This window comes from Somniosus microcephalus, chromosome 4 (genome assembly GCF_052327205.1).
Source record: "Somniosus microcephalus isolate GS21.2 chromosome 4, FLI_Smic_1.0, whole genome shotgun sequence".
Lineage (NCBI taxonomy): Eukaryota > Metazoa > Chordata > Chondrichthyes > Squaliformes > Somniosidae > Somniosus > Somniosus microcephalus.
The window spans coordinates 122,803,643-122,875,731 of record NC_140990.1 but is presented as its reverse complement, the minus strand read 5'-3'; the positions used below and the strand labels follow the sequence as shown (position 1 = coordinate 122,875,731).

Here is a 72,089-nt window from a genome sequence, read left to right as displayed (position 1 = left end):
TCCCCATGTACAGTCCCAGTGTTGGAATCCCCCTGTGCAGTCCCAGCGGTAGAATCCCCATGTACAGTCCCAGGGTTAGAATCCCCAGGTACAGTCCCAGGGTTGAAATCCCCACGTACAGACCCAGGGGTAGAATCCCCATGTACAGTCCCACGGTTTGAATCCCCTTGTACATTCCCACGGTTTGAATCCCCTTGTACATTCCCAGGGTTAGAATCCCCATGTACAGTCCCACAGTTTGAATCCCCATGTACAGTCCCAGGGTTGGAATCCCCATGTTCAGTCCCAGGGTTGGAATCCCCATGTACAGTCCCGGGGTTGGAACCCCCATGTACAGTCCCAGGTGTAGAATCCCCATGTTCAGTCACAGGTGTATAATCCCCATGTACAGTCACAGGGTTAGAATCCCCATGTACAGTCCCAGGTGTAGAATCCCCATGTACAGTCCCAGGATGAGAATCCCCATGTACAGTCCCAGGGTTGGAATCCCCATGTACAGTCCCAGGTGCAGAATCCCCATGTACAGTCACAGGTGTATAATCCCCATGTACAGTCCCAGGATTAGAATCCCCATGTACAGTCCCAGGATTAGAATCCCCATGTACAGTCCCAGGGTTGGAATACCCATGTACAGTCCCAGGTGCAGAATCCCCATGTTCAGTCACAGGTGTATAATCCCCATGTACAGTCACAGGGGTAGAATCCCCATGTACATTCCCAGTCGTAGAATCCCCATGTACAGTCCCAGGGTTGGAATCCCCAAGTACAGTCCCAGGGTTGGAATCCCCACGTGCAGTCCCAGGGTCGGGCTCCCCAAGTGCAGTCCCAGGGTCGGGCTCCCCAAGTGCAGTCCCAGGGTCGGACTCCCCAGGCCCCGTCCCAGGGTCGGAAACCCCAGGCCCCGTCCCAGGGTCGGAAACCCCAGGCCCCGTCCCAGGGTCGGAAACCCCAGGCCCCGTCCCAGGGTCGGAAACCCCAGGCCCCGTCCCAGGGTCAGAACCCCAGGCCCCGTCCCAGGGTCAGAACCCCAGGCCCCGTCCCAGGGTCGGAAACCCCAGGCCCCGTCCCAGGGTCAGAACCCCAGGCCCCGTCCCAGGGTCAGAACCCCAGGCCCCGTCCCAGGGTCAGAACCCCAGGCCCCGTCCCAGGGTCAGAACCCCAGGCCCCGTCCCAGGGTCGGAAACCCCAGGCCCCGTCCCAGGGTCGGAAACCCCAGGCCCCGTCCCAGGGTCGGAAACCCCAGGCCCCGTCCCAGGGTCGGAAACCCCAGGCCCCGTCCCAGGGTCAGAACCCCAGGCCCCGTCCCAGGGTCAGAACCCCAGGCCCCGTCCCAGGGTCGGAAACCCCAGGCCCCGTCCCAGGGCCGGAAACCCCAGGCCCCGTCCCAGGGTCGGAAACCCCAGGCCCCGTCCCAGGGTCGGAAACCCCAGGCCCCGTCCCAGGGTCAGAACCCCAGGCCCCGTCCCAGGGTCAGAACCCCAGGCCCCGTCCCAGGGTCAGAAACCCCAGGCCCCGTCCCAGGGTCGGAAACCCCAGGCCCCGTCCCAGGGTCACAATCCCCATGTACAGTCCCAGGGTCGGAAACCCCAGGCCCCGTCCCCGGGTCAGAACCCCAGGCCCCGTCCCAGGGTCAGAACCCCAGGCCCCGTCCCAGGGTCAGAAACCCCAGGCCCCGTCCCAGGGTCGGAAACCCCAGGCCCCGTCCCAGGGTCAGAACCCCAGGCCCCGTCCCAGGGTCAGAACCCCAGGCCCCGTCCCAGGGTCAGAACCCCAGGCCCCGTCCCAGGGTCAGAAACCCCAGGCCCCGTCCCAGGGCCGGAAACCCCAGGCCCCGTCCCAGGGTCACAATCCCCATGTACAGTCCCAGGGTCGGAAACCCCAGGTACAGTCCCAGGGCTGGAAACTTTTGCAACACCGAGTGTGTGTCTCAGGCCCCAAGTCAGTGCCCCCGGGCCTCAGCAACACCGAGTGCAGGTCTCAGGCCCCAAGTCAGAGCCCCCGGGCCCAGGGCAACACGAAGTGTGGGTCTCAGGACCCGAGTCAGTGCCCCCGGGCCTCAGCAACACCGAGTGCAGGTCTCAGGCCCCAAGTCAGAGCCCCCGGGCCCAGGGCAACAAGAAGTGTGGGTCTCAGGACCCGAGTCAGTGCCCCCGGGCCTCAGCAACACCGAGTGCAGGTCTCAGGCCCCAAGTCAGAGCCCCCGGGCCCAGGGCAACAAGAAGTGTGGGTCTCAGGACCCGAGTCCGAGCCGGCGGACTTGTGGCCAGGACCCCGGCGCCATTAACCCCAGGGAGCAGCACCGCCCCCAGACAAGAAGCACAACAACTTGCATTTATACAGAAAACATTGGTGGGAGTTGTTTATAGGCCCCCAATAGTAGTTGTAATGTAGGGCAGAGTATAAATCAGGAAATTAGAGGTGCATGTAACAAGGGTAATACAGTAATCATGAGGGACTTTAATCTACATATGGACTGGGCAAACCAAATTTGCAGTAATAGTGTGGAGGACGAATTATGGAATGTATGCAAGATAGTTTTCTAGATCAGTATTATGAGGAATCAGCTAGGGAACAGGCTATTTTAGATCTAGTGTTGTGCAATGAGAAAGAGTTAATTAATATCCTTGTAGTAAAGGGGCCTTTAGGGAAGAGTGACCATAATATGATAGAATTTTATATTGAGTTTGAAAGTGATTGAGTTACATCCGAAACTAGGGTCTTAGATCTAAACAAAGCAAACTACGTAGGTATGAGGGGTGAGTTGGCAAAGGTAGATTGGGAAACTACATTTAAAGGTATGATAGTAGACAAGCAATGGCTAGCATTTAAAGAATTAATACATAATTTACAGCAAATATACATTCCTTTAAAGCACAAAAACCCCACAGGAAAAGTGGTCCAACCGTGGCTGACGAGAAGTTAAAGATAGTAATAGATCAAAGGAAGAGGCTTATAATGTTGCCAAAAAGAGTAGTAAGCCTGAGGATTGGGAGGATTTTAGAATTCAGCAAAGGAGGACCAAGAAATTGATAAAGAAAGGGAAAATAGAATATGAGAGTAAACTAGCGAGAGACAAAAAAAGACTGTAAAAGCTTCTATAGGTATGTAAAAAGGAAAAGATTAGTGAAAGTAAATGTGGGTCCCTTACAGGCTGAGACAGGAGAAATTATAATGGGGAATAAGGAAATGGCAGAGAAATTAAACAAATACTTTGTGTCTGTTTCCCGGAAATACTGGAGAACCAAGGCTCTAGTGAGAATGAGGAACTGAAAGAAATTAGTAATAGTAAAAAAGCTACTGGAGAAATTAATGGGACTGAAAGCCGATGGCCTACATCCTAGGATTTTGAAACAGGTGGCTATAGAGATAGTGGATGCATTGGTTGTCATTTTCCAAAATTCCATAGACTCGAGAACAGTTCCCACGGATTGGAAGGTAGCAAATCTAACCCCACTATTTAAGAAAGGAGAGAGAGAGAAAACGGGGAACTACAGACCAGTTAGCCTGACATCAGTAGCAGGGAAAATGCTAGAATCTATTATTAAGGACATGGTAACAGGGCACTTAGAAAATAATAATAGGATTGGCCAAGTTTGCTGATGATAAAAAGCTGGGTGGGAATGTAATTTGTGAGGAAACATAGAAACATAGAGATAGGAACAGGAGTAGGCCATTCGGCCCTTCGAGCCTGCTCCGCCATTCAATGAGATCATGGCTGATCTTCGTCTGAGATCATAGCTGATCTTACCAGTTCAGTACCCCGTCCCCGCCTTTTCTCCGTAACCCTTAATCCCCTTAGCCTTCAGAAATATATCCAATTCTCTCTTGAAAATATTTATTGAATTAGCCTTCACAGCCCTCTGTGGCAGGGAATTCCACAGGCTCACCACTCTTTGAGTGAAGAAATTCTTCCTCATCTCTGTTTTAAATGATTTGCCCGCTATTTTTAGACTGTGGCCCCTGGTTCTGTGCTCCCCGGCCATTGGAAACATTCTCTCTGAATTCAGCCTGTCCAGGCCTGCCATAATTTTATATGTTTCGATGAGATCCCCTCTCAATCTTCTAAACTCCAGTGAGTACAAGCCCAAACTATTCAATCTCTCCTCGTAGGTCATTCCCGCCATTCCAGGTATCAGCCTGGTGAATCGCCGCTGCACTCTTTCCATGGCAAGAACATCCTTCCGCAGATGGGGCGACCAAAACTGTACACAATACTCCAGATGCGGTCTCACCAGCACCTTGTACAGCTGTAGTAAGGTATCCCTATTCCTATACTCGAACCCCCTTGATATGAAGGCCAACATACCATTTGCCTTCTTAATCGCCTGTTGCACCTGCATGCTCTCCTTCAGTGACTGGTGCACAAGAACACCCAGGTCCCTCTGCACTTCCCCATCTCCCAATCTATTGCCATTTAGATAATAATCCACCCTCCTGTTTTTACCCCCAAAGTGGATAACCTCGCATTTATCCACATTATAGTGCATCTGCCACGTATCCGCCCATTCCCCCAACCTGTCCAAATCGCACTGTAGCCTCCTGACATCCTCATCAGAGCCCACCCCTCCTCCTAGTTTAGTGTCGTCAGCGAATTTGGAAATATTGCATCCAATTCCCTGATCCAGATCATTTATATATATTGTGAACAGCTGGGGTCCCAGGACAGATCCTTGCGGCACCCCGCTGGTCACTGCCTGCCACTCCGAAAACGAGCCGTTTATTCCAACTCTCTGTTTTCTATCCGCCAGCCAGTTCTCTATCCACGTTAATACTTTGCCCCCAATCCCATGAGCCTTAATTTTGCATGATAATCTTTTGTGTGGAACCTTATCGAAGGCTTTCTGGAAGTCAAGGTACACCACATCCACTGGCTCTCCCCCATCTATTTTACCAGTTACTTCCTCAAAAAATTCCAGCAGATTAGTCAAACACGATTTACCCTTTGTAAATCCATGTTGACTCTGTCCGATCCTTTCCCCATTTGTCAAGTGCTCCGCTATTTTATCCTTAATAATGGACTCTAGCATTTTGCCCACAACCGATGTAAGGCTTACTGGTCTATAATTCCCTGCTTTCTCTCTACCCCCCTTTTTAAATATTGGGGTAACATTAGCTACCCTCCAATCCACGGGTACTGTTCCCGAGTCAATGGAGTTCCGGAAGATGATCCTTAGAGCATCTGCTATCTCCAGGGCCACCTCCTTAAGTACCCTAGGATGTAGTTTATCAGGCCCCGGGGATTTGTCGGCCTTCAGTCCCCTCAACTTACCCAACACCATATCCCTAGAGATACTAATTTCTGTCAGCTCCTCCCTCTCATTAGTCCCTATGTTTGTCGATATTCCTGGGAGGTTATTTGTGTCCTCCTTTGTGAATACAGAACCAAAGTATGAGTTTAATTGGTCTGCCATTTCCTTATTCTCCATTATATATTCTCCCGAATCGGACTGCAAGGGACCGACTTGGGATTTTACCAGTCTTTTCCTCCTGATATACCGATAAAAGCTTTTGCAGTCTGTCTTTATGTTTGCTGCAAGTTTACTTTCGTATTCTATTTTCCCCTTCCTGATTAATCCCTTTGTCCTCTTTTGCTGTATCCTGTACTGCCCCCAATCTTCCGGTCTGGTGCTTTTTTTTGCCAGTTGATATGCCCTTTTTTTTGATTTTATGCTGTCCCTAATTTCCCTCGTTATCCACGGTTGAGTCACCTTTTTAGGTTTATTTTTATGCCAAACCGGTATAAACATGTTCTGGAATTCTTCCATTCTATCTTTGAATGCTTGCCATTGTCTATCCACTGTCAATCCCCCCAGAAACACCACCCAATCAATCTTACCCAATTCCCGTCTCATACCCTCGTAATTCCCTTTATTTAAGTTCTGGACCTTAGTCTCTGATTCAATTTCCTCACTCTCCATCTCGACTGAGAGCTCGATCATATTATGATCGCTCTGACCCAAGGGGCCTCGTACAAGAAGATTGCTGATAAGTCCCTTCTCATTGCACAATACCCAGTCTAAAATGGCCTGATCTCGAGTCGGCTCCTCGACATATTGGTCCAGATAACCGTCCCGAAAACATTCCAGGAATTCCTCCTCCTCAGAATTTTTACTAATTTGGGTAGTCCAATCAATATGTAAATTAAAGTCACCCATGATGACAGCTGTGCTCTTATCGCACGCTTCTCTAATTTCCCTTTTTATGCCTTCCCTCACCTCCATATTACTATTTGGAGGCCTATATATCACACCCACTAACGTTTTCCTCCCCTTGCTATTTCTCATTTCTACCCATACAGATTCCGTTTCATCCGAGTTAATATCCTTCCTTTCCATTGCATTAATCCCCTCCTTTACCAGCAATGCTACCCCACCTCCCCTACCTTTTTGCCGATCCTTCCTAAATATTGTATATCCCTGGATATTAAGTTCCCAGCCTTGCCCACCCTGCAGCCACGTTTCTGTAATCCCAATCAAATCATACTTGTTTACCTCTATTTCCACAACTAATTCATCCACCTTGTTCCTAATGCTTCTAGCATTAAGATACAAAGCCTTCAGGCTTGCTTTTTTCACACTCTCATTATGAATTAGTTTGGCCCTTTGTGTTTCTCTCCTTTGCTTATTGCTTCTCACCTTTCTACCATCTATTTCTAACTTCATATGACTTCCCTCTTTTCCACTACCTAGGTTCCCATCCCCCTGCCAAATTAGTTTAAATCCTCCCGAACCGCCCTAGAAAATATTACCCCGAGGACATCGGAGGATGCAAGGAGGCTTCAAGGGGATGTAGACAGGCTAAGTGAGTGGACAAGAAGATGGCAAATGGAGTATAATGTGGAGAAATATGAAGTTATTCAGTTTGGTAGGGAAAATAGAAAAGCAGAGTATTTTATAAATGGTGAGAGATTGGGAAATGTTGGTGTTCAGAGGGACCTGGGTGTCCTTGTACACGAATCACTGAAAGTTAACATGCAGGTACAGCAAGCAATTAGGAAATCAAATGGTATGTTGGCCTTTATTACAAGAGGATTTGAGTCTAAGAGTAAAGATGTCTTACTGCAATTATATAGGGCCCTGGTGAGACCACACCTGGAGTACTGTGTACAGTTTTGGTCTCCTTACCTAAAGAAGGATATACTTGCCATAGAGGGAGTGCAACAAAGGTTCACCAGACTGGTTCCTGGGATGGGGGAATTGTCCTATGAGGAGAGATTGAGTAGACTAGACCTATATTCTCTAGAGTTTAGAAGAATGAGAGGTGATCTCATTGAAACATACACAATTCTTACAGGGCTTGACAGGGTAGATGCAGGGAGGATGTTTCCCCTGGCTGGGGAGTCTAGAACCAGGGGTCACAGTCTTAGAATAAGGGGTCGGCCATTTAGGGCTGAGATGAGGAGACATTTCTTCAATCAGAGGGTGGTGAATCTTTGGAACAAGTGATATGGGGATAGTGCAGGAAAGTGGAGATGAGGTAGAAGATCAGCCATGATCTTATTAAATGGTGGAGCAGGCTCGAAGGCCAAATGTCCTCCTCCTGCTCCTATTTCCTATATTCCTGTGTTCTTCTACAGCAGAGGGAGCAATTCAGAGCCACGCCACCTCCTTTTGCTTTTTGCCTGTCCTTCCTAAATATTGAATATCCTTGGATATTCAGCTCCTAGCCTTGGTCACCCTGCAGCCATGTCTCCGTAATCACAATTATATCATATCTGTTTACATCTAATTGCACTGTTAATTCGTCTACCTTATTACGAATGCTTCGTGCATTCAGATACAGTGCCTTTAGATTTGTCTTTTTAACATTTTTAGATATCTTAACATTTTTTTGCACTATGGCCCTATTTGTCTTATTACCATTTGTTCTTACCCGGACCCTATTTGTTTGTGCACTCCTTTGTTTGTACGCTCTGTCCCTTCCTGACACAATCTGGTTATCCTTACCCCAATCACTTTCCTGCACTGCTTCCTTGTCTTTTCTCTTTAGCATTCTAGATTTCGCTCCACCGGGACCCCCCCCCCGCCCCCCGCACCCCCCTTATTTAGTTTAAAGCCCCATTAACCCCAGAATGCAGCGCCTCCCCCAGACAAGAAACACAACAACTTGCATTTATACAGCAGAGGGAGCAATTCAGAGCCGGTTAGCATCAGGGTGGGCGGTGGATGTGGAACTCGCTCCCTGGCCTCCTGTGTAGGGCTTTCTTGTTGCATCAGTTTGAGCTGGAGTGGAGAGGGGGGAGAAGCTGCTGGGTTTAACCCCCACTATTTCTGAGCCCAGTGGAACCCAACAATTTCCAATGTGGGACTGTGAAGGGAGGTGGATTCTAGGGGAGATTTTTCTAAACAGACACTGTCCGTACAGTGTAAAAGATTATCATTTTAGGAAGAAGTATTTCTGTAGAGGCTTTCAATCCATTTTATATATACAGATTTTTTAAATTCATTCGATGTGGGTGTCACTAACAAGGCCAGCATATATTGCCAGTCCCCAGTTGCCCGTTGAGAAGGTGATGCTGGGCCGCCTTCTTGAACCTCTGCAGTCCGTGTGGTGAAGGTACTCTCAGAATGCTGTTAGGTGAGGAGTTGCAGGATTTTCACCCAGCGATGATGTAGGAACGGCAATATATGTCCAACTCAGGATAGTGTGCGACTTCGAGAGGATGCACCTGCTGTCCTTGTCCTTCTAGGTGGTTGAGGTCACATTTGGGAGGTTCTGTCAAAGTTCTAGTCGAGTTGCAGATGTATAAAGTCACTCTCCTTCACCCCTCCCCCTCCCACCTCGCTCTCTCTCCTCCCATAGAGGCCAGAGTCAGGTGTAGGCCCAGACCGGGTGGCGGGTTACCTTCCCTGATGGACATTAGTGAACTAGTTGGGTTTTTACAACAATCCGGCAGCTTTCATGGTCACTTTTTTCTAGTGCCGGTCCCACAAATTCCCCGATTCATTCAGCTCAATTTCACAACCAGCCTTTGTGTTTTTGTGGGTTCTCTCTCACCCTCCCTTTTTCCTGTTTCAAATTCATTTTACAGGGTTTTCAAAGGGGAGGATTTGCAGACAGGAAACTCAAACCAAACATCACTTCAGGATCTGACAGAGACGCTCAATTCATCGGGACCTTTGAGCATGGAAGCAGAAAGCACCATTCAGAGCGGGGAGAAACCGTACACGTGTTCTCAGTGTGGACGAGGCTTCAGCCGATCCTCTGACCTGTCGAGTCACAAGCGCAGTCACACCGAGGGGAGGCTGTTCACCTGCTTCGAGTGTGGAAAGGTATTCACTCAGTCATCCCACCTGCTGACACACCAGCGAGTTCACACTGGGGAGAGGCCGTTCACCTGCTCCGACTGTGGGAAGGGATTCACTTGATCTTTCAACCTGCTGACACACCAGCGCACTCACACTGGGGCGAGACCGTTCACCTGCTCTGAGTGTGGGAAGGCATTCACTCGGTCATCCCACCTGCTGAGACACCAGCGAGTTCACACCAGGGAGAGGCCATTCACCTGCACTGAGTGTGGGAAGGGATTCACTAATTCATCCCACCTGCTGCAGCACTGGCGAGTTCACACTGACGAGAGACCTTTTAAATTCCTGGACTGCGGGAAGTGCTATAAAAGTTCTGGGGAACTGACGTGCCATCAACATGTTCACAGTGACGAGAGACCATTCAGGTGCTCTCACTGCGAGGCTGGGTTCAGGCGATCATCTGAACTCACTGTACAACAGCGCACTTACACTGGGGAGAGACTGTTCACCTGCTCCGAGTGTGGGAAGGGATTCACTTGATCTTTCAACCTGCTGACACACCAGCGCACTCACACTGGGGCGAGACCGTTCACCTGCTCTGAGTGTGGGAAGGCATTCACTCGGTCATCCCACCTGCTGAGACACAAGCGAGTTCACACTGGGGCTAGACCGTTCACCTGCTCTGAGTGTGAGAAGGCATTCACTTGGTCATCCAGCCTGCTGAGACACCAGCGAGTTCACAAGTGACTGCAGGGGTTGGATTCTGATGTTTTTCCTGCTGTTAATTACATCCCGGACTGAATCATGTTCACACTGACAGTTGGGGTTTGTTTCTGCTGATGTTAATAACTCCTGTAACTGGGCTGGAGTTTAATATTCTGGATATAAGTCAAATAAATCAGCTTTGCTTTAAACACATTGTTGTGGATTTTTGTCGTTCCCACCTGAGTGTTTAGCATCACCTGACTGGAGCTCAGAAAGGACAATCTGGGGGAGGATCGTATGATGGGAACAGAACTACAGCCTGGACACAGTCCTTCAGGGCCACACTGAGAGGGGCAAATGGCACTTTGGTCTTTCTCGTCTCTCTTCACTGACCGCATTGTCCCCGTGCAGGTTAATCTTCAGGCCTGTAGGGGATGTGTCCCAGCCGCTCTCTTCCATGGGTCAGAGCTCCAGGACATGGAACAGAAGGCTCCTTTACAACTGTGTTTAGAGTCAGGAAGAACAACGGTGAATGCTGGAAACATGCTGTCAAATCAGAGATTGGTGTCAAACTGCGATCTGCTCCTGACTGAAAGTGAAACGGCAGGGTTAATTTTCCAGTCTAAAAATGATTGGTAATTATTCTATGAAGGTTTAACGTGTTCATAGAATCATAGAATGGTTCCAGCACAGAAGGTGGCCATTCGGCCCCTTGAGCCTCCAGTCCGATAAACAACCGTTCACCACTACTCTCTGTTTCCTGTCACTTAGCCAATTTCCTATCCATGCTGCCACTGTTCCTTTTATTCCATGGGCTTCAACTTTGCTGGCAAGCTTATTATGTGGCACTTTGTCAAACTCCTTTTGGAAATCCATGTTCACCACATCAACCGCATTGTCATCAACCCTCTCTGTTAACTCGTTTAACCAACTTGATCAAGTTGGTTAAACACGATTTGCCTTGAACAAATCTGTGCTGGCTTTCCTTAATTAATCCACACCTATCCAAGTGACTATTAATTTTGTCCCTGATTACTGTTTCTAAAAGCTTCCCCACTACCGCGGTTAAACTGACTGGCCTGTAGTTGCTGGGTTTATCCTTACACCCTTTTTTAAACAATGGTGTAACATTTGCAATTCTCCAGTCCTCTGACACCACCCCCGTATCTAATGAGGATTGGAATATTATGGCCAATACCTCCGTGATTTCCTCCCTCAATTCCCTCAGCATCCTAGGATGCATCCCATCCACTCCTGGTGATTTATCTACTTTAAGTACAGGCAGTCTTTCTAATACCTTGTCTTCATCAATTTTTATCCTATCAAATATCTCCACTACCTCCTCCTTTACTATGTCTATGGCAGCATCCTCTTCCTTGGTGAAGACAGATGCAAAGTACTCGTTTAGTACCTCAGCCATACCCTCTGCCTCCATGTGTAGGTCCCCTTTATGGTCCCTAATCGGCCCCACCCCTTCTCTTACTACCCGTTTACAATTTAAATACCTATAGAAGACTTTTGGATTACCTTTTATGTTAGCTGCCATTCTATTCTCATACCCCTCTTTGCCCCTCTGAGTTTCTTTTTCACTTCTCCTCTGACCTTTCTATATTTAGCCTGATTCTCAGATGTATTTGCAACCTGACATCTGTCATACATGGTCTTTTTCTGCTTCACCATATTCTCTGTCTCTTTCGTCATTCAGGGAGCCCAGACTTTAGTTGCCCTGCCTTTCCCCCTAGTGGGAATGTACCTCAACTGTACCTGAACTATTTCCTCTTTAAAGGCAGCCCATTGTTCCATTACAGTTTTGCTGCTAATCTTTGATTCCAGTTTACCCGGGCCAGATCCGTTCTCATCCCACTGAAATTGACCTTTCCCCCGTTAAACATTTTTACACTAGATTGCTCCCTGTCCTTTTCCATAGCTAATCTAAACCTTATGATGCTATGATCACTGTTCCCTAAATGTTCACCTACTGACACTTGCCCCACCTCATTCCCCAGAACCAGATCCAGCAATGCCTCCTCCCTCGTTGGGCCAGAAACGTACTGATCCAGAAAGTTCTCCTGAACACACTTCAGAAATTCATCCCCTTCTCTGCCCTTAGCACTATTACTATCCCAGTCTATATTGGGATAGTTGAAGTCCCCCATTATCATTACTCTATAGTTCTTGCACCTCTCTGTAATTTCTCTGTAAATTTGCTCCTCTATATCTTTCCCACTATTTGGTGGTCTATAGAATACACCCAGTAGTGTAATGGTACCTCTATTATTTCTTAACTCTAGCCATATAGATTCTGTCCTTGACCCCTCCAGGACATCCTCCCTCTCCAGCACTGTAACATTCTCCTTGACCAATACTGACACACCACCTCCTATCTTTCCTTCCCTATCTTTCCTGAACACTTTATAACCAGGAATATTTAATACCCAATCCTGCCCTTTTTTGAGCCAGGTCTCAGTTATTCCCCATCATATTCCCATGTGGCTATTTGTGCCTGCAGCTCACTGACCTTGTTTACTACGCTTCGTGCGTTCACATACATACACTGTAAACCCATCTTAGACCATCCTGTATTCTCTCTTAGTTTGACCCCACCTAATACCTTACTATTTCTTACTTTAGTGCTCTCTGCCTCTCCCAATCCTTTGAGCACTTTATTTCCCCTTTCTAACGTTACATCCTGGTGCCCATCCCCCTGCCAACTTAGTTTAAACCCTCCCCAACAGCACGAGCAAACCTCCCCGTGAGGATATTGGTACCGGCTCTGTTGAGGTGCAACCTGTCCGGCCTGTACAGGTCCCACCTCCCCCAGAACCGGCCCCAATCCCCCAGGAATCTGAAGCCCTCCCTCCTGCACCATCTCTCCAGCCACACATTCATCTGCTCTATCCTCCTATTTCTATACTTACTCGCGCATGGCACCGGGAGTAATCCAGAGATTACTACATTTGAGGTCCTGCTTTTTAATCTCTTTCCGAGCTCCCTAAAATCTGTCTGCAGGACCTCATCCCTCTTTCTACCTACGTTGTTGGTACCGATATGGACAACAACCTCTGGCTGTTCACACTCCTCCCTCAGAGTGTCCTGCAGCTGCTCAGTGACATTCTTAACCCTGGCACCAGGGAGGCAACATACCATCCTGGAGTCAGGTCTGCAGCTGCAGAAACACCTGTCTGCTCCCCTAACTATTGAATCCCCTCCCACTATTGCCTTCCCTGTCTTCCTCCTCCACCCCTGTACAGCTGACCCACCCATGGTGCCATGGCCTTGGCTGTACTCCCCAGAGGAACCATCCCCCTCACCAGTACTCAGCACAGAATACTGGTTGGGGAGCAAGATGCACTCCGGAGACTCCTGCACTACCTGCCTGGTCCTCCTCTTCTGTCTGGCAGTCACCCATTCCCTCTCTGCCTGCACACTCATTAGCTGCGGGGTGACCACCTCCTGAAACGTGCTATCCACGTAGCTCTCAGCCTCGCGGATGCACTGCAGTGACACCAGCTGCTGCTCAAGCTCCGAAACCCAGAGCTCGAGCTCCTCCAGCTGACACCTCCTGCACACATGGTTCTCCAGGACACGGGAAGCCTCCTGGAGTTCCCACAAATTTTTTTATTTGTTCATGGGATCTGCGGTTACTTAACTTGATCCCTGACACTGGCGCTCCCTCCTGTCTTTATCTGCGGCCTCTCCTCTCGCTGTCCCACAGCTCCGCTCTCGTGCCTATTAACTTGGGTTCTGTGGCTCCACTCCTCCTTTTCACTCAGACGTCTCCATCACCTTCTTCCTCTCCACCAATTCCTGCGTCCACTCTGCTTGTGAATCACTGCGTTTGTGAATCTCCCGGCTCTGTCTCCAAGCTCTGTGCTCAAGCTCAGTATTTGAAACAATGATCTCGATGCAGGAAATAGTGCACGGTGTGTTAGTTCCAGGAGATTAAATCAAGGACACCATCACAATCAGCAAAGACAATGACAAAGATCAGAACATTCCAAAGGCTGTCACATGCAGGACCTGTGGAGGAGTTGTACTAACCACATCCAAGAAGTGTTAAACCATGCACACAATAACTGATTTCAAATCTGAAGCAAGAGAGTTCTTTCAAGGGTTGGTTGGAAGGAATTTCAGATGAGTATAAAGTGAGACACTGTAGTTCAGTCTATGACACCCACAAGCCATGTAGTCAAACGGAACCAGCTTAGGGTTAGATGTGGTAGAAGGTGAACTAGGTGAGAAGTGAAATAATCAAGAGTAAGAAAAGTCCCAAAATGGAACAGTGGGTAACAGAACATCAATAAGTCTCCTCTGATCATGGAGAAATCAAATATTCAATACACTGTGTTTGAAACAAAGCTGCTTTATTCAGTATTTATACAGAATATTAATCTCCAGCCCAGGTATAGGGGTTATTAAGATCAGCAAAAACACACTCTGACTGTATACTAGAGGTGGAAGTAGTACTATATTAGATAGGAGCAGACTAAGAAAGACTACGAAAAATTCAAAAATGGGTTTAGAATGCATGTACGTAAACGCACAAAGTGTGGTGAATAAGGTTGGTGAGCTACAAGCACAATTAGCCGTGTGGCAATATGATGTTGTGGCAATAACGGAAACGTGGCTTAAAAACGGTGAGGACTGGGCACTTAATATTCAAGGGTACAAGGTGTTCAGAAAACATAGGGAAGGAAAAAAGGGAGGTGGGGTGGCAGTGCTGATTAAGGAAGACATTGTAATGTTGGAAAGGGAGGATGTTCTTGAGGGTCAAGGGCAGAATCCATTTGGTTAGAGTTGAGGAGCAAAAAGGGTATGATCACACTATTGGGGGTATTCTACAGGCCTCCAAATAGTGAGAGGGAGGTAGAGGAGCAAATCTGCAGGGAAATCGCAGAGATATGCAAGAGCTGAAGAGTGGTGATATTGGGGGACTTTAATTACCCAAAGATCGATTGGGATAATGCTGGGGTAAAGGGAAAGGAGGGGGAGGAATTTCTGAAATGTGTTCAGGATAATTTCCTTGACCAATATGTTCTTGGCCCAACTAGGAAGGAGGCATCGCTGGATCTGGTGCTGGGGAATGAGGTGAGCCAGGTCGACCAAGTGTCTGTGGGAGAACACTTGGGTACGAGTGATCATCGTATCATAAGATTTAGATTAGCAATGGAGAGGAGCAAGGAACAATCTAGAGTGGAACTTCTAAACTGGAATAGGGCTAATTTCAATGGGATGCAAAAGGATCTAGCCAGGGTAAAATGGAACCAAAGACTGACAGGAAAAATTGTAATGGAACAATGGGTGATCTTTAAGGAGGAGATGTTCCAAGTACAATTTCAAAACGCACATTATAAAATACATTTCCTGATTCAATTACTTCCAGTCCATATAATCAATTTTAACTTCACAAACAAATTATGCCCAGACTTTGTGATTTTACAAAGAAGACAAAAGTAACAATTGCGTTTGGATGCGAGTCATTTATCCTCCCCTTCGAGCAATGTGTCTTGGAAAATAGGTTTACACAGGATATACGGCACAGAAACACACCATTCGGCCCAACCAGTCCATGCCGGCGTTTATGCTCCACTCGAGCCTCCTCCCGTCTTTCCTCATCTAACTCTATCAGCATAACCCTCTATTCCCTTCTCCCTCATAGGCTTGTCTAGCCTCCCCTTAAATGTATCTATACTATTCGCTTCAACCACTCCCTGTGGTAGCGAGTTCCACATTCTCCCCACTCTCTGGGTAAAGAAGATTCTCCTGAATTCCCTATTTGATTTCTTGGTGACTATCTTATATTGATGGCCTCTAGTTATGCTCTTCCCCACAAGTGGAAACACTCTCTCTGTATCTACTCTATCAAAACCTTCCATAATTTTAAAGACCTCTATTAGGTCACCGCTCAGCCTTTTTTCAAGAGAAAAGAGACCCAGCCTGTCCATCCTTTCCTGACAGGTATACCCTCTCATTTCTGGTATCATCCTTGTAAATCTTCTCTGCACCCTCTCCAGTGCCTCTATATCCTTTTTATAATATGGTGACCAGAATTGTACGCAGTGCTCCAAGTGTGGTCTAACCAAGGTTCGATACAAGTTTACCATAACTTCACTACTTTTCCATTCTATAACAATTCAATTCTATAACAATCGATCCCAATAATCTAACCCAATAGGTTAAAGTCTTAAGTCCAATTCTGTCAGCATGCTGCGACATTCGATGTCTGCAGATATCATAGGAACATAAGAAATTAGGAGCAGGAGTTGGCCATTCGGCCTCTCGAGCCAGCTCCGCCATTCAATAAGATCATGGCTGATCTTCTACCTCATCTCCACTTTCCTGCAATGTCCCCATATCCCTTGATTCCCTTAATATTCAAAAATCTATCGATCTCTGTCTTGAATATACCCAACGACTGAGCCTCCACAGCCCTCTGGGGTAGAGAATTCCAAAGATTCACCACCCTCTGAGTGAAGAAATTTCTTCTCATCTCTGTCCTAAATGGCCGGCCCCTTATTCTCAGACTGTGACCCCTGGTTCTAGACTTCCCAGCCAGGGGCAACACCCTCCCGGCATCTACCCTGTCAAGTCCTGTAAGAATTTTGTATGTTTCAATGAGATCACCTCTCATTCTTCTAAACTCTAGAGAATATAAGCCTAGTCTACTCAATCTCGCCTCATAGGACAATCCCCCCATCCCAGGAACCAGTCTGGTGACCCTTCGCTGCACTCCCTCTATGTCAAGTATATCCTTCCTTAGGTAAGGAGACTAAAACTGTACACAATGCTCCAGGTGTGGTCTCACCAGGGCCCTAGAAAATTGCAGTAAGACGGCTTTACTCTTATAACTGCAGATAAATTCTTAAAACTGCTGGATCTCTTGCTCTGCCATCAACCTCTTATCAAACTGAAGCTGGCATTGCCTAATATGGTCGTCTCTGGCTACTGCACAGTCCAGAGACACAAGTCTGCATTTTCTTCAACACACATCAACAACGTTAGAAGCAGTAAAAACACTGTGGCCTTCCTGGGGCAGCACAAACCACTAGTCTCCAGACTTTTCTTATCCCAACATCATATTTCTGATCGAAACATTCTCTGATGAAAATATCCAAGGCCAGTTGGTTGCAAACACCAGCTGTTGCTCAGTGAAATCTCTCTCTCTCTCTAATGATACCAACCACATTTTCCCCGATATCGAATGAACTAAACATGAACACCTTTCAGAAGCTGAATTAACCGAGGTCCATATGCCAACACCCCTCTCATCTTCCATTCACTTCAATTGAAAGGAAACCGACAGATTGGACCAGTCAGGGTTTGAAAGATATTTACAACAGATTCTAGATGTTCTTAGAGTTGGGATCTTTCTCGATTCTGTCCACTCGAGGAGTTAGATAACAGACTTTCTCCTGTGAATATAGAGCTGGGGTATTGGCCCGTGATGTGTTCACTTGTTCATCTTGTTGACTCTAAACCTTTGCCAATTATTTGATGTAATCTGTTTACTTGTACATACTTTTTTAAATACACTTGCTGAGTGGATTTAAATTTAAATTGAAAGCAGGTTTGCAGGTGTGATGCTCTATTTACACATCGAAGGTGAGAGAGATGCTGTGGGACACGCGCTAAGTCCAGTAGCTGAAAGTGATTAACAGACTGGGTTTTGTGTTTAGCGATTCCGGGCTTGTTACCGAGACCTTCCCTGGATACCAAGGCTAGGAGAGGCACTCTGGAAGGTATGGGAAGCTGGGACTTGTCCATGAGAGTAACCGAAGGTATGAGAACTGAAATAATCTCGAGTTAGAAAGGAGAAAAGGCCCAAAAATGGAACAGTAGGTAACAGGACATCAATTAGTCTCCTCTTATCTTGGAGACATCCAATATCGACACACTGTGTGATTTGATATATCACAATATTAAACTCCAGCCCAGTTATAGGGGTTATTATCATCAGCAGAAACAAACTCCAACTGTCAGAATGAACATGTTTCAGTCTGGGATGTGATTAACAGCAGCAATAACAGCAGAATCCAACCCCTGCAGCCACTTGTGAACTCGCTGGTGTGTCAGCAGGCTGGATGACCGAGTGAATCCCTTCCCACACACAGAGCAGGTTAACGGCCTCTCCCCAGTGTGACTGCGTAGATGAATTTCCAGCTGGGACGGGTAACAGAATCCCTTCCCACAGCTTCCACATTTCCACGGTTTCTCGGTGGTGCGGGTGTCCTTGTGTCTCTCCAGGTTGGACGATCAGTTGAAGCCTCGTCCACACACAGAACACATGTACGGTTTCTCCCCGCTGTGAATGGTGCGATGTTTTTTCAGGCTGTGTAACTGGTTAAAGCTCTTTCCACAGTAAGTGCACTGGAAAACTCTCACTCGGGTGTGAGTGTCTCGGTGCTTTTCCAGTCACACTGATGTTTGAAATCTTTTCCCACAGTCAGAACAGACAAACATTTCACCTTCCACATTCGTAGGCTGATGATATTCCGGTCCTGATGAATTGAGTGACTCTGTCAGATCTTGACGTGATGTTTGGTTTGAGTTTCCCGTCTGCAAATCCTCCCCTTCTGATACCCTGTAAAAGGAGTTTACAAAACTCATCACTGCAAGTACAGGACAGAAATTCAGAACAAACAATTCTAGTTTCTATGGAACATTCTTTCCTCTTTTGTTCCTCCAAAGCTGTAAATCCCCATCCCACACATTGTCCCTCCTCCCTGTGTTAAAATCCAAACGCATCACACGTCTCAAGGCAGTTTGTCCTCTGCTCCCAGTTTTCTCCACCAACTCTGGCTGGGTTCAGTTCTACACTCACTGGTTCCCCTCCCTCTCCTCCCCTGAAGGTGCTGACTCTGGCTGGGTTCAGTTCCACACTCACTGGTTCCCCTCCCTCTCCTCCCCTGAAGGTGCTGACTCTGGCTGGGTTCAGTTCTACAGTCACTGAGTCCCCTCCCTCTCCTCCCCTGAAGGTGCTGACAATGGCTGGGTTCAGTTCTACACTCACTGGTTCCCCTCCCTCTCCTCCCCTGAAGGTGCTGACTCTGGCTGGGTTCAGTTCTACAGTCACTGAGTCCCCTCCCTCTCCTCCCCTGAAGGTGCTGACTCTGGCTGGGTTCAGTTCTACACTCACTGGTTCCCCTCCCTCTCCTCCCCTGAAGGTGCTGACTCTGGCTGGGTTCAGTTCTACACTCACTGGTTCTCCTCCCTCGAAGGTGCTGACTCTGGCTGGGTTCAGTTCTACACTCACTGGTTCTCCTCCCTCTCCTCCCCTGAAGGTGCTGACTCTGGCTGGGTTCAGTTCACTCACTGGTTCCCCTCCCTCTCCTCCCCTGAAGGTGCTGACTCTGGCTGGGTTCAGTTCTACACTTGTACAAAAGTAAAACACTGTGACTGCTGGAAAACTGAAGTAAAAACAGAAACTGCTGAAAATACTCAGGCAGCATCTGTGCAGAGAGAAACAGAGTTAAGGTTTCAGGTCGCTGTCCTTTCATCAGAACTCCTTCTGCACTCCACATTGAACAAAGATTTGTCTCAGGGATCAGTTCTGAGTACAAGGGGCAAATCTGGGGCCCTTCTGTTACAAATGTGTGGGCTGTAAACCGTAACCTTCAGGAGAGATGGTGAGAAAGCCCCTATAAGACAGGGGGAGGGATCTACAAGAAAGGAAACCAGCCTAAATATAAAAACAGGAAAGGAGAGCACAGGAAAGAGTAACGTTTGGGAGAACATTGATCGTCAGAGAATAAATAGAGTTATAGAACAGGAGTTTAAAAAATGATGAAAAATAAAGTGAGAGGAACTGCTATTAAAAATGAGTGAAACTGTCTGTGCAGCAATGCACACAGTGTCTGTAATAAAACAGGGGAGCTGGAGGCAATCATGCATTGAGAGGAACCAGACATAGTAGGGATTACTGAGACATGGCTACAGAAAAATTAGGGCAGGGAATTAAACATTGCAGGGTATAACATATTTAGAAATGATAGAGAGGGAAAAAGCGGAGGTGGAGTAGCTGTACTTATTAGGGATAACATAATGGCAGTAGAAAAAAGTGACGCAGCTATCAGCAATTCAGAAATAGAATCCATGTGGATAGAGATAAACGATAATAAAGGATCAATCATGTAGTGTCCGTGTGTTGATAGAGACACTGAAGACAGGAGTTGGTTCATAGGTGTTTACTAAGCAAAGTCTGGGGGGGGGTTCTAGCGGATATACACAATATACAGGCTTATATAGCCCGAGTGGCCATTACCGGCATTACAGCACACCTGGGGCTCTTAAAGGCACATACACTACAATTCCTCCCCTTTTAGCCAACCAGTACATCATATTTTAAGTAACTATTAATTACATGTTATAAGAAAAATAATATACACATTGCTGTAGTTAATTAATTATAAGTCAGTCTCTCAGGAGGCTTCCTGACTCGGTCCGGATAACGCCTCGGGGGTGTAGTGGTTTCTGGTGGTGTAGTAGGTTCTTTTGGCAAGGCTGATTCGGCTTGAATGCCAGTGTTGGGTTCATCGGGTTCCAGTATCACCGGATCGGAGGTAGATATGGGTATCTACTTCATCGTTAGGCGTATAGAGTTGTGGTGTAGGTTGTCCCTTTTCGGATGACTCTATGATTTGGTCAGCATGGCGCCTTATTATGCTCTCTCCAATGTCCACGGTATACATCAGCGGTCCTAGTCGTGTGCAGATAGTTCCAGGCTGCCATTTCTCGGTACGGTAGTCCCGGGCCAAAACTTGTTGAACTATCTGGAAGGTTCTAGTTGGCCTTTCATTCATGCCTTGAAATTGCCGGTTCTCCACGTCCCTTCTGATGTTGGGCTTGATCAAATCCAGCCGGCATCTTAGGCTTCTATTGAAGAACATCATGGCGGGAGTTTGGTTTGTAACCATATGTGTTGCATTCCTGTATGCGAACAAGAAGTTATCCACCTTGTGCTGAAGTTTTATGTCTTCATTACCCATGGCCTTTATGGCCTTCTTGAAGGTCTGGACAAACCTTTCAGCCAATCCATTGGTGGCGGGATGGTATGGGGCGGACGTGTAGTGCTTAACCCCATTGTTTTTTAAGAACTTCCTGAATTCTTCGGACACAAATTGCGGTCCATTATCAGAACAGATCTGTTCAGGCAGCCCATTCCTGGCAAATATGGTCCTTAATACTGTGATGGTTTTTTCCGTGGTGGTGGAGGACATCTTTATTACCTCCGGCCACTTGGAGTGTGCATCAACCGCGATTAAGAACATTGAGTCCATAAATGGACCAGCAAAGTCGATATGTACCCTTTGCCATGGAGAGGAGGGCCACTCCCATGGATGTAGAGGGGCTTGTGTTGGGGCGTTTTGGACCTTCTGGCATCCTAGACAGCTCTTGGTCATTTCTTCGATGTCTCCATCGATACCTGGCCACCATACAAAGGCTCTGGCTAGGTTCTTCATTTTCACTCCACCCAGATGCCCCTCGTGAAGCTCCTTTAGCACTTTATCCTGGAGTTTGGGTGGAATCACCACTCTGGATCCACACATCAAGGTTCCTCGGCACACTGACAGCTGTTCTCTTCTTTGCGAGAATGCTGGCAACAGTGGTTCGCCATGCGCTGGCCATCCCTTCACCGTTAAATCGTAGACTCGTGAGAGAGTCGGGTCATTTCTCGTCTCCCTTTCAATGGCAGAATTTGTTACTGGTAGACATTCCACTATGGTAGAGTGGAACATCTCCACTGGGTCTACTGTAGGTGCCTCTTCTACCGTTGGCAACGGTAGGCGTGATAAACCGTCAGCATTCCCATGCTGTTTTGATCCTTTGTATTCTATGTTGTATTGGTGTGCCCCTAGAAAAAGGGACCACCTCTGTCGCCTTTGCGCTGTCATAATGGGAACACCCTTTTTAGGGTTGAATATGGAGATGAGGGGTTGATGGTCAGTCAACAAGGTAAATTTTTGTCCGTGTAGGTAATGGTTGAATTTCTTCACTCCCCATACCAGGCTGAGTGCTTCCCTGTCGATTTGGGCATAGTTACGCTCAGCTGAGTTTAATGAGCGTGACGCAAAAGCTATCGGCCGTTCTGAGCCATCAGGGAATTTATGCGATAATACTGCTCCTATGCCGTAAGGGGATGCATCGCACGCCAGTCTGATTGGCAGTGATGGGTTGTAATGAGCCAAAACTTCTTCGGATGTGATTAAGTCTTTGCATTTATGGAAGGCACATTTACAGTCTTCGTTCCATTTCCAAATTACTCCTGTTTGTAGCAGTTAATTAAGAGGGTGTAGAAGAGTTGATAAGTTCGGTAAAAATTTATGATAGTAATTTATTAATCCCAGGAACGACCTTAATTGTGAAACATTTTTAGGTGCTGGGGCTTTTATGACTGCTTCAATTTTTTCAGGTGACTTATGCAACACTTCCTTATTAATTATGTGTCCACAATATGATATTTGATTTTGGAAAAATTTGCATTTGGGGCGATTTGCTCGTAGGCCCTGTTCTCTCAGCCTAGTGAGCACCTGCTCCAAATTGGCAAGGTGCTCGTTGTCGTTTTCTCCTGTTACAAGGATGTCGTCTAGGTAGCATTGAGTACCCGGAATCCATTGGAGGACTTGCTCCATAGCTCTTTGCCAGATAGCTGGAGCGGATGCTACTCCGAAAACCAGTCGATTGTACTGGTACAGACCTTTGTGTGTATTTATCGTGAGATATTTTTTTAGAGGCCTCTTCAACCTCCATCTGTAGATATGCCTGTGCCAAGTCAATTTTGGTGAAACGTTTCCCTCCGGATAGTGAGGCGAAAATATCTTCTATCCTCGGAAGAGGATACTGTACTGTGTGAAGGACTGGGTTTACAGTCACCTTGAAGTCTCCACAGATGCGAATTTTTCTCTGTTCTTCAGATTTACCATTATTCAATGCTTTCTTCATGACTGGAACGATGGGTGTTGCCCACTCGCTCCAATCTATTTTGGATAATACGCCTGCCTTTTCCAAATTCTCCAGCTCTGCCTCGACTGCTGGACGAATTGCGTATGGCACCGGTCTTGCCTTAAAAAACTTGGGAATGGCTGCATCTTCCACTTTTATTGAGGCAGTGATGCCTTTCAAGGTTCCTAGTTTCTCTTGAAACACTTCTTTGGCGTTGGCCAAGATGTCTTTTAATCGTTCAGGTATGATGTCATCATCGTTTTTTTCCTTACTGGTCACCGTCAGTGCCTGAATGGAGTGCCAGTCTAAACGTATCTTTCTGATCCATTCACGTCCCAACAACGGTGGACCACCATCTTGTAGAATGTATAAATACAACTTTTGTATTTCTTTGCCGTTGTATACAACAGGCACCCTTATTTTTCCTTTGGGGTATACTTTCTGCCCCGTATATGTTTTTAAGGTAATGGATGTGTCTTTTAAAGGTATATGTGGAAATAGCCTCTCGTAATCCCGTCGATTTATTACGGTTAGAGCTGATCCTGTATCTAGCTCCATTTTAACTGGGGACCCTGCTATCGTGAGGGTAACCCAAATGGTTTGGTAATCATCTTTGGCAAGTACATTATGTAATTTGAGACAGCTTAGTCTCTTGTTTTCGGAGCTACTGTCCGTCATCATTTGTACCTTTCTGTACTTTTCTTTATTGATTTTTTTTTTTCTGTCTGTGGATTTATTTTGTCCAGATCGGCATACCCGTGCAATGTGTCCAATCTTTCCGCATTGCCTGCATGCTTTGTCCTTGAACCAGCAGTCCCTCTGGTTATGGGTGGATCTGCCGCAGCGATAACATCTTTCGAAACCCTGTGTCATTTCATGGGTGCCGAAGTCCTGTGTCTTTTGTTGTATCTCTGCAGCTCCTCTTGCTGCTGCTTCGTATGATACAGCCATACTGAAAGCCTTGTCCAGTGTTAAATCTTTTTCAGAAAGCAGCCTTTTTTGTGTTCCTTCACTTAAGAGACCGCAGACGAATTTGTCTCGAAGATATTCTGCTAGTCCTGCCCCGAATTGGCAGTACTTTGATAGCTTTCTTAATTCGGTGAGGTAATCAGTGTTACTTTCATTCTTGTGTTGATTTCTCTTGAAGAATTTGAATCGTTCCGCTATCAGCAGCGGTGTTGGGTTTAAGTGCTCCTGCAGGGTATCAACAATTTCTTTAAAATTCTTGTCTTTGGTTTGGCTGGAGTGATTAAATTTCGTAACAGCCCGTATGCCTTTGCGCCCATTAGGTTCAGCAGTACTGAAGCTTTTTTTCATCTTCTATTCCATTTGCAGTGCAATATACCTCTACTCTTTCCACATATGTGGGCCACTCCTCTATTTCGCTATCAAAGGCATCAATATTGCCAGACTTAGGCATCTTAGAAAAGATATGGTACTTCCCGCGCTTTCCCGCCGCTGCTGCTGATGACAATGCTGTTTCCCGCGGTTTCCGTTCTTTTTTTTTATTTACAGTTGGAGACTCGTTCCCGCCAGACTTTCTCTCTAGGTCTGAACGCCGACCTGCTTGCAGCACCGGCCATCTCCCGAGTGCTCCCTCCCCGTCTGTTATTGCTTGCCTCCGATTTCGCTGCTTGTTTCAGCTGTAGAGCCAGCCGCTGGAGCCCCAGCCTGACGCCCAGGAAGGATTAGCGCAGTACCTGCCACCAGCTTGGCCAGCTGGTGAAACCACAGCTTCTTTCACTTTCTTGAGTCTTCTGGACGCCCGAGGAATTGATGTCCTTGAGGTGCTGCCGAATTGCAGGTAAGTCCGTTTCCACTTCGTCGCCACTGTAGTGTCCGTGTGTTGATAGAGACACTGAAGACAGGAGTTGGTTCATAGGTGTTTACTAAGCAAAGTCTGGGGGGGTTCTAACGGATACAACACAATATACAGGTTTATATAGCCCGAGTGGCCATTACCGGCATTACAGCACACCTGGGGCTCTTAAAGGCACATACATTACAAATCACACTAATAGGGATAGACTACAGACCACCTAATAGTGCAAGGGAGGTGGAGGAAGAAATATGCAGACAAATTAGGGAAATAAGTAAAAAACTTGGAATAATAATCATGGGGGATTTCAACTACCAGATATTAATTGGACAGAAGAGATAGGTAACGGGGATAAGGGAATGGAGTTCCTACAATGTGTACAAAGCTCAACAAGGGAGGATTCGCTATTGGATCCAGTAATGGAGAATGAACCAGAGCAAATAAGAGAAGTAAAAGTAGGGGAACATATAGGCAATAGTGACCATAATATAAGACGCTTTAAGATGATACTTGAGAAGGACATAAGTATGACAAAGACCAGAGTGGAGAAAAGCTGATTTTCAGGGGCTCAGAATAGAACTTGGGAAAATAAAATGGACAACAATATTGACAAACAATGATGTAGAACAGCAATGGGAAACATTTAAAATGGTATTCAACAGAATCCAAGAAAAATGTATTCCGCTAAAAAACAAGAACAAGCTCAATGCTAATGAGACATCATGGATGAATAAAGCCATAAGGGAAAAATTGAGGATAATGAAAGAGGCATACATGAAGTACATGGACAGCAGGGGAGAGCATGATAAGGGAGAATACAAAGGGATTAGGAGAGAAGTCAAAAAACAATTAGGAAAGCAAAGAGGAACCATGAAATTAAATTATCAAGGAACATAAAACAAAATAGTAAAAAAAGGCACGTAAATTAAAAAAAGGAAGGTCGGAATGGGAATAGGGCCACTAAGGAATGGATAGTACAATACCACAGGCAGCAATAGAGAGATGGCAGAGATATTAAATAATTACTTTGCTTCAGTATTTACCAGGGAGATAGAACAAGTTTAGATGACATCGGATGATGAGATTAGTAATGAATTAACTGCATTTAAAATAAAACGAGGAGATATACTAAATAAATTAATGAAACTCAAATAGAATAAACTCCCGCGCATCCGCGCATTTTAAAAGAATCTAGGGAAGAAATAACAGAGGCATTACTACACACATTTAGTCATTCATTAGAAAACGGTGTAGTGCCAGAGGACTGGCGGATAGCTAACGTAATACCGATATTTAAGAAGGGAGATAGAGCATGTCCAGGGAACTACAGATCCGTCAGCTTAACATCGGTGGTAGGAAAAATAATGGACACAGGGAGTGGTTGAAGCGAGTAGTAAGGATACATTTAAGGGGAGGTTGGACAAGCAGATGAGGGAGAAGAGAATAGAGGATTATAGATAGAGTTAGATGAGGACAGACAGCAGTTGGCTCGAGTGGAGCATGAACGCCGGCATAGAATGGTTCGGCCGAATGGCCTGTTACTGTGCTGTACATTCTATGTAATCCGATGTAATCGACGTGTGCAGAGTGAGAGTAAAATCCATGAGTCCCTGGTCACTGGGAGCCTGAAGCCCTGCCCACTCATTGTTCCTTTACAAATATGGCCGCGCAAGCGCTCTAACAGTCGATGAAGCAAGAGGGCGGCACATTGACCCTTCCACTTCCCTTTGCAAAAATGGCGACCGTTAACCTGTGCATTTTACCCTGAAAAAGCCCCGGAGCTGCAAACACGGAACCTGTAGGTTCTCATTCGGATCCTGCGGCCTACACCAGGTGTTTATGAAGCTCACCCACCGGGTGCGTTACCTTCCTGCGCCCTGTTGATTCGTAATCGGCGATAAACTGCAGCTCCCGCCTCGGTCTGCTTCCCGCACTCGCCTGGCCCCGAACACAGTGACACTGCGCATGCTCCAAATACAGGCGGGCACTGCGCTTGCGTGCTGGACTCCTCCAGTGTGAATAGGGCACATTCTCCGCCGCGAGGCATGCTGGGGAACAGCCCCGTCCTTGAAAGCCCCAATTAGAGAATGAAGAATGAGTTTCTGTGATCCCATTGAAAGAAAATTCATCAATAAATAACATAGAAGATAGGAGCAGGAGTAGGCCATTCGGCCCCTTGAGCCTGTTCTGCCATTTAATGAGAATAATTTACACAGAAACCCAAGTGCACGGGCACTCTGCCATGGTTCAGTCCTGGATGTGATTAATAACAGAATCCAAACCCCCTGCAGTCACATGTGAACTCACTGGAGTCTCAGCAGGTGGGGTAAATTTCTTACCACAAACAGGATATTGAAACAGCCTCTCTCCAGTATCAGTGCCCTGATCGCACATCAGCTGCTTTGAACTTTGAAAGCTTTTCTCTCAGTCAGAGTATTCAAAGCAACAGTTCTCAATGTGGACACTCTGGAGTGTCAATAGTTGGGACAACGGAGTGAATCCCTTCCCACACGTGAAGTATCTAAACGGCCTCTCTCTGGTGTGACTGTGCTGATGTGTCAGTAAATGAGATGATTGATTGAATCACTTTCCACAAACATGGCAGTGAACGGATTCTCCCCCTTATCAACATGTTCGTGTGCTAATAGGTGAGATGAGTGAATGAATCTCTTTCCACACTCAGCTGGCGAACAGCCTCTCCCCAGTGAGACTGTATCCATGCGTTTCCACCTCAGACAGGCAACTGGATGCATTCTCACAGTACCCACATTTACATTGTTGATTCAGGTGGGTGCACGAATCTCACAGGCTAGATGATTTGTTAAAGGTGGATCCCCACATATAACATGTGTCCTGTTTCTCCCCGCTGTGATTGGTGCTTTTTCCTTCTATATCTAAAGGCCGATGATATTCAGGTCCTGATGAATCCAGTGAATCTGTCAGATCTTGACGCGATGTTTGTTTTGAGTTTCCATCTGCAGATCCTCCCCTTCTAATACCCTGCAAATGGTATTTACAACAGGATAGAAATTCAGAACAGACAAATCAAGTCTCTATAGACAATTTCTTCCCTCCAGTCCCTCCTAAACTGTAAATTCTCCATTCTGCACACCCTCCTTCTATACTTACTGTCGAAAAACAACATTCATTACACCATCTGTGATTTTGTTTCTCCCTTTCTCTCTAGAATTTGCTGAATCTGGCTGGGTGCAACAACAAGAACAACAGCTTGTATTTATATAGCGCCTTTAACATAGTAAAACGTCCCAAGGCGCTGCACAGGAGGAATTTGACACCAAGCGACATATGGAAAAATTAGGGCAGATAACCAAAAGATTGGTCGAAGAGGTAAGTTTTAAGATGCATCTTAAAGGAGGAAAGAGAGGTGGGAGGTGGAGAGGTTTAGGCAGGGAATTCCAGAGCTGAGGGCCGAGGAAACAGAAGGCAATGCCACCAAAGGTTGAGCGATTATAATCAGGGATGCTCAAAAGGGCAGAATTAGAGGAGTGCAGATATCTCAGTGGGTTGTGGGGCTGGAGGAGATTACAGAGATAGGGAGGGGAGATGCCCTGGAGGGATTTGAAAACAAGAATAAGAATTTTGAAATCGAGGTGCTGCTTAACCAGGTGCTAATTTAGGTCAGCAAGCACAGAGGTGATGGGTGAACAGGAATTGGTGCAAGTTAGGACACAGTCTGAGTTAGGACATGGGCAGCCGATTTTTGGATCACCTCCAGTTTATGTAGGGTAGAATGTGGGAGGCCAGCCAGGAGTGCATTGGAATAGCTAAGTCTAGAGGTAACAAAGGCATGGATGAGGGTTTCAGCAGCAGATGAGCTGAGGCAAGGGCGGAGACGGGCAATGTTATGGAGGTGGAAGTAGGCGGTCTTTGTTATGCTGTGGATATGTGGTTGGAAGCTCATTTCAGGGTCAAATATGACACCAAGATTACGAACAGTGTGGTTCAGCCTCAGACAGATGTCATGGAGAGAGTTGGAGTCAGTGGCTAGGGACCGAAAACAATGGCTTCAGTCTTCCCAATATTTAATTGGAGAAAATTTCTGCTCATCCAGAACTGTATGTCTGACAAGCAGTCTGACAGTTTAGACACCGTGAAGGTGTCGAGAGAAGAGGTAGTGAGGTAGAGCTGGGTGTCATCAGCCTACATGTGGAAACTGACGCTGTGTTTTCAGATGATGTCACCAACGGGCAAAATGTAGATGCAAAATAGGAGGGGCCAAGGCTAGATCCTTGGGGAACACCAGAGGTAACAATGCATGAGTGGGAAGAGAAGCTGTTGCAGGTGATTCTCTGGCTACGATTTGATAGATAAGAATGGAACCAGGTGAGTGCAGTCCCACCCAGCTGGACGACAATGCAATTAGCTCACCTCTACATTTAGGTAGGAATAACTAGGAGAGGCATTGGCCCAGAAATTCGGGTCAGAGGCTTCCCGCACGTGCAAGCCCCTGAACTGCACTTACCTAGCGCGCGGCCATTGTGCTGTGGGCCCGCATGGGATTCCGATCCTGGGCCTCCTCCAACTGCCGGCATGCAGTGCTTGCATATCCCAGGGGCGCAGTTAGTTTGAAGCGTCCCCTGGGATCACGTGGGCCATGGAGAGCCAATGGTAGCAGGGAATCTGTATTCATAGATTTGACAGGAAGACCTGTCAAATTTATGAATACAATTCAGCCCCAAAACATCACTAAAACTTCAACTAAATTTTAAAAAATCACATTTTTAAAATAACTATAAATTACGTAAAATAACTATTTTAAACAATAATTTAAATTTTTGAATAAATTAATTACAGTGTCTAACGGGGCTAAAAATAAACTTACCTTTCTTTAAAGTATTTAAAAATAATAAACCTGTGGAAAAAATGTTTTAATTTTACTTAATTCACCACTTACCTTGTTAAAAGCAGGCCTTGCGACTGCTTTTTACAAGCGTAGCTCCTGGAGACTTACCCTCCCGGAGAAACCTGCAAAAAAAACAGGAATTCCAGGTCTACACGCTGCCTCTCCGGCGCACGCGTTCGAACTGTGAACCCCTTCCTTTAAGGGAACGGAAGTTCTGGTTTCCCATGCATGTGCAGTGCATGCACGAAATCGGCACTTTCGTTGGGCCTACGGGTGAGTACCCAGCGCGTACTCACCCATGGGGACCCGAAGTTCTGGGCCAATATAAATGAAAAGGTTCAATTCTAAAGTGGGTGCAGGAACAGAGGGACCTGGGGGTTTATGTTGAAGGTGGCAGGGCAGGTTGAGAAAGCAGTTAAAAAAGCGTACAGGATCCTGGGCTTCATAAATAGAGGCATAGAGTACAAAAGCAAGGAAGTTATGATGAACCTTTAGAAAACACTGGTTCAGCTACAACTGGAGTATTGTGTCCAATTCTGGGCACCGCAGTTTAGGAAGGATGTGAAGGCCTGAGAGAGGGTGCAGAAAAGATTGACAAGAATGGTTCCAGGGATGAGGGACTTGAGTCACGTGGATAGACTGGAGAAGCTAGACTACAGGAAGATATCAATGGACTGGTCAGGTGGAATGGAATTCAATCCGGGGAAGTGTGAGGTCATGCATTTGGAGAGGCCTAACAAGGCAAGGGAATACACAATAAATGGTAGGACACTGAGAAGTGCAGAGGAGCAGAGGGACCTTGGTGTGCAAGTCCACAGATCCCTGAAGGTAGCAGTACAGGTAGATAAGGTGGGTAAGAAGGCATACAGGAAACTTGCCTTTATTAGCTGAGGCATAGAATATAAGAGCAGGGAGGTTATGGTTGAACTGTATAAAACACTAGTTAGGCCACAGCTAGAGTACTGCGTGCAGTTCCGGTCACCACATTTCTGGAAGGATGTGATTGCACTAGAGGGGGTGCAGGGGATATTTACGAGGATGTTGCCTGGGCTGGGGAATTTTAGCCATGAGGAAAGATTGGATAGGCTGGGATTGTTTTCTTTGGAACAGAGGAGGCTGAGGGGAGACCTAATTGAGGTGTATAAAATTATGAGGGACCTAGATACAGTGGATGGAAGGACCTATTTCCCTTAACAGAAGGATCAATAACCAGGGGACATAGATTTAAAGTACAGGAATCCCTCCCCAACCGCGGGGGATATGTCCCTGAAAACCCCCGTGGTTAGTAAAACCGCGGTTGGCAAATTCAGTATAAATGTGTATAAACACAATAAAAAAGAATATAAAAATAATATAAAAAGCATAAAAGTCATGTTATTTACCTTATTCCTAAATTTAAAACCATGGATACGTGAATTTCACTGCCGTGATTGGCGAAAATTGTCGCAGAGTGGAAACCGTGTATATGTGAAATTCGCGTGTGGCATAACCACGGTTGGGGCGGGATTCCTGTAATTGGTCGGAAGCTTAGAGGGAATTTGAGGAGAATTTTTTCACCCAGAGGGTGGTGGGGGTCTGGAACTCACTGCCTGAAAGGGTGGTAAAGGCAAAGCCCCTCATCACATTTGAAAAGTACTTGGATATGCACTTGAAGTGCTGTAACCTACAAGGATACGGACCAAGTGCTGGAAAGTGGGATTAGGACGGACAGCTCTTTGTCGGCCGGCATGGACAAGATGGGCTGAATGGCCTCCTTCTGTGCTGTAAATTTCTATGATTCTAAGCTGGGATTGTTCTCCTTAGAGCAGAGAAGATTGAGAGGAGATTTGATAGAGGTGTTCAGAATCATGAGGTGTCCAGACAGAGTAGATAGAGAGAAACTGTTCCCATTGGTGGAAGGGTCGAGAACCAGAGGACACAGATTTAAGGTGATTGGCAGAAGAACCAAAGGCGACATGAGGAAAGTCTTTTACGCAGCGAGTGGTTATGATCTGGAATGCACTGCCTGAAAGTGTGGGGGAGGCAGATTCAATCGTGGCTTTCAAAAGGGAATTGGATAAGAACCTGAAGGAAAATAAATGTCAGGTCTCCGGGGAAAGGGCGGGGTAGTGGGACTAGCTGAGGTTCTCTTGCAGAGAGACAGCACGGGCTTGATGGGCCAAATGGCCACATTCTATGCTGTAACCATTCTATGATTCGAAGTATCAATATAGTTAATCTTCATTTATTCCTATTTTAATAACTTTTGCTGAATGTGGCCCTCGCCAAGGGCCAGGATATCACATTCGGCCCACCATGGAAAATGAGATTGACACACCTGAGGTAGACAATGTCAACCGGATTCCCCTCATCCCCCAACCCAGCAACTTCTTCACAAAACTCAAGCAAGTTGGCCTTGTTTTCTGGAAGCCATGTTGAATATCTCTAACAGCTCCTTCCCCTTTCCCCATGATCGAAAACAGCATCAGGGTCCCTTCAGGCACCTTCCCTGTCAATGATATCACACTGATGGGCCTCTAGTTCCCTTAGGATCCCTTCAGGCACCTTCCCTGTGATCGATATCACACTCATGGGCCTGGCTCTGATTTGTCCCCAATTTGGAAAATGGGAACTACGTGAGCTACCTTCCAATCTCAGGGAGCAATCCCTGACTCTATTAATTAATCAAGGATAGTCAGCATGGCTTTGTCAGGGGGAGATCATGTCTATCTAATTTGATTGAATTTTTCAAGGGGGTGACTAAGTGTGTGGATGAGAGTAGTGCAGTTGATGTAATCTACATGGACTTCAGTAAGGCTTTTGACAAAGTATTTGTGACAAAGCATGGGAAATTGGTCAAGAAGGTAAGAGCCCATGGTATCCCAGAGCAATTTGGCTCATTGGATCCAAAATTGGCTTAGTGGCAGGAGGCAGAGGGTGATGGTCAAAGGTTGTTTTTGTGACTGGAAGCCTGTGTCCAGTGGTGTACCACAGGGATCGGTGCTGGGTCCTTTGCTGTTTGTAGTGTACATTAATGATTTAGATATGAATGTAGGAGGTATGATCAGTAAGTTTGCAGATGACACAAAAATTGGTGGAGTGGTAAATAGCGAGGAGGGAAGCCTCAGGCTACAGGATGATATAGGCGGGATGGTTAGATGGGCAGAACAGTGGCAAATGGAATTTAACCCTGAAAAGTGTGAGGTGATGCATTTTGGGAGGACAAACAAGGCAAGGGAATACACGATGAATGGTAGGACCCTAGGAAGGACAGAGGATCAGAGGGACCTTGGTGTGCATGTACATAGGTCCCTGAAGGCAGCAGGACAGGTAGATAAGGTGGTTAAAAAGGCATATGGGATACTTGCCTTCATTAGCCGAGGCATAGAATATAAGAGCAGGGAGGTTATGATGGAGCTCTCCAAAATGCTAGTTAGGCCACAGCTGGAATACTGTGTGCAGTTCTGGTCGCCACACTATAGGAAGGATGTGATTGCATTGGAGAGGGTGCAGAGGAGATTCACCAGAATGTTACCTGGGCTGGAGCGCTTCAGCTATGAAGAGAGACTGGACAGGCTGGGGTTGTTTTCCTTAGAGCAGAGAAGGCTGAGGGGGGACCTGATTTGAGGTGTACAAAATTATGAGGGGCATAGATAGGGTAGATAGAAAGGAACTATTCCCCTTAGTAGAGGGGTCAATAACCAGGGGGCAAAGTTTCAAGGTAAGGGGCAGTAGGTTTAGAGGGGATTTGAGGAAAATCTTTTTCACCCAGACGGTGCTTGGAATCTGGAACTCACTGCCTGAAAGGGTGGTAGAGGCAGGAACCCTCACAACATTCAAGAAGCATACAAGACTACAGACCAAATGCTGGAAAATGGGATTAGAATAGACAGGGCTTGAAGGCGGGCGCGGACATGATGGGCCGAAGGGTCTCTTTCTGTGCTGTATAACTCTATGACTCTATGACTGGACTAAACTGAAGACACGGGCAAGGGGCTCACAGAGCACACGTCCAATCTCTTTAAACACCCTTGGGTGGAAATCCTCTGGACCTTACAGGCTTCAAGATTAACCCGCACGGTGACTTTGGTTTCAGTAAAGAGAGACGAGAAAGACCAAAGTGCCATTTGCCCCTCTCAGTGTGGCCCTGAAGGACTGTGTCCAGGCTGGAGTTCTGTTCCCGCCGTACGATCCTTCCCCAGATTGTCCTTTCTGAGCTCCAGCCAGGTGATGCAAAACACTCAGGTGGGAACGACAAAAATCCACAACAATGTCTTTAAAGCAAACTGATTTATTTGGCATTTATCCAGAATATTAAACTCAGCCCAATTACAGGGGTTATTAACATCAGCAGAAACAAATCCCAACTGTAAGAATGAACACGATTCACTCCTGGGTGTAAATAACAGCAGCAATAACAGCAGAATCCAACCTCTGCAGTCACTTGTGAACTCTCTGGTGTTTCAGCAGGTTGGATGAGCAAGTAAATCTCTTCCCACACACGGAGCAGGTGAACAGTCTCTCCCCAGTGTGAACTCACTGGTGCTGCAGCAGGTGGGATGACCGAGTAAATCCCTTCCCACACTCGGAGCAGGTGAATGGCCTCTCCCCAGTGTGAACTCGCTGGTGCTGCAGCAGGTGGGATGACTGAGTGAATACCTTCCCACACTCAGAACAGGTGAACGGCCTCTCCCCAGAGTGAACTCGCTGGTGCATCAGCAGGTGGGATGACCGAGTGAATCCCTTCCCACTCTCAGAACAGGTGAACTCCCTCTCCCCAGTGTGAACTCTCTGATGTTGTAGCAGGTTGGATGAATCAGTGAATCCCTTCCCACACTCGGAGCAGGTGAACGGCCTCCCCCAGTGTGAGCTCGCTGGTGCATTAGCAGGTGGGATGACTGACTGAATCCCTTCCCACATTCAAAGCAGGTGATCAGCCTCTCCCCAGTGTGAACTCGCTGGTGTCTCAGCAGGTGGGATGAACGAGTGAAACGCTTCCCACACTCAGAGCAGGTGAATGGCCTGAGCCCACTCCCGCAGTGAGAGCACCTGAACAGTCTTTCATCAGCATGAACTCGCTTGTGTTTCAGCAAGTTGGATGAATCAGTGAATCCCTTCCCACACTCAGTGCAGGTGAATGGCATCTCCCCGGTGTGAATTCGCTGGTGTGTCAGCAGGTGGGATGAACACGTGAATCCCTTCACACACTCAGAGCAGGTGAACAGCCTCTCCCCAGTGTGAACTCGCTGGTGTCTCAATAGACCAGAGGATCGGCTGAAGCCTCGTCCACACACAGAACCTGTGTACGGTTTCTCCCGGCTCTGAACGGTGCTTTCAGCTTCCATGTTCAAAGGTCCTGATGAATTGAGTGACTCTGTCAAATCCTGAAGTGATGTTTAGTTTGAGTTTCCCATCTGCAAATCCTCCCCTTTGAACACCCTGCAAAATGAAATTAAAACAGGAAAAAGGGAGGGTGAGAGAGAACCCACAAAAACACAAAGGCAGGTTGTGAAATTGAGCTGAATGAATCTGGGATTTTGTGGGTCGACACTAGAAAAAAGTGATCATGAAAACTGCCGGATTGTTGTAAAAACCCAACTGGTTCACTAATGTCCTTCAGGGAAGGGAACCCGCTACCTGGTCTGGGCCTACACAAGACTCTGGCCTCTATGGGAGGAGAGAGAGCGAGGTGGGAGGGGGAGGGGTGAAGGTGAGTGACTTTATACATCTGTAACTCGAATGGAACTTTGACAGCACCTCCCAAACACGCGACCTCCACCACTTAGAAGGACAAGGGCAGCAGGTGCATGGGAACACCATCACCTCCCAGTTCCCCTCCAAGTCACACACTGTCCTGACTTGGGCATATATCGCCGTTCCTACATCGTCGCTGGTTGAAAATCCTGGAACTCCTCACCTAGCAGCATTCTGAGAGTACCTTCACCACAGGGACTGCAGAGGTTCAAGAAGAAGGCCCAGCATCACTTTCTCAACGGGCAACTGGGGACTGACAATATATGGTGGCCTTGCAAGTGACTCCCACATCGAATGAATTAAAAAAATCTGTATACATAAAATGGATTGAAAGCCTCTACAGAAATACTTGTTCCTAAAACGATAATCTTTTACACTGTACGGACAGTGCCTGTTTAGCAACTTAATCTCCCCTAGAATCCACCTCCCTTCACAGTCCCACATTGGAAATTGTTGGGTCCCACTGGGCTCAGAAGTACTGGGGGTTAAACCCAGCAGCTTCTCCCCCCACTCCACTCCACTCCAGCTCAAACTGATGCAACAAGAAAGCCCTACACAGGAGGCCAGGGACCGAGTTCCACATCCACCGCACACCCTGATGCTAACCGGCTCTGAGTTGCTCCCTCTGCTGTGTCAAGGCCACTTGTTGTTTCTCCTGCCGGGTCACTCAGTCTCCGGCGCTGCCCAACAATGAGCCTTTCCCGCGCATGCTCAGCTCACGCTGCCCGGGTGATTGACGGGAGCTCCGGACCAATAGGAACAGCGGGACGGGGCTGGCTGACCGAGCGGGCGGCTGGTCTTCCAACCAATCGGACTTTGTGAGAGGCGGGACTTGCGGCACACAGTGGGCGGGGCTTAGCCCGGATCTCCCTCATTGGCTGAAACTCTGCCTCATTGTTGAAGCTGGTTTCTCTCAAACTCCAGGAGAAAACTGGACCTTTCTGTTGTGGCTTTGAACAGATGGAACCCTGTGGGGTGGAGCAAACATTGCAACATTTGGCAGTGAAATGGATTCACTCAGGACAGACAGCAGGGATTATTTCAGGAAATAACACAGTGTAGTGAGAAAGGAAATGCAGTGGATGTTGTGTAGATGGATTGTCAAAAGGTGTTTGGTAAGGTGCCGGACAGGAGGCTTGTTGATCAAATTAAGGCTGACGGCATTAAAGGGAGTGGGGCAGTGTGGACAGGAAGTTGGGTAAAGGGCAGAAAACAGAGAGTAGTGGTTAATGGATGTTCTTCAGACTGGAGGGATGTACACAATGGTGTCCCCCAGGGTCAGTGTTGGGACCACTGCTCTTCTCAATATAGAGAAATGATCTGGGCTTGGGTATGTGAGGCACAAGATCAAAATCTCCAGATGAGACCAAAATAGGGACCCTGGCCAACTGTGAAGAGGACTGTAAGTGACTTCAGTGTGAATACACAGGTTAGTAAATGGGGCAGGGAGATGTCAGCTGACATTTAATGTAGAGAATTATGAGGTGATGCATTTTGGGAGGAAGAAAAAAGTAGGAAATCTACATTAAATGGTAAAAGTTTAAAAGGAGTAGAGGGACAGAACAGTAAAGAGGTGTAAGATTCTAGCTGATGCCTTGTCTTATTAATTAGCAGGTTCGAGAGTCTGGTGTCAGCAACTTTAATACCTTATTAGAAATATAAGATGAGCAGATTCTCTGTCCTCTACCGTACTGTGGTAAAACCACCAATGAACTCCTGTACAAATGAATAACTGTCTTTAAAGCAATGTTACAGCACCTATGTCCGTTTGCTGAGTGTAAACAAGCTTTTTGTAAAAACCCTGAAACAACGCGATGACGTCATCATGTTGGTCACGTGGTGCCCCGTGTGTCGGGAAACGTGATGACGTCATGACGTCAGAGGTGGGCGGTTCTGAGTTCAGACCTCATGGAACAAGCTACTGTATAGACCTGTTTGCTGTTGCTCCTGCGTGTTTTTGTTTTGTTCACCAGTTTAATTAAATTCGGTTAATTTACTGAACTGACTCGACCTCAGTGATTTAGATAGGAATCCGTTGATTCCTACATTGGTGACCCCGAAGCTTCGCGGACGATTTTCGTGGAGGCAAGCTCGAGAACAAGATGGATGTGAATGCAGCGAGTTTGAAGCTCCCTCAATTTTGGGAACAACAGGCAGCCTCCTGGTTCGTTCAAGCAGAGGCTCAGTTCCAACTGCGAAACATAGTGCTGGATCAGACCCGTTACCTTTATGTGGTCTCCGCACTGGACAGCTCGACAGCTTCCCGCATTATCAGCCTGCTGGAGACCCCGCCCATGGAGAACAAGTACGAAATGCTTAAGGCGCGCCTCATGCAAGTATTCGGCCTCACAAAGGCGGAGCGCGCACGACGCTTGCTCGCACTCCCCGGGTTAGGCGATGCTAAGCCTTCCGAGTTGATGAGCCACATGCTCACCCTCCTTGGGTCTGAGCCGCAGTGTTTTATATTTCGTGAACTGTTCCTGAGCCAGCTCCCTGAGCAGGTACAAGCAGCCCTGGCCAGGTCGACGGCTATGGACGGTGTGGCGCTCGTGGCCGAAGCCGACACCATTTACGCGGTGATGCAACAGTATTGCGCCACCGCGATGCGCCCCGCCTCCAAGAACCCCGCCTCGGCACCTCCACAGACCGGCCTTTGCTACTACCACTTCCGTTTCGGTCAGAAAGCCAGATGCTGCCGACCCCCGTGTAAATTCGTGCCGCCGGCACCGAGAAGGCAGCAGCAACGATTGCGCGACCAGAAGAGAAGCCCCGAGGTCAGTTTTGCCTCCACAATGACAGTTGGTGATTCCAGGAAATTGTTGTACATCACCGACTCCATTTCGGGCCGGCGTTTCTTATGCGACACGGGCGCTCGGTGCAGCATCCTCCCCGCTTCGGTTCTCGACGTCCGATCTGGGCGGCACGGTCCTCTACTACAGGCCGCCAATAGCAGCGCCATCCATACGTATGGGCAGCGGCGTATCCAATTGTGTCTCGGCGGCCAACTCTTCCACTGGGAGTTTATCACCGCCACGATACCACTGGCAATCCTCGGTGCCGAGTTTTTCTGCACGCATGACCTACTGGTCGATGTACGTAATCGCTGCCTGATCCATGCCGCCTCACGAGCACCCGTCCCCTGTTTTCGGGCTCCGGCACGACCCAAGCGGTTGCCCGCACCGAGTCGCCGCCCGACAAGTTCGCCCGTCTGCTCAAGGAATTTCCAGAGCTCCCTCGACCCACTTTCTCTGCGACGACTGCCAAACACGGTGTTGAACACCACATTGCGATGACTGGCCCCCCGGTTTATGCCCGGGCTCGGCGATTAGAGGCCAGTGAACTCGAGGCCGCGAAGGCGGAATTCGCCACTATGGAGCGGTTGGGCATCATTCGCCGATCTGATAGTCCATGGTCATCTCCTCTACACATCGTGCCAAAGCCCGGCGGTGGGTGGTGGCCCTGTGGTGATTATCGGCGCCTCAACGAGGTCACAACTCCAGACCGGTACCCGATACCGTATATTCAAGATTTTTCTGCCAATTTGGCCGGTACGTCGTGGTTCTCCAAGATCGACCTCATCCGCAGATACCAGCAGGTGCCCGTCCACCCTCAGGACGTCCAGAAAACGGCAGTCATTACCCCATTTGGCCTTTATGAATTTTTACGGATGCCTTTCGGGCTTAAAAATGCGGCGTAGGCGTTCCAACGCCTCATGGATTCGGTGCTCCGGGATCTAAAATTCCTTTTCGTATACCTCGATGACATCCTCATCGCCAGCGCGTCAAAGGAAGAACACCTACATCACCTGCGCGTCCTTTTCCGCCATCTCCAGGAGCATGGCCTTATAGTTAACCCAAACAAGTGCCAATTTGGACTGAGGCAGATCGATTTTCTGGGCCACCGCTTCACCGCGGAAGGGGCACTGCCACTCAGGGTGAAAGTGGCAGCTGTCGCGGCATTCCCACGGCCGCAATCCGTCAAGGCGCTCCAAGAATTCCTCGGCATGGTAAACTTTTACCATCGCTTTGTCCCCCGGGCTGCCCAGCTCATGCGGCCACTCTACAAGGCACTCCGAGGGAAACCGGGGAAAGAACCGGCGATCTGGTCGTCGGTCATGGACCGTGCATTTGGGGACACGAAGGAGGCCCTCGCCAATGTGACGATGTTAGCGCACCCGCTGCACGGTGCCACCATCGCGCTCACGACAGATGCGTCGGACTACGCCGTCAGTGCCGTGCAAGAGCAATGGGTCGACGGGGCATAGCAACCGCTGGTGTTTTTTAGCCGCGAGTTACGTAGTAACGAACATAGCTATAGCACATTTGACCGAGAGCTGTTGGCGTTGTTCCTGGCCATCCGCCACTTTTGTTTTTTATTGGAAGGACGCCAATTTGTCGCTTTCGTGGATCACAAGCCCCTGACGTTTGCCATGGCTAAGATGACTGAGCCATGGTCGGCCCGACAGCAACGGCAACTCACTTTCATCTCCGAGTTTACCACTGACATCCGTCATGTGGCCGGCAAGGACAACGTGGTTGCCAATTGCCTTTCGCGTGCGGCCATCCAGGCCGTCCAACTGGGTCTCGACTATTCACTAATGGCGGTCGACCAAGCGGCTGACCCGGAGATGCATGCTTTCCATTCCGATTCGTCCGGCCTGCGGGCAGTGGACGTACTTTTCCACTCAGACGGCACATCCTTGCTCTGCGATGTCTCCCTGGGAGACCCACGCCCGATCGTTCCATCATCCTGGTGCAGGAAAGTCTTTGATATCATGCACAACCTCGCCCACCCGGGTGTGTGGGCTTCACAGAAGTTGTTAGCATCCAAGTTTGTCTGGAGGGGAATGCAAAAAGATGTGCTAAGGTGCAGCGCCACGTTAAAGCTCCTGTCGCCATTTTCGAGGTACCGGAGCAGCGATTTGATCATGTTCATATCAACCTCGGGGGCCCACTACCACCATCACAAGGGTTCACGCATCTGCTGATGATCATCAACCGTACCACCAGATGGCTGGAGGCCATTCCATTGATGTCCACCACCTCCGCGGATGTTGCCCGGGCTTTTCTTTCGTCCTGAGTTGCCCGTTTTGGCGTGCCATCAGACATTTCAACGGACTGTGGGCCGCAGTTCTCCTCTGCTTTGTGGAACGCCATGGCTTCAGAATTGGGCACCAAGCTCCATCGCACCACGGCTTACCACCCGCAGGCCAATGGGTTATGCGAACGCTTCCATCGTTCTCTGAAGGCATCGCTGCGGGCTACCCTCCAAGGGACCGCGTGGATGGATAAGTTGCCATGGGTAATGCTCGGGTTGCGCACGGCGCCTAAAGAGGACCTGCAGGCGTCGGCCGCCGAACTGGTCTACGGCCAGCCGCTCAGGGTCCTCAGTGAGTTTCTCCCATCGCCGACGCATCCGTGGTCCACCACTGAACAACTGGAGGCTCACCGAGCCGCGGCGCACGCTTTCCGGCCCATTCCGACTTCACAGCATGGACTGCCTGCGTCACATGTTCCGCCAATGCTCATGAGGGCTAAATTCATTTTTGTATGGCACGATGCCCACCGTAGTCCCCTCAGGCCTCCATACACGGGCCCCTTCCGGGTACTGAAGGCGGGCACCAAGAGTTTTCAGGTAGACGTCGGCGGGATGCCTGACTACATTTCCGTGGACCGCCTCAAGGCTGCACACCTGGACCTCGGACAGCCAGTCGAAACAGCGCAGCCGCCACATCCTGGGCGACCGCCTGCGGCCGCTATGCCTGGCCCATCGGCACCACGGCCCAGCTCCTCTCCTGCACCATCCATTCCTCTCCGGGAATATCGGAGTTGCTCTGACAGGATTAGAAACATAGAAACATAGAAGATAGGAGCAGGAGTAGGCCATTCGGCCCTTCGAGCCTGCTCTGCCATTCAACGAGATCATGGCTGATCATCCAAACCCTAGCACCCGGTCCCTACACCGACAGCCATCCCACCCAAGCCCTATCCCCGTAACCCCGTAACCCCATGTATTTAATTCCCCCTAACACTAAGGGCCAATTTTTATCATGGCCAATCAACCTAACCCGCACATCTTTGGACTGTGGGAGGAAACCGGAGCACCCGGAGAAAACCCACGCAAACACGGGGAGAATGTGCAAACTCCACACAGACAGTCACCCGAGGCCGGATTTGAACCCGGGTCCCTGGCGCTGTGAGGCAACAGTGCTAACCACTATGCCGACCTCCTCTGACTTTGATGATTAAAGACACTTCTGGGGGGGGCGCATGTGGTAAAACCACCAATGAACTGTACAAATGAATAACCGTCTTTAAAGCAATGTTACAGCACCTATGTCCGCTTGCTGAGTGTAAAGAAGCTTTCTGTAAAAACCCTGAAACAACGCGATGACGTCACCACGCTGGTCACGTGGTGCCCTGAGTGGCAGGAAACGTGATGACGTCATGACGTCAGAGGTGGGAGGTTCTGAGTTCAGACCTCGTGGAACAAGCTATTGTATGGACCTGTTTGCTGTTGCTCCTGCATGTTTTTGTTTTGTTCACCAGTTTAATTAAATTCGGTTAATTTACTGAACTGACTCGACCTCAGTGATTTAGATAGGAATCCGTTGATTCCTACAGTACCTTACATTGATCCATCAATCAGAGTAAACTTGCAAGTCCCACGTGTCCACAGTAACTTACACGAGGTCAGCCCGCTAGATGGAACCTCGGGCACCCTGAGCTTGATCTTTGGTGTCTCCAGTCCCGACTGCCCCCTTACATCAGGATCCCCTCACTTTTATACCCTGTAGTGATCCATCTCTGGCACCTGACTCTTCTTTGTCTTCTCTGCTAGGTTTTGGCAGGAAGCGAGGGAAAGACAGCTGGAACATCCCTAATCTGTGGTTTACAAGGACACTTTACCTGGTTCCCGGCAGTTACTTTACTTCAGTAATGTTCTCATTATCCCTAAACTACCTTGCCTGCTGTTAATGATGTTATTTCACAGTTTCACAGTTATAGGTATAAACATCACACATTATAATCTAATCTATTCTATTACTCACTCTGGTTTAAGCATTTATTGTGGTTAGTAACAGACAAAATCTGTTTCACCCCTGATCTGATTACAGACTCCAACATGTCAATTCAGTGAATGGAATGTCTTTTCAGTGTTGCGCCTGTTTGAGTTTCGAACTCAGATTAAACTTCTCTCTCCCATAATACTCATTATATCAGACATTTGATGTCAGTGTATTTTAGCCATGTTATGTTAATGTCTCTAAAACCTACAAGAAAGACAGACTTGCATTTATATAGCACCTTTCACCACCTCAGGACCTCGCAATGTGCTTCACAGCCAATGAAGTACATTTCAAGTGTAGTCGCTGACAGTGTTGTATTGTAGGAAACAAACGGTTCAGATACACAAACCTTTAAAAGTGGGAGGACAAGTTGATAAAGTAGTTTAAAGAAGCACAAGGGATCCTCGGTTTTATAAATAGGGGTGTAGAGTACAACAGGGCAGAGGTCATGTAAACCTGTACAAATCATTGGTTAGGCTGCAGTTAGAATATTGGTTCAAGTTTTGTGGCATCTTACACCAGGAAGGATGTCAAGGCCGTGGAGAGGGTGCAGAGATTCACTGAGATGATACCAGGGAAGAGAGGCTTTAGTTATCAGGAGAGATTTGAGAAACTGGAGCTCTTTTCATTAGAACAAAGGGTAATTGGAGATCTGAGGGAGGGGTTCAAAATTTGATCAGGTAAATGAGGAAAAACTATTTCCACCAGTCGGTGACTCAGGAACTAGAGGGCATCAAATTCAAACCATCACCAAAAGGCTCAGACCCAGGGATGAACTATCGAGCACACCATACAAAAATGTTCAGGACACTCACTGTCCCTCCGGATCTGTGTTGGGGAGAAACTGATGGGTTTCTCTTACCTTTGGTTTAAATGTTCTCATAGAGCTGTTGGATATCAGTGCTGGGGAATGGGGTGTCCTGAGCATATAATATCTGCCTTAAACACTCACCAGTCAGGTACAGCACGGGTTAGATACAGAGCAAAGTTCCCTCTACACTGTCCCATCAAACACTCCCAGGGCAGTTGCTCAGTGAAATCTCTCTCTCTCTAATGATACCAACCACATTTTCCCCGATATCGAATGAACTAAACATGAACACCTTCCAGAAGCTGAATTACCCGAGGTCCATATGCCAACACCCCTCTCATCTTCCATTCACTTCAATTGAAAGGAAACCGACAGATTGGACCAGTCAGGATTTGAAAGATATTTACAACAGATTCTACATGTTCTTAGAGTTGGGATCTTTCTCTATTCTGTCCACTCGAGGAGTTTGATAACAGACTTTCTCCTGTGAATATAGAGCTGGGATGTTGGACTGTGATGTGTTCACTTGTTCATCTTGTTGACTCTAAACCTTTGCCATTTATTTGATGTGATCTGTTTACTTGTACATATTTTTAAAAATACACTTGCTGAGTAGATTCAAATTTAAATTGAAAGCAGGTTTGCAGGCGTGATGCTCTATTCACACATCGAAGGTGAGAGAGATGCTGTGGGACACACGCTAAGTCCAGTAGCTGAAAGTGATTAACAGACTGGGTTTTGTGTTTAGTGATCCCGGGCGTGTTACCGAGACCATCCCTGAATACCAAGGCTAGGAGAGGCACTCTGGAAGGTATGGGGAGCTGGGACTTGTCCATGAGAGTAACCAAAGGTATGAGAACTGAAATAATCTCGAGTTAGAAAGGAGAAAAGGCCCAAAAATGGAGCAGTCAGTAACAGGACATCAATTAGTCTCCTCTTATCTTGGAGACAGCAAATATCAACACTGTGTGATTTGATATATCAAAATATTAAACTCCAGCCCAGTTATAGGGGTTATTAACATCAGCAGAAAGAAATTCCACCTGTCAGAATGAAGGCGATTCAGTCTGGATGCAATTAACAGCAGCAATAACAGCAGAATCGAACCCTTGCATCCACTTGTGACCTCGCTGAAGTCTCTGCAGGTCAGATGGCCGAGTGAAGCCCTTCCCACACTCAGACAAGGTGAACGGCCTCTCCCCAGTGTGAACTCCCTGGTGTTTCAGCAGGCTGGATGAATCAGTGAATCCCTTCCCACACTCAGAGCAAGTCAACAGTCTCTGCACTGTGTGAAGTCGCTGGTGAGTTACAAGTTGGAATGAGCAGGTGAACGGTCTCTCCCAGGTGTGAACTCACTGGTGCGTCAGCAGCCTGGATGATGAAGGGAATCCCTTCCCACACTCAGAGCAGGTGAATGGCCTCTCCCCAGTGTGAACTCGCTGGTGTGTCAGCAGGCTGGATGACTGAATTAATCCCTTCCCACACACGGAACAGGTGAATGGTCTTTCCCCAGTGTGAACTCGCTGGTGTATCAGCAGGTCGGATAACTGAGTGAATCCCTTCAAACATAGAAAAACATAGAACATAGAAAAAAACATAGAGATAGGAACAGGAGTAGGCCATTCGGCCCTTCGAGCCTGCTCCGCCATTCAATGAGATCATGGCTGATCTTCGTCTGAGATCATAGCTGATCTTACCAGTTCAGTACCCCGTCCCCGCCTTTTCTCCGTAACCCTTAATCCCCTTAGCCTTCAGAAATATATCCAATTCTCTCTTGAAAATATTTATTGAATTAGCCTTCACAGCCCTCTGTGGCAGGGAATTCCACAGGCTCACCACTCTTTGAGTGAAGAAATTCTTCCTCATCTCTGTTTTAAATGATTTGCCCGCTATTTTTAGACTGTGGCCCCTGGTTCTGTGCTCCCCGGCCATTGGAAACATTCTCTCTGAATTCAGCCTGTCCAGGCCTGCCATAATTTTATATGTTTCGATGAGATCCCCTCTCAATCTTCTAAACTCCAGTGAGTACAAGCCCAAACTATTTAATCTCTCTTCGTAGGTCATTCCCGCCATTCCAGGTATCAGCCTGGTGAATCGCCGTTGCACTCTTTCCATGGCAAGAACATCCTTCCGCAGATGGGGCGACCAAAACTGTACACAATACTCCAGATGCGGTCTCACCAGCACCTTGTACAGCTGTAGTAAGGTATCCCTATTCCTATACTCGAACCCCCTTGATATGAAGGCCAACATACCATTTGCCTTCTTAATCGCCTGTTGCACCTGCATGCTCTCCTTCAGTGACTGGTGCACAAGAACACCCAGGTCCCTCTGCACTTCCCCATCTCCCAATCTATTGCCATTTAGATAATAATCCACCCTCCTGTTTTTACCCCCAAAGTGGATAACCTCGCATTTATCCACATTATAGTGCATCTGCCACGTATCCGCCCATTCCCCCAACCTGTCCAAATCGCACTGTAGCCTCCTGACATCCTCATCAGAGCCCACCCCTCCTCCTAGTTTAGTGTCGTCAGCGAATTTGGAAATATTGCATCCAATTCCCTGATCCAGATCATTTATATATATTGTGAACAGCTGGGGTCCCAGGACAGATCCTTGCGGCACCCCGCTGGTCACTGCCTGCCACTCCGAAAACGAGCCGTTTATTCCAACTCTCTGTTTTCTATCCGCCAGCCAGTTCTCTATCCACGTTAATACTTTGCCCCCAATTCCATGAGCCTTAATTTTGCATGATAATCTTTTGTGTGGAACCTTATCGAAGGCTTTCTGGAAGTCAAGGTACACCACATCCACTGGCTCTCCCCCATCTATTTTACCAGTTACTTCCTCAAAAAATTCCAGCAGATTAGTCAAACACGATTTACCCTTTGTAAATCCATGTTGACTCTGTCCGATCCTTTCCCCATTTGTCAAGTGCTCCGCTATTTTATCCTTAATAATGGACTCTAGCATTTTGCCCACAACCGATGTAAGGCTTACTGGTCTATAATTCCCTGCTTTCTCTCTACCCCCCTTTTTAAATATTGGGGTAACATTAGCTACCCTCCAATCCACGGGTACTGTTCCCGAGTCAATGGAGTTCCGGAAGATGATCCTTAGAGCATCTGCTATCTCCAGGGCCACCTCCTTAAGTACCCTAGGATGTAGTTTATCAGGCCCCGGGGATTTGTCGGCCTTCAGTCCCCTCAACTTACCCAACACCATATCCCTAGAGATACTAATTTCTGTCAGCTCCTCCCTCTCATTAGTCCCTATGTTTGCCGATATTCCTGGGAGGTTATTTGTGTCCTCCTTTGTGAATACAGAACCAAAGTATGAGTTTAATTGGTCTGCCATTTCCTTATTCTCCATTATATATTCTCCCGAATCGGACTGCAAGGGACCGACTTGGGATTTTACCAGTCTTTTCCTCCTGATATACCGATAAAAGCTTTTGCAGTCTGTCTTTATGTTTGCTGCAAGTTTACTTTCGTATTCTATTTTCCCCTTCCTGATTAATCCCTTTGTCCTCTTTTGCTGTATCCTGTACTGCCCCCAATCTTCCGGTCTGGTGCTTTTTTTTGCCAGTTGATATGCCCTTTTTTTTGATTTTATGCTGTCCCTAATTTCCCTCGTTATCCACGGTTGAGTCACCTTTTTAGGTTTATTTTTATGCCAAACCGGTATAAACATGTTCTGGAATTCTTCCATTCTATCTTTGAATGCTTGCCATTGTCTATCCACTGTCAATCCCCCCAGAAACACCACCCAATCAATCTTACCCAATTCCCGTCTCATACCCTCGTAATTCCCTTTATTTAAGTTCTGGACCTTAGTCTCTGATTCAATTTCCTCACTCTCCATCTCGACTGAGAGCTCGATCATATTATGATCGCTCTGACCCAAGGGGCCTCGTACAAGAAGATTGCTGATAAGTCCCTTCTCATTGCACAATACCCAGTCTAAAACGGCCTGATCTCGAGTCGGCTCCTCGACATATTGGTCCAGATAACCGTCCCGAAAACATTCCAGGAATTCCTCCTCCTCAGAATTTTTACTAATTTGGGTAGTCCAATCAATATGTAAATTAAAGTCACCCATGATGACAGCTGTGCTCTTATCGCACGCTTCTCTAATTTCCCTTTTTATGCCTTCCCTCACCTCCATATTACTATTTGGAGGCCTATATATCACACCCACTAACGTTTTCCTCCCCTTGCTATTTCTCATTTCTACCCATACAGATTCCGTTTCATCCGAGTTAATATCCTTCCTTTCCATTGCATTAATCCCCTCCTTTACCAGCAATGCTACCCCACCTCCCCTACCTTTTTGCCGATCCTTCCTAAATATTGTATATCCCTGGATGTTAAGTTCCCAGCCTTGCCCACCCTGCAGCCACGTTTCTGTAATCCCAATCAAATCATACTTGTTTACCTCTATTTCCACAACTAATTCATCCACCTTGTTCCTAATGCTTCTAGCATTAAGATACAAAGCCTTCAGGCTTGCTTTTTTCACACTCTCATTATGAATTAGTTTGGCCCTTTGTGTTTCTCTCCTTTGCTTATTGCTTCTCACCTTTCTACCATCTATTTCTGACTTCATATGACTTCCCTCTTTTCCACTACCTAGGTTCCCATCCCCCTGCCAAATTAGTTTAAATCCTCCCGAACCGCCCTAGAAAATATTACCCCGAGGACATCGGCTCCCTCACAGTTCAGGTGTAGACCGTCCCCTTGGTAGAGGTCACTCCTCCCCAAGAACTGGTTCCAATGCCTCAAGAATTTAAATCCCTCTCCCTTGCACCACTGCTCAAGCCACGTATTTAGCTTATCTATCTTACTCTCTCTAAACTTATTAGCTCGTGGCACTGGTAGCAATCCAGAGATTACTACCTTTGAGGTCCTACTTTTCAATTTAGCTCCTAACTCCCTAAATTCAGCTTGTAGGACCTCCTCCCTCTTTTTACCTACATTGTTGGTACCTACATGTACCACGACAACTGGCTGATCCCCCTCCCCCTTCAGAATGCTCTGCACCCGCTCCGAGACATCCTTGACCCTTGCACCAGGGAGGCAACATACCATCTTGGAGTCTCGGTCTCGGCCACAGAAACTCCTATCTATCCCCCTTACAATTGAATCCCCTATCACTATAGCCCTATCCCTCTTTTTCCCGCCCTTCTGTGCAGCAGAGCCAGTCATGGTGCCCTGAACCTGGCTGCTGGTGCCTTCCCCTGATAAGTCATCTCCCCCAACAGTACCCAAAACGGTAAACCTGTTTTGGAGGGAGATGACCGCAGGTGACTCCTGCACTACCTTCCTGCCTTTACCCTGCCTTTTGGTCACCCATTTACTGTCTGAGCTAGCCTTTACCTGCGGTGTGACCAACTCACTGAATGTGCTATCCACAACATCCTCAGCATCGCGTATGCTCCAGAGTGAGTCCATTCGCAGCTCCAGCGCCGCCATGCGGTCCGCTAGGAGCTGCAGCTGGACACACTTCCTGCACACATAGTTGTCAGGGACAGTGTCCCTGATTTCCCACATGGCACAGGAGGAGCATGACACGGGTCTGAGCTGCCCTTCCATGACTTAACCCCTACAATACCTTTTTATTTACTACGATTTAGCTTAATTATTGAATTCTACTTAGAATAAGTTTGTGAAAGTACTCACCAACCAGTCACCTACCTGTTTTCTGGTGTTGTATTTTCACTGCCGCCTCCTGTCCTGGAACCTTTTCCACCTAGGTTAGGCTCCTGAAATAAAATAAATTGAACCTACCTTTTCAACTTCCCCTAACCCCTAAAAGGTTAGAGGAGGTGGAAGGGTGGGAGACACTACACTGTAGTGTTTCGGGTTTAGCAACAGCTCCACCTATATAAGAGTTACTGGCCTCCTGCTCTCCCGACTGCACCAGCTGCTCCCTGGTGACGTCACACACTGATTACTATTTACCCCTCTCCTCTGCTGTTGATTTGGTACGCCTCGCAACTGCCGCCGGTTTTTAAGCCGGCTCCTCCTCGCTGCTCTCTGCTGCTCCGAGTGGTCGGGCCTCGCAACTGCCGCCGGTTTTTAAGCTGGGCTCCTCCTCGCTGCTCTCTGCTGCTCCGAGTGGTCGGGCCTCGCAACTGCCGCCGGTTTTTAAGCCGGGCTCCTCCTCGCTGCTCTCTGCTGCTCCGAGTGGTCGGGCCTCGCAACTGCCGCCGGTTTTTAAGCCGGGCTCCTCCTCGCTGCTCTCTGCTGCTCCGAGTGGTCGGGCCTCGCAACTGCCGCCGGTTTTTAAGCCGGGCTCCTCCTCGCTGCTCTCTGCTGCTCCGAGTGGTCGGGCCTCGCAACTGCCGCCGGTTTTTAAGCCGGGCTCCTCCTCGCTGCTCTCTGCTGCTCCGAGTGGTCGGGCCTCGCAACTGCCGCCGGTTTTTAAGCCGTGCTCCTCCTCGCTGCTCTCTGCTGCTCTCTGCTGCACATGGAGCAGGTGAATGCTCTCTCTCCAGTGTGAATTTGCTCGTGTTTCAGCAGGTTGGATGACTGATTGAATCCCTTCCCACAGTCAGAGCAGGTGAATGGCCTCTCCCGAGTGTGAATTCGCTGGTGTATCAGCAGGCTGGTTGATGAAGGGAATCCCTTCCCACACTCAGAGCAGGTGTACGGTCTCTCCCGAATGTGAATTTGCTGGTGCTTCAGCAAGTGGGATGATGAAGGGAATCCCTTCCCACACTCAGAGCAGGTAAACGGTCTCTCCCCAGTGTGAACTTGCTGGTGTATCAGCAGGTCGGATGACTGAGGGAATCCCTTCCCACACATGGAGCAGGTGAATGGCCTCTTCCCAGTGTGAGTGCAATGATGAATTTCCAGTTCAGATGGGTTATTGAACCCTTTCCCACAGTCCCCACATTTCCACGGTTCCTCCATGGTGCGGGTGTCCTTGTATCTTTCCAGGTTGGACGATCAGTTGAAGCCTCGTTACACAGAACAAATGTACAGTTTCTCCCCGCTGTGAATGGTGCAATGGTTTTTCAGGCTGTGTAATTGGTTAAAGCTCTTTCCACAGTCAGTGCACGGGAACACTCTCACTCGGGTGTGTGTGTCTCGGTGATTTTCCAGTCACACTGATGTTTGAAATCTTTTCCCACAGACAGAACAGACAAACATTTCTCCTTCCACATTCAAAGGCCGATGATATTCAGGTCCTGAGTAAACGAGTGACTGTCAGATTTTGACATGATGTTTGGTTTCAGTTTCCCATCTGCAAATCCTCCCCTTCTAATACCCTGTAAAAGGAGTTTACAAAACTCATTACTTTACATATAGGACAGAAATTCAAAACAGACAATTTTAGTTTCTATGGAACATTCTTTCCTCTCTTCTTCCTCCGAAGCTGTAAATCCCCATCCGACATATTGTCCCGCCTTCCTATGCTAAAATTGCATGTCGCAAGATAGTTTGTCCTCCGCTCCCAGTTTTCAGTATGATCACTGGCTGTATTCAGTTCTACACTCACTGGTTCCTCTCTCTCTCCTCCGCTGAAGGTGCTGACTCCAGTTCTACATTCACTGGTTCTCCTCCCCCGAAGGTGCTGACTTTGGCTTGGTTCAGTTCCACACTCACTGGTTCCCCTCCCTCTCCTCCCCTGAAGGTGCTGACTCTGGCTGGGTTCAGTTCCACACTCACTGGGACCCTGATGCCCCGCCCACGTTTGGGTCCTTTACAAAGATAGCCACGTGAATCAAGATGGCAGCCATCAAAGACACTGCTTTCCTTTACAAAGATGGCCGCCCTTGGCCTTGGCCTGTTCCCGGGAAAAAGCCCCGGAGCTGCAAACGCGGAACCTGTAGGTTCTCATTCAGGGCTTGCGGCCTACACCAGGTGCTTATGAAGCTCACCCGTCGGGTGCGTTACCTCCCAGCGCCCCGCTGATTCGTAATCGGCGGAAAAACTTTTCACCCGCCTTTGTCCGCTTGTCGCAGTGAGTAAATCCCTTGCCACACACGGAGCAGGTGAACGTCGTCTCCCCAGTGTGAACTCTCTGGTGTCTCAGCAGGTCGAATAATGAAGGGAATCTCTTCCCACACACAGAGCTGGTGAATGGCCTCTCCCTAGTGTGAACTCGCTGGTGTCTCTGCAGATGCTTTTTGCTTTTAAATCTCTTCTCACAGTCGGAACATTTAAAAGGTCTCCCATCAGTGTGAACATGCTGGTGTCCCATGCTGGGACAGGGATTTACAGCTTCGGAGGAAGAGAGGAAAGAATGTTCCATAGAAACTAAAATTGTCTGCTCTGAATTTCGGCTCTGAATTTCTGTCCTATACTTAAAGTAATGAGTTTTGTAAACTCCTTTTACAGGGTATTAGAAGGGGAGGATTTGCAGATGGAAAACTCAAGCCAAGCATTATGTCAAAATCTGACAGTCACTCATTTACTCACGACCTGAATATCATCGGCCTTTGAATGTGGAAGGAAAAATGTTTGTCTGTTCTGTCTGTGGGAAACTATTTCAAAGATCAGTGTGACTGGAAAAGCATCGAGACACACACACCCGAGTGAGAGTGTTCCCGTGCACTGACTGTGGAAAAAGCTTTAACCAGTTGCACAGCCTGAAAAAACATTGCACCATTCACAGCGGGGAGAAGCCATACATGTGTTCTGCGTGTGATGAGGCTTCAACTGATCGTCCAACCTGGAAAGATACAAGGACGCCCGCACCACGGAGTAACTGTGGAAATGTGGGGACTGTGGGAAGGGATTCAATTACCCATCTGAGCTGGAAATTCATCATCGCACTCACACTGGGGAGAGGCTGTTCACCTGCTCCAAGTCTGGGAAAGGATTCACTCGGTCGTCCACCCTGCTGAAACACCAACGAGTTCACACTGGGGCAAAACTGTTCACTTGCTCCATGTGTGGGAAGGGATTCAATCAGTCATCCGACCTGTTGATACACCAGCAAGTTCACAGTGGGGAGAGACCATTCACCTGCTCCGTGTATGGGAAGGGGTTCATTCAGTCATCCTCCCTGCTGACACACCAGCGAGTTCACACTGGGGAGAGACCGTTCACCTGCTCTGAGTGTGGGAAGGGATTCACTCGATCATCCAACTTGCTGATACACCACCGAGTTCACACTGGGGAGAGGTCGTTCACCTGCTCCCTGTGTGGGAAGGGATTCCCTTCATCAGCCAGGCTGCTGAAACACCAGCAAGTTCACACCGGGGAGAGACCATTCACCTGCTCCATGTGTGGGAAGGGATTTACTGAGTCATTCCAGCTGGTAACTCACCAGCAGCTTCACACAGTGGAGAGAATGTTGACTTGCTCTGAATGTGGGAAGGGATTCACTGATTCATCCAGCCTGCTGAAACACCAGCGAGTTCACACTGGGGAGCGGCCGTTCACCTGGTCTGAGTGTGGGAAGGACTTCACTCAGTCATCCGACCTGCTGAGACTTCAGCGAGTTCACAAGTGACTGCAGGGGTTGGATTCTGCTTTTATTGCTGCTGTTAATCACATCCTGGACTGAATTGTCTTCATTCTGACAGGTGGAGTTTGTTTCTGCTGATGTTAATAACCCCTATAATTGGGCTGGAGTTTAATATTTTGATATTTCAAATAACACAGTGTGTTGATATTTGATGTCTCCAAGATAAGAGGAGACTAATTGATGTCCTGTTACCGACTGCTCCATTTTTGGGCCTTTCCTCCTTTCTAACTCGAGATTATTTCAGTTCTCCTACCTTCGGTTACTCTCATGGACAAGTCCCAGCTCCCCATATGTTCCAGAGTGCCTCTCCTAGCCTTGGTATCCAGGGAAGGTCTCGGTAACACACCCGGGATCACTAAACACAAAACCCAGTCTGTTAATCACTTTCAGCTACTGGACTTAGCGTGTGTCCCACAGCATCTCTCTCACCTTCGATGTGTAAATAGAGCATCACGCCTGCAAACCTGCTTTCAATTTAAATTTGAATCCACTCAGCAAGTGTATTTCAAAACAGATGAACAAGTAAACAGATCACATCAAATAATTGTCAAAGGTTTAGAGTCAACAAGAAGAACAAGTGAACACATCATGGCCCAATACACCTGCTCTATATTCACAGGAGAAAGTCTGTTATCTAACTCCTCGAGTGGACAGAATAGAGAAAGATCCCAACTCTAAGAACATGTAGAATCTGTTGTAAATATCTTTCAAATCCTGACTGGTCCAATCTGTCGGTTTCCTTTCAATTGAAGTGAATGGAAGATGAGAGGGGTGTTGGCATATGGACCTCGGGTAATTCAGCTTCTGAAAGGTGTTCATGTTTAGTTCATTTGATATCGGGGAAAATGTGGTTGGTATCATTAGAGAGAGAGAGATTTCACTGAGCAACAGCTGGTGTTTGCAACCAACTGGCCTTGGATATTTTCATCACAGAATGTTTCAATCAGAAATATGATGTTGGGATAAGAAAAGTCTGGAGACTAGTGGTTTGTGCTGCCCCAGGAAGGTCACAGTGTTTTTACTGCTTCTAACGTTGTTGATGTGTGTTGAAGAAAATGCAGACTTGTGTCTCTGGACTGTGCAGTAGCCAGAGATGACCATATTAGGCAATGCCAGCTCCAGTTTGATAAGAGGTTGATGGCAGTTAAAAAAATTTATCTCCCATTATCTGCAGACATCGAATGTCGCAGCATGCTGACAAAATTGGACTTAAGATTTTAACATATTGGATTAAATTATTGGGATCGGTTGTTATAGAATTGAATTGTTATAGAATGGAAAAGTAGTGAAGTTATGCTAAACTTGTATCGAACCTTGGTTAGTCCACACTTGGAGCACTGTGTACAATTCTGGCCACCATATTATAAAAAGGATATAGAGGCACTGGAGAGGGTGCAGAGAAGATTTACAAGGATGATACCAGAAATGAGAGGGTATACCTGTCAGGAAAGGGTGGACAGGCTGGGTCTCTTTTCTCTTGAAAAATGAAGGCTGAGTGGTGACCTAATAGAGGTCTTTAAAATATGAACGGTTTTGATAGAGTAGATACAGAGAGAGTGTTTCCACTTGTGGGGAAGAGCATAACTAGAGGCCATCAATATAAGATAGTCACCAAGAAATCAAATAGGGAATTCAGGAGAAACTTCTTTACCCAGAGAGTGGTGAGAATGTGGAACTCACTACCACAGGGAGTGGTTGAAGCAAATAGTATCGATGCATTTAAGGGGAGGTTAGACAAACATTGAAGATAGGAGCAGGAGTAGGCCATTCGGCCCCTCAAGCCTGCTCCGCCATTTAATGAGATCATGGCTGATCATCCAAATTCAGTACCCTGTCCCTGCGTTCTCCCCATATCCCTTGATCCCTTTAGCCTTAAGAAATATATCTAACTCCTTCTTGAATATATTTAATGAAATGGCCTCAACTGCCTTCTCTGGTAGAGAATTCCACAGGTTCACCACTCTCTGGGTCAAGAAATTCCTCCTCATCTCTGTCCTAAAAGGCTTACCCCTTATCCTTAGACAGTGACCCCTGGTTCTGGACTCCCCAGCCATTGGGAACACCCTTCCTGCATCTAGTCTGTCTAGTCCTGTTAGAATTTTATACGTTTCAATGAGATCCCCTCTCATTCTTCTAAACTCCAGTGAGTATAAGCCCAATCGACCCAATCTTTCCTCATACATCATTCCTGCCATCCCAGGTATCAGTCTGGTGAATCTTCACTGCACTCCCTCCATGGCAAGAACATCCTTCCTCAGATAAGGCGACCAAAACTGCACAAAATACTCAAGGTACGGTCTCACCAAGGCCATGTACAACTGCAGCAAGACATCCTTGTTCCTGTACTCGAACCCTCTCGCTACAAAGGCCAACATACCATTTGCCTTCTTAACCGCCTGCTGCACCTGCATGCTTACCTTCAGCGACTGGTGCACAAGGACACCCAGGTCTCATTGCACTTCCCCTTCTCCCAATCTACTGCCTCCTTGTTTTTGCCACCAAAGTGGATAACCTCGCATTTATCCACATTATACTACATCTGCCCAATCATCCAACCTGTCCAAATCATACTGGAGTTCCTCGGCATCCTCCTCACAGCACACACGCCCACCCAGCTTTGTGTCATCTGAAAACTTGGAGATATTACATCTAGTTCCCTCGTCTAGATCATTAATGTATATTGTGAAGAGCTGGGGTCCAAGGACCGATCCCTGCGGTACCCCACTAGTCACTGCCTGCCACTCGGAAAAAGACCCGTTTATTCCAACTCTTTGCTTCCTGTCTGCCAACCAGTTCTCTATCCAAGTCAGTACCTTGCCCCCAATCCCATTTGCCTTAACTTTACATGCTAAGCTCTTATGTGGGACCTTATCAAAAGCCTTCTGAAAGTCCAAATACACCACATCCACTGGTTCTCCCTTATCTATTTTACAGTTACATCCTCAAAAAATTCCAGTAGCTTAGTCAAGCACGATTTACCTTTAGTAAATCCATGTTGACTTTGTCTGATCCTGTCACTGTTTTCCAAGTGCTCTGCTATTACATCTTTTATAATGGACTCTAGCATTTTCCCCACCGCCGATGTCAGGCTTACTGGTCTATAATTCCCAATTTTCTCTTGTTGTGTCTGTGTGTTGATAGAGACACTGAAGACAGGAGTTGGTTGATAGGTGTTTACTAAGCAAAGGCTGGAGGGGAACTAACGGATACAACACAATACTTAGGCCTCTTACCCTCTCTAGATCTTTTCATCGCTAACTGCCGCCGTGACATCGGCCGTCTCCATTTCTCTGCTCCCCTCACTCACTCCAACCTACCTCCCTCTGAACTTGCAGCACTCCATTCTCTTAGATCCAACCCTGACATTGTCATTAAACCCACTGACAAGGGTGGTGCTGTTGTTGTTTGGCGTACTGACCTCTACCTAGCGGAAGCTGAACACCAACTCTCCGACACCTCCTCCTACCTCCACCTGGACCATGACCACACTACCGAACATCAAACCACCGTTTCCAAGACTGTCACTGACCTCATCTCCTCTGGAGATCTTCCCCCCGCTGCCACCAACCTCATAGTTCCCCAACCCCGCACAGCCCGCTTCTACCTCCTTCCCAAGATCCACAAACAGGACTGCCCTGGTAGACCCATCGTTTCAGCCTGTTCTTGCCCCACTGAACTTATCACTTCCTATCTCGACTCTATCTTTTCTCCCCTTGTCCAGTCTCTTCCCACCTACATCCGCGACTCTTCGGACGCCCTCTGCCACTTTAACAGTTTCCAGTTTCCTGGCCCCAACCGCTTCCTTTTCACCATGGACGTACAATCCATCTACACCTCCATCCCCCACCCAGATGGCCTGAGGGCGCTCCGCTTCTTCCTTGAACAGAGGCCCGACCAGTCCCCATCCACCACTACCCTCCTCCACCTGGCTGAACTTGTTCTCACATTGAACAACTTCTCCTTTAACTCCAGTCATTTCCTCCAAATCAAAGGTGTTGCCATGGGTACCCGCGTGGGTCCTAGCTATGCCTGCCTTTTCGTGGGCTATGTGGAACAATCTTTGTTCCAGTCCTACTCGGGTACCCTCCCTCACCTCTTTTGCCGATACATTGACGACTGTATCGGTGCCGTTTCCTGCTCTCGCCCCGAACTTGACAATTTCATTCACTTTGCCTCCAATTTCCGCCCTTCCCTCACCTTCACATGGTCCATCTCTGACTCTTCCCTTCCCTTCCTCGACTTCTCTGTCTCCATCTCTGGGGATAGGTTATCGACCAATATTCACTGCAAGCCCACTGACTCCCACAGCTACCTGGACTACACTTCCTCCCACCCCGCTTCCTGTAAGGACTCTATTCCATTCTCCCAGTTTCTCCATCTCCGCCGTATCAGCTCTGACGATGCCACCTTCCACACCAGTGCTTCAGACATGTCTTCCTTTTTCCGCAACCGAGGATTCCCCTCTACCGTGGTTGACACTGCCCTCGACCGTGTCAGTTCTATCTCCCGCACTTCTGCCCTCACCCCTGCCCCTCCCTCCCGGAACCACGATAGGGTTCCCCTCGTCCTCACCTTTCACCCCACCAGCCTCCACATTCAACGGATCATCCTCTGGCATTTCTGCTACCTCCAAAGTGATCCCACCACCAAACATATCTTCCCCTCCCCTCCCCTTTCAGCATTCCGCAGGAACCGCTCTCTCCGAGACACCCTAGTCCACTCCTCTATCACCTCAAACAGCCCTTCCCCTTCGCCTGGCACCTTCCCGTGCAAGCAGAGGAGATGTAACACCTGCCCCTATACCTCCCCCCTTCCCACTGTCCAGGGCCCCAAACACCCCTTCCAGGTGAAACAGCGATTTACTTGTACTTCTCGCAATCTAATATACTGTATTCGCTGCTCACAATGCGGTCTCCTCTACATTGGGGAGACTAAACGCAGATTGGGTGGCCGCTTTGCGGAACACCTCCGTTCAGTCCGTAAGGGTGACCCCGAGCTTCCGGTCACCTGTCATTTTAATTCACCGCTCCATTCCCACTCGGACCTCACCGTCCTTGGCCTCTTGTATTGTTCCATGGAAGCTCAACGTAAACTCGAGGAACAGCACCTCATCTTCCGATTAGGCACTCTGCAGCCTTCCGGACTCAATATCGAGTTCAACAATTTCAGATCATAAGCTCGGCCCCCATTTCATTTTTTCTTGTAATTTTTCCACTCCTTTCCCCCCCCCCCTTTCCTTTTGTTTCTCTCTCACACCTGGCAGCTATCTTTTGCCCTGCCAGTACACTTTACACCTAATCTCAGCCTATTACCATCTCGTCTAGCTTCTAATCTCTTTTACTTCTTTTGTTTCTTTTATTCTTTTGTCCGATCGCAGCCCTGCCTTCGATCCAGTTTCTTTTTGTTCCAGTTTTGAAGAAGGGTTCGACCCGAAACGTCAACTCAAATTTCTCTCCACGGATGTTGCCTGACCTGCTCAGTTATTCCAGCATTTTCTGTTGTTATTTCGGATTTCCAACATCTGCAGTATTTTGCTATTGTACTTAGGCTTATATAGCCGAGTGGCCATTACCGGCATTACAGTACACATAGGGCTCTTAAAGGCACATACACTACAATTCCTCCCCTTTTAGCTAACCAGGACATAATAATTATTAATTACATGTTACAAGAAAAATAATCCATACATTGCTGCAGTTAATTAATTATAAATCAGTCTCTCTGGAGGCTTCCTGACTCGGTCCGGATAACGCCTCGGTGGTGTAGTAGTTTCTGATGGTGTAGTAGGTTCTTTTCGCAAGGCTGATTCGGCTTGAATGCCAGTGTCGGGTTCATCGGGTTCCAGTATCACTGGATCGGAGGTAGATATGGGTATCTCTACTTCATTGTAAGGTGTATAAAGTTGTGGTGTACGTTGTCCCTTTTCGGATGACTCTATGATTTGGTCAGCATGGTGCCTTATTATGCTCTCTCCGATGTCCACGGTATACATCAGCGGTCCTAGTCATGTGCAGATAGTTCCAGGCTGCCATTTCTCGGTACGGTAGTCCCGGGCCAAAACTTGTTGACCTATCTGGAAGGTTCTAGTTGGCCTTTCATTCATGCCTTGAAATTGCCGGTTCTCCACGTCCCTTCTGATGTTGGGCTTGATCAAATCCAGCCGGCATCTTCGGCTTCTATTGAAGAACATCATGGCGGGAGTTTGGTTTGTAACCATATGTGTTGCATTCCTGTCTGCGAACAAGAAGTTATCCACCTTGTGCTGAAGTTTCATGTCTTCATTACCCATGGCCTTTATGGCCTTCTTGAAGATCTGGACAAACCTTTCAGCCAACCCATTGGTGGCGGGATGGTATGGGGCGGACGTGTAGTGCTTAACCCCATTGTTTTTTAAGAACTTCCTGAATTCTTCGGACACAAATTGCGGTCCATTATCAGAACAGATCTGTTCCAGCAGCCCATTCCTGGCAAATATGGTCCTTAATACTGTGATGGTTTTTTCTGTGGTGGTGGAGGACATCTTTATTACCTCCGGCCACTTGGAGTGTGCATCAACCGCGATTAAGAACATTGAGTCCATAAATGGACCAGCAAAGTCGATGTGCACCCTTTGCCAGGGAGATGAGGGCCACTCCCATGGATGTAGAGGGGCTTGGGGTGGATCGTTTTGGACCTTCTGGCATCCTAGGCAGCTCTTGGTCATTTCTTCGATGTCTCCATCGATACCTGGCCACCATACAAACGCTCTGGCTAGGTTCTTCATTTTCACTCCACCCAGATGCCCCTCGTGAAGCTCCTTTAGCACTTTATCCTGGAGTTTGGGTGGAATCACCACTCTGGATCCACACATCAAGGTTCCTCGGCACACTGACAGCTGTCCTCTTCTTTGCGAGAATGCTGTCAACAGTGGTTCGCCATGTGCTGGCCATCCCTTCACCGTTAAGTCGTAGACCCGGGAAAGAGTCGGGTCATTTCTCGTTTCCTTTTCAATGGCAGAATTTGTTACTGGTAGACATTCCACTATGGTTGAGTGGAACATCTCCACTGGGTCTACTGTAGGTGCCTCTTCTACCGTTGGCAACGGTAGGCGCAATGAACCATCAGCATTCCCATGCTGTTTTGATCCTTTGTATTCTATGTTGTATTGGTGTGCCCCTAGAAAAAGGGACCACCTCTGTAGCATTTGCGCTGTCATAATGGGAACACCCTTTTTAGGGTTGAATATGGAGATGAGGGGTTGATGGTCAGTCAATAAGGTAAATTTTTGTCCGTGTAGGTAATGGTTGAATTTCTTCACTCCCCATACCAGGCTGAGTGCTTCCCTGTCGATTTGGGCATAGTTACGCTCAGCTGAGTTCAACGAGCGTGACGCAAAAGCCATCGGCCGTTCTGAGCCATCAGGGAATTTATGCGATAATACTGCTCCTATGCCGTAAGGGGATGCATCACACGCCAGTCTGATTGGCAGTGATGGGTTGTAATGAGCCAAAACTTCTTAGGACGTGATTATGTCTTTGCATTTATGGAAGGCACGTTTACAGTCTTCGCTCCATTTCCAAATTACTCCTGTTTATAGCAGTTAATTAAGAGGGTGTAGAAGAGTTGATAAGTTCGGTAAAATTTTATGATAGTAATTTATTAATCCCAGGAACGACCTTAATTGTGAAACATTTTCAGGTGCTGGGGTTTTATGACTGCTTCAATTTTTTCAGGTGACTTATGCAACACTTCCTTATTAATTATGTGGCCACAATATGATATCTGATTTTGGAAAAATTCGCACTTGGGGCAATTTGCTCGTAGGCCCCGTTCTCTCAGCCTAGTGAGCACCTGCTCCAAATTGGCAAGGTGCTCGTTGTCGTTTTCTCCTGTTACAAGGATGTCGTCTAGGTAGCATTGAGTCCCCGGAATCCCTTGGAGGACTTGCTCCATAGCTCTTTGCCAGATAGCTGGAGCGGATGCTGCTCCGAAAACCAGTCGATTGTACTGGTACAGACCTTTGTGTGTATTTATCGTGAGATATTTTTTTAGAGGCCTCTTCAACCTCCATCTGTAGATATGCCTGTGCCAAGTCAATTTTGGTGAAACGTTTCCCTCCGGATAGTGAGCCGAAAATATCTTCTATCCTCGGAAGAGGATACTGTACCGTGTGAAGTATCGGGTTTACAGTCACCTTGAAGTCTCCACAGATGCGAATTTTTCTCTGTTCTTCAGATTTATCATTCTTCAATGCTTTCTTCATGACTGGGACGATGGGTGTTGCCCACTCGCTCCAATCTATTTTAGATAATACGCCTGCCTTTTCCAAATTCTCCAGCTCTGCCTCGACTGCTGGACGAATTGCGTATGGCACCGGTCTTGCCTTAAAAAACATGGGAATTGCTGCATCTTCCACTTTTATTGAGGCAGTGATGCCTTTCAAGGTTCCTAGTTTCTCTTGAAACACTTCCTTGGCGTTGGCCAAGATGTCTTTTAATCGTTCAGGTATGATGTCATCATCATTTTTTTCCTTACTGGTCACCGTCAGTGCCTGAATGGAGTGCCAGTCTAAACGTATTTTTCTGATCCATTCACGTCCCAACAGCGGTGGACCACCATCTTGTAGAATGTATAAATACAACTTCTGTATTTCCTTGCCGTTGTATACAACAGGCACCCTTATTTTTCCTTTGGGGTATGCTTTCTGCCCCGTATATGTTTTCAAGATAATGGATGTGTCTTTTAAAGGTATATGCGGAAATAGCCGCTCGTAATCCCATTGATTTATGATGGTCAGAGCTGATCCTGTGTCTAGCTCCATTTTAATTGGGGACCCTGCTATTGTGAGGGTAACCCAAATGGTCTGGTAATCTTCTTTGGCAATTACATTATGTAATTTGAGAGAGCTTAGTCTCTTGTTCCTGGAGTCGCTATTGCTCTTCTGGTCTTCGGAGCTACTGTCCGTCATCATTTGTACCTTTCTGTGCTTTTCCTTATTGATTTTTTTCCTGTTAGTGGATTTTTTGTTTCCAGATCGGCATACACGTGTAATGTGTCCCATCTTTCCTCATTGCCTGCATGCTTTGTCCTTGAACCAGCAGTACCTCTGGTCATGGGTGGATCTGCTGCAGCAATAACATCTCTTGAAACTCCGTGTCATTTCATGGGTGCCGAAGACTTGTGGCTTTTGCTGTATCGCTGCAGCTCCTCTTGCACTGAAAGCCTTGTCCAGTGTTAAATCTTTCTCAGAAAGTACCCTTTTTTGTGTTCCTTCACTTAGGAGACCGCAGACGAATTTGTCTCGTAGAGAATCTCCCAGTCCTGCCTCGAATTGGCAGTGTAGGGTATCAACAATCTCCTTAAAATTCTTGTCCATCGGTTCGGCTGGAGTGATTAAGTTTCGTAACAGCTTGTATGTCTTTGCGCCCATTAGATTTAGAAGTACTGAAGCTTTATTTTCATCTTCTATTCCATTTGTGGTGCAATATACCTCCACTCTTTCCACATATGTGGTCCAATCCTCTATCTCGTTATCAAAAGCATCAATATTGCCAGAATTAGGCATCTTAGAAAAGATATGGCGCTTCCCGCGCTTTTCTTTCTTTTCTGCAGAAAAGATATGGCGCTTCCCGCACTTTCCCGCCGCTGCTGCCGATGTCAACGCTGTTTCCCGTGGTTTCCGTTCTTTTTTATTTATTTATTTATTTACAGTTGGAGACTCGTTCCCGCCAGACTCTCTCTCTAGGTCTGAACGCCGACCTGCTTGCAGCGCCGGCCGTCTCCCGAGTGCTCCCTCCCCGTCTGTTACTGCTTGCCTCCGCTTTCACTGCTTGGCCCAGCTGTAGAGCCAGCCGCTGGAGCCCCAGCCTGACGCCCAGGAAGGATTACCGCAGTACCTGCCACCAGCTTGGCCAGCTGGTGAAACAACAGCTTCTTTCACTTCTTGATTCTTCTGGACGCCAGAGGAATCGATGTCCTTGAGGTGCTGCCGAATTGTAGGTAAGTCCGTTTCCACTTTGTCGCCACTGTTGTGTCTGTGTGTTGATAGAGACACTGAAGACAGGAGTTGGTTTGATAGGTGTTTACTAAACAAAGTCTGGAGGGGAACTAACGGATACAACACAATACTCAGGCTTATATAGCCGAGTGGCCATTACCGGCATTACAGTACACATGGGGCTCTTAAAGGCACATACACTACATTTCTCTACCACCTTTTTTGAATATTGGGGTAATATTAGCTACCCTCCAATTCATGGGAACTGTTCAAGAGTCTATAGAATTTTGGAAGATGACCAGCAATGCATCTACTATTTCTAGTGCCACTTCCTTAAGTACCCTAGGATGTAGATTATCAGGCCCTGGGGGTTTATCGGCCTTCAATCTCATCAATTTCCCTAACCATTTCCCTACAAATACTGATTCCTTTCAGTTCCTCCCTCTCATTAGACCTTATGTTCCCCGACATCTCTGGCAGGTTATTTGTGTCCTCCTTTGTGAAGACGGAACCAAAGTATGTATTTTAGAAGTTCCACTCTAGTTTGTTTCTTGCTCCTCTCCATTGCTTATCTAAATCTTATGATACGATGATCACTCATACCCAAGTGTTCTCCCACAGAAACTCGATCGACCTGACCCACCTCATTCCCTAGCACCAGATCCAGCAATACCTCCTTCCTAGTTGGGCCAAGACATACTGGTCAAGGAAGTTCTCCTGAACACATTTCAGAATTTCCTCCCCCTCCTTTCCCTATACCCCAGCAATATCCCAATCGATATTTGGGCAATTAAAGTCCCCCAATATCACCACTCTTAGCTCTTGCATATCTCTGCGATTTCCCTGCAGATTTGCTCCTCTACCTCCCTCTCACTATTTGGAGGCCTATAGAATACCCCCAATAGTGTGATCATACCCTTTTTGCTCCTCAACTCTAACCAAATGGATTCTGTCCTTGTCCCCTCAAGAACATCCTCCCTTTCCAACATTACAATGTCTTCCTTAACCAGCACTGCCACCCCACCTCCCTTTTTTCCTTCCCTATGTTTTCTGAACACCTTGTACCCTTGAATATTAAGTGCCCAGTCCTCACCGTTTTTAAGCCACGTTTCCGTTATTGCCACAACATCATATTGCCACACGGCTAATTGTGCTTGTAGCTCACCAACCTTATTCACCACACTTTGTGCGTTTACGTACATGCATTCTAAACCCATTTTTGAATTTTTCGTAGTCTTTCTTAGTCTGTTCCTATCTAATATGGTACTACTTCCACCTCTAGTACACAGTCAGAGTGTGTTTTTGCGGCTCTTAATAACCCCTATACCTGGGCTGAAGATTAATATTTTGTATCTATATTGAATAAAGCAGCTTTGTTTCAAACACAGTGTATTGAATATTTGATTTCTCCATGATCAGAGGAGACTAATTGATGTTCTGTTACCGACTGTTCCATTTTTGGGCTTTTCTTACTCTTGATTATATCACTTCTCACCTAGTTCACCTTCTACCACATCCAACCCCAAGCTGGTTCCGTTTGATTACATCGCTTGTGGGTGTCATAGACTGAACTACAGTGTCTCACTTTATACACATCTGAAATTCCTTTCAACCAACTCTTAAAAGAACTCTCTTGCTTCAGATTTGAAATCAGTTATTGTGTGCATGGTTTAACACTTCTTGGATGTGGTTAGTACAACTCCTCCACAGGTCCTGCATGTGACAGCCTTTGGAATGTTCTGATCTTTGTCATTGTCTTTGCTGATTGTGATGGTGTCCTTGATTTAATCTCATGGAACTAACACACCGTGCACTATTTCCTGCATCGAGATCATTGTTTCAAATACTGAGCTTGAGCACAGAGCTTGGAGACAGAGCCGGGAGATTCACAAACACAGTGATTCACAAGCAGAGTGGACGCAGGAATTGGTGGAGAGGAAGAAGGCGATGGAGACGTCTGAGTGAAAAGGAGGAGTGGAGCCACAGAACCCAAGTTAATAGGCATGAGAGCGGAGCTGTGGGACAGCGAGAGGAGCGGCCGCAGATAAAGACAGGCCCAAGAGCCCGGAGGGAGCGCCAGTGTCAGGGAGCGAGGTAAGTGACCTCAGCACAAGGGAAGGAGCAGATTGGCGAGAGATTGTTTTTAGGTCTCAAGTTTATTTCTGCTAAGTTACTTAAAAAATGCAATTAGTTAATAGTCAAATAATTAAACTTACAGCAGGCTAACTGGGTCCAGCGGATGCACATCCTGTGCCTTTCCACCATCTACAAGGCACAAGTCAGGAGTGTGATGGAATACTCTCCACCTTCCTGGATGAGTGCAGCTCCAACAACACTCAAGAAGCTCGACACCATCCAGGAGAAAGCAGCCCGCTTGATTGGCACCCCATCCACCACCTTAAACATTCATTCCCTCCACCACCGGCGTACCGTGGCTGCACTGCACCAACTCGCCAAGGCTTCTTCGGCAGCATCACCTCCCAAACCCGTGATCTCTTCCACCTAGAAGGACAAGGGCAGCAGACATTTGGGAACACCACCACCTCCAAGTTTGCCTCCAAGTCACACACCATCCTGACTTGGAAGTATATCACCGAGCCTTCATCATCACTGAATCAAAATCCTGGAACTCCCTCCCTAACAGCACTGTGGAAGTACCTTCACCACACGGACTGCAGCTGTTCAGGAAGGTGGTTCACCACCACCTTCTCAAGGGCAACTAGGGATGGGCAATAAATGCTGGCCTTGCCAGCGATGCCCACATCCCATGAACGAATAAAAAAAAATTGTGGGAACTCCAGGACGCTTCCCGTGTCCTGGACAACCACATGTGCAGGAGGTGTCGTCAGCTGGAGGAGCTCGAGCTCCGGGTTTCAGATCTTGAGCGGCAGCTGGTGTCACTGCGGTGCATCCGTGAGGCTGAGAGCTACGTGGATAGCATGTTTCAGGAGGTGGTCACCCCGCAGCTAATGAGTCTGCAGGCAGAGAGGGAATGGGTGACTGCCAGACAGAAGAGGAGGACCAGGCAGGTAGTGCAGGAGTTCCCGGAGTGCATCTCGCTCCCCAACCAGTATTCTGTGCTGAGTACTGGTGAGGGGGATGGTTCCTCTGGGGAGTACAGCCAGAGCCAAGTCCATGGTACCACGGGTGGCTCAGCTGCACAGGGGTGGAGGAGGAAGACAGGGAAAGCAATAGTGGTCAGGGATTCAATAGTTAGTGGAGCAGACAGGCGTTTCTGCAGCTGCAGACCTGATTCCAGGATGATATGTTGCCTCCCTGGTGCCAGGGTTAAGGATGTCACCGAGTGGCTGCAGAGTATTCTGAGCGGGGAGTGTCAGCAGCCAGAGGTCAACATCCATATCAGTACCAACAACGTAGGTAGAAAGGGGGATGAGGTCCTGCAGACAGATTTTAGGGAGCTGGGAAAGAGATTAAAAAGCAGGACCTCAAAGGTAGTAATCTCTGGATTACTCCCGGTGCCACGTGTGAGTGAGTATAGAAATAGGAGGATAGATGAATGTGTGGCTGGAGAGATGGTGCAGGAGGGAGGGCTTCAGATTCCTGAGGAATTGGGGCCGGTTCTGGGGGAGGTGGGACCTGTACAGGCCGGACGGGTTGCACCTCAACAGAGCCGCTACCAATATCCTCGCGGGGAGGTTTGCTAGTGCTGTTGGGGAGGGTTTAAACTAAGTTGGCAGGGGGATGTCACCAGGATGTAACAATAGAAAGGGGAAATAAAGTGCTCAAAGGATCCGGTGGGGCAGTTGGCAGATCGGGCCCGTCTCCAAGCCACATTAGACGCCCTGCAGGAAGAAAAAGAGAAAGATGCTGCATTAGCTGAGGCACAAATATTGGAGGCACTTTTAATGGAAGCTGATCTTGAGTCAGCTAGCAACGTTCCAATTCCCGTTCCGCATCAGAGTCGACTACAGCGCACCACAGACTATGCAAGTGACCAAGCTGATGCACAGTTTACGAGAGAGAGAGATGAAGACCCACACATCTCTACAGCCTCAAGCACACCATATAACATGCCCCATGTCACCAACCAAGTTCAGAATGGACTGCGTGCCCCAAGTCACAGGATCCTCCGCCACAAAACAGAGGACACCGAGCAGAGGAATGGAGTGCTGAAGAGAGACAGTCAGCAGCAAACCCTCTCTCGTTTCCTTGAGAACCCCAGCAGAGCCCCTACTCAAGGCGGCCATGGCATAGGCCCCACCACCTATGACCTTGTCAAATACCTTGCAAGCAGCCAGCTGGTGACTACAGGGTTAACCACGTTTGATGATAAACCAGAGAACTATTGGGCCTGGAAGTCCTCCTTCCACGGTGCCATAGCGGGCTTAGTCCTGTCGGCAGGAGAAGAGCTCGACCTCCTTATCAAATGACTCGGCCCAGAGTCTGCCGAACAGGCGCGCAGGATAAAAGCAGTCAATGTGAGACATCCACCAGCTGGGTTGGAGATGGCTTGGGCGAGGCTGGAAGAAAGCTACGGCTCGCCTGAAGCCATCGAAAGGGCTCTCTTTGCCAGGTTGGAGAACTTTCCAAAGTTGACAAATAAGGAACCCCAGAAGCTCCACGACCTTGGAGATCTGCGGTCAGAACTCGAAGCTGCAAAGCAGGACGGCTACCTACCTGGCCTATCATACTTAGACACTTCCAGAGGGGTAAGTCCCATAGTTGAGAAACTTCCATTCAATCTGCAGGAGAAGTGGACATCATTTGGGTCAAGGTTCAAGCTAGAGCACAACGTTACCTTCCCCCCATTCTCTGTGTTTGCCAACTTCATCCATAGAGAAGCCAAAGCCAGGACAGACCCCAGATTCAACTTCTTCTCCTCCCACACAGCACTTGCCAGAAGAGACAAGTTTGACAGACGGGGAAAGGCACCAATATCTGTCCACAAAATGCAAGTGTCTTCAACCGAGAACACAAGGGATCAGAAGAAATCCGAGGATATGAGCAAACAATGTCCCATCCACAACAAGCCCCATCCATTAAAGAAGTGCAGAGGCTTCAGAGAGAAGTCCCTGGAAGACCGCAAACAGTACCTCATAGAGAACACGATATGTTTCAAGTGCTGCTCCTCCATGAACCATCTCGCTAAGAACTGCAAGGTAGATGCAAAATGCACAGAATGTGAAAGTGATTGGCACATTTCAGCACTCCACCCAGACCCAGCTCCTTGGAAGTCAGAGTCGTCTCCTCCCGCCTCAGAGCACGGCGGGGAGAGAGAGGGAGCTGCCTATCTGGAGATTACATCCAAGTGCACCGAGGTGTGTGGGGAAGGAGTGAGCACAAGAGCATGCTCCAAGATATGCCTCGTTAATGTGTACCCTGTAGGACGTCGCCAGGAATCTGAAAAGATGTATGCCATACTAGACGAACAAAGTAACTGTTCTCTAGCAAGATCCGAGTTCTTCGACATCGTCAAGGTCAAAGGAAGTCCGTCGCCTTACACGCTGAAGATGTGTGCTGGACTTTCAGAGACAGCCGGCAGGAGGGCCTGTGGTTATGTTGTTGAGTCAGCCGATGGGAAGATTAGTCTCCCCCTTCCTACATTCATCGAATGTAATCAAGTCCCTGATATACCTATCAATTCGTCCAATAAAAAGCGACGAGTTAGGAACGTAACTAAAGGTTTTTATTGACTAAATAACAGAGCCCACCCTCGTGGGTGATCGGGTCCAACAAGGAGGAATACCAGCCAGTCGACTACCTTTATACCTGGGCAGGTAGGTGGAGCCATGGGCGGAGTCGGAGGTGGTCAGCCCAGGTATAACAGCGCGACAAGAGGCGACCTCGTATCATGATACAACAGTGATAACGGTGATAACAATACAACAGTGATAACTATAGTGTAACGATAAAAGTGGTTTACCACATTCACCCCTTGTTTAGATTTGAGTCCGGCGGGGTGAAGTGTACTACCAGTTCTGGTATGTCAGTCTGTCCGGAGGCCTCGTAAGCCTCTCCGATCGTCGCAGCGGCGGTGCTGCATTATCCGGTGTTAGTGCTGGTGTCTGCGTGGTCGGCGAAGGCTCGTGGGGTTCCGGCATGCCGTCTACCTGGGCTGGAATTGGGGGGGTGGTGGGGGGGGGTAAAGGTGGTGTCTCCGGAGTGCCCAAGGGTGCGAGGTCTCGTAAGGAGACAGTGTCCTCCCGCCCGTCTGGGTAAGCCACGTAGGCGTACTGGGGGTTGGCGTGCAGGAGGTTCACCCTCTCGACCAGGGGGTCTGTTTTATGGGCCCTCACGTGCTTTCGCAGCAAGACGGGCCCCGGAGAGGTCAGCCAGGTTGGTAGAGTGGTTCCCGTAGTCGACTTCCTGGGGAAAACAAACATTCGTTCATGGGGGGTGGCGTTAACGGCAGTGCAAAGTAGTGACCGGATGGAGTGCAGCGCTGTCGGGAGGACTTCCTGCCAGCGGGAGGTTGGGAGGCCCTTAGACTTTAAGGCTAAGAGGACGGCCTTCCATACCGTCGCATTCTCTCTTTCCACCTGGCCGTTCCCTCGGGGGTTGTAGCTGGTGGTCCTACTTGCTGCAATACCTCTCGCTAGTAGGAACTGACGGAGTTCCTCGCTCATGAAAGAGGAGCCCCGGTCACTATGTATATAGTTTGGGAACCCGAACAAGGCGAAGAGGTCGTTCAGGCATTTAATGACCGTGGTACTGGTCATGTCTGGGCAGGGGAAGGCAAAGGGGAAACGGGAGTACTCATCAATAATGTTGAGGAAGTACACATTACGGTCAGAGGACGGGAGGGGCCCCTTAAAATCGATGCTCAGGCGCTCGAAGGGGCGGGTGGCCTTGATCAGGCTTGCTCTGTCCGGCCTAAAGAAGTGCGGTTTGCACTCGGCACAGGTCTGGCAGTTCCTGGTCATGGTCCTGACCTCCTCGATGGAGTAGGGCAGGTTGCGGGCCTTAATGAAGTGGTAAAGTCTGGTGACCCCGGGGTGGCAGAGGTCGTTGTGGAGGGTCTGAAGTCTATCACTTTGCGCGCTGGCGCATGTAATTCGTGACAGAGCATCGGGGGGTTCGTTCAGCTTACCTGGCCGGTACAAGATATCATAATCGTAGGTGGAGAGCTCGATTCTCCACCTTAAGATCTTGTCATTCTTGATTTTGCCCCTCAGCTTGTTATTAAACATAAAAGCGACCGAACGTTGGTCGGTAAGGAGGGTAAATCGTTTGCCTGCCAGGTAGTGCCTCCAGCGTCGTACCGCCTCCACAATCGCCTGGGCCTCCTTCTCGACCGACGAGTGTCGGATCTCAGGGCCCTGTAGGGTCCTTGAGAAGAAGGCCACCGGTCTCCCCTCCTGGTTAAGGGTGGCGGCTAGGGCGAAGTCGGATGCATCGCTCTCGACTTGGAAGGGGATGGACTCATCCACTGCGTGCATAGTGGCCTTGGCAATGTCTCCCTTAATGAGGGAGAAGGCTGCGCACGCTTCCTCCGTAAGGGGGAAGGATGTGGACTTCATGAGGGGTCTGGCTTTGTCCGCATAATTGGGCACCCATTGGGCATAGTAGGCGAAGAGCCCCAGGGTTCTCTTAAGTGCCTTAGGGCAGTGGGGGAGGGGTAGCTCCATGAGGGGGCGCATTCTTTCGGGGTCGGGGCCGATGAGTCCGTTCTCTACTACACAGCCAAGGATGGCAAGGCGCGAGGTGTTAAACACACATTTCTCCTTATTGTAGGTGAGGTTCAGCCGTTGGGCTGTACGGAGGAATTTCTCCAGATTCACGTCGTGGTCCTGCCGGTCGCGGCCGCAGATGGTGACGTTATCTAGGTAGGGGAATGTGGCCTGCAGTCCGTTCTGGTCAACCATCCGGTCCATCTCCCTTTGGAAGACCGAGACCCCGTTGGTGACACCGAAGGGGACCCTAAGGAAGTGGTATAGGCGCCCATTCGCCTCGAAGGCGGTGTACTGGCGGTCCTCGGGGTGGATAGGGAGTTGGTGGTAGGCCGACTTAAGGTCGATGGTCGAGAATACGCGGTATTGTGCAATCTGATTGACCATGTCAGATATGCGGGGAAGGGGGTATGCGTCCAGCTGGGTGTATCTGTTTATGGTCTGGCTGTAGTCGATGACCAGGCGATTTTTATCGCCGGTCTTAACGACCACGACCTGGGCACGCCAGGGGCTGTTGCTCCCCTCGATGATGCCCTCCTTCAGGAGACGCTGCACCTCAGAGCTAATGAAAGCTCTGTCCCCAGCGCTGTACCGCCTGCTCTTGGTAGCGACGGGTTTGCAGTCGGGGGTGATGTTAGCGAACAGGGAAGGTGGCGGCACCTTGAGGGTGGATAGGCTGCAGGTGTTACGCGGTGGGCGGTTTAACCTTCGCTGGTTGTCGACTGTGAGTGGGGGGAGGGGTCCACCGTATGCTAGGGTTACACTTTGGAGGTGGGATTGGAAGTCCAGCCCTAGTAGGACGGCAGCGCAGAGCTGGGGGAGGACGAGGAGTTTAAAGTTTTTATACTCTGTACCCTTAACCGACAAGGTCACAGCACAGTAGCCGCTAATTTCCGTGGCGTGGGACCTCGATGCCATCGAGATTCGGTTGCGCGTTGGCAGGACAGGGAGGGAGTAGTGGCTCACCGTGTCTGGGTGGATGAAGCTCTCCGTGCTTCCGCTGTCGAACAGGCAGGTCGTGGCGTGGCCGTTTACTTTGATGTCCATCATCGACTTGGACAGGTGGTGTGGGCGGGCTTGATCCAGAGTGACGGAGGCTAGTGTGTAGGTAAGCGAGTCGTTGTCGTCTGCGGGCGAGGCGGTCGTCGGGTCCGGGGGCCCGGTGGCAGTCGGGCGTGGTGGGTAAAATGGCGTCTCCCACGAGGTAGGACAAAATGGCGGAGAAGATGGCTGCCCCCATAACTCACATGAGGCACTATTGGGGTCGGTTGCCTTGATCAAAGATGGCCGCCCCCATGACTCACGTGTGGGGATACTGGCCTCAGTTGCCGTGAAAGAAGATGGCCGCCCCCACAGTTCGCATGAGGCACTGCTGGCCTCTGAAGATCCGCTCCTGCAGGCCTTAGAGAAGTGGCCTTTCTTCCTGCAGGTTGAGCAGGTAGAGTTCCTGGCTGGGCAGCGCGACCTCGGGTGCTTCTCCTGGCCGCAAAAGAAGCAGCCGGCGGCCCGATCGCGGGTGCCCGATGTCGGAGACGGTACCGGGGGTGGCGGGCCCGGTCGGGTCCGGGACGCCGACGCTGAGGTAGGTCCCGGGGGCGGCGCTGCGAAGGGTATTGCGGTAGGGGTCGGGCCCGAGTCCCAGGGTCGCGAGCAGTACCTGGAAAACGCCTCCTGGTCCTGATGGGCCACCTCCAGGGAGAGAGCGAGGGCTTCAGCTTTGTCCAGGTCGAGGTCTTTAGCTTCAAGCAGTCTTTGCCGTGAATAGTCGGACCGTAGGCCTTTCACAAAGGCATCGCGGATATTATCTT

General features: G+C 48.2%; 2 protein-coding genes and 1 pseudogene across 3 annotated transcripts in view; 2 read left to right on the top strand and 1 right to left on the bottom strand.

The window, feature by feature from the left end:
* LOC147119730 (zinc finger protein 449-like) overlaps nt 1–10,157 on the top strand; it is an 11,058-nt gene extending 901 nt beyond the window's left edge. Inside the window, exon 2 of the mRNA XM_085985244.1 lies at nt 9,032–10,157. Within this exon, the coding sequence (XP_085841370.1) occupies nt 9,032–9,368 (337 nt within the window). The 3' untranslated portion in view covers nt 9,369–10,157. The remainder of the gene's footprint in view (nt 1–9,031) is intronic.
* A 4,143-nt stretch (nt 10,158–14,300) lies between these two features.
* On the bottom strand, nt 14,301–36,023 carry LOC147119729 (uncharacterized; annotated as a pseudogene). Its single transcript, XR_015078070.1, has 3 exons — nt 35,915–36,023; nt 33,999–34,993; nt 14,301–18,255 (listed from the first exon to the last, which is right to left on the bottom strand). The product of XR_015078070.1 is annotated as an uncharacterized LOC147119729 (transcript).
* Nucleotides 36,024–51,912: 15,889 nt separating this feature from the next.
* Nucleotides 51,913–52,659, top strand: LOC147119728 (uncharacterized; the record flags this gene model as incomplete). The annotated part of the gene is made up of 1 exon (XM_085984140.1): nt 51,913–52,659. A coding segment is annotated over one exon (747 nt), but the record flags the coding sequence as incomplete, so codon positions are not given.
* Between the last annotated feature and the right edge of the window lie 19,430 nt (nt 52,660–72,089).